We start from the raw sequence: 70638 nt of genomic DNA, 5'->3' as shown, positions 1-70638 counted from the left end.
GCCCAAGTTTTTTGCACTGTCAAGAAAATGTTCCTGAGCTTCTCATAATATACGATTGCAATCAGATTAATACGACTGTCATAATAATCACATAGGAAATAATAAACTCCTGGTGTATGCAAATAATTTCATTGCATTTGCAAATGAGTACTGGTATTTGTCCTTAGGCTTTGAGGAGCTGAAGTCCTTTGAACAAGTTTCAGAGCTTGATACTTCTTAGTTTCAACTGTTGCTTCTGAATCCACTATCTTTGACTAAGTGGAACCTTTAATCTTTTGGTTGTAAAAAGCTTGGTCATTAAGATGTCCTACAAAAGTAGTTCAGTGGATCATAGCTGCCCTGCCTAATCTCTCAATGATTCTCATGTAGGAGGAGAATTAATTGATAGATTTCAACTTTTTTAGAAAATCTTATATGTTTCTATTACCATTGATGGATGAAAATAATACATCAATCAGCAGATTCAGGGGCAAAAAGTGATGCCGAAAGTGAAAAAAGTGGAGTACTAAATGAAGCATAATGGTTCCACTTGCTTATAATTGGTGAACAACTTTAAAGGTGTGATAATGCATCTTATGAGTTAGGAAAATTACTATTCTCTAATTATTAACTTGCATGGCTAAATTAATTCACTTCCTCGTTACATGATGTTTTGAGGAGTTTAATAGCTATTTGCTCTACTGTGGAACCACACATTTCTGAATTAAAACTTTCTTGCAAAGTCTGTACATGTGTGTTTTTTTGGTGGTGCTGTAGCTTTAAATATTGGAAATTTGATATCATTAGCTAGTGAAAGGTGTATAAGTGTCTTGATAGCCACTTTTTCCTGCATCGTATATTGAATTGTAGCTTTGGCATTTAAAGATTTTTTTTTTTTTTTTTGGTGATCCTCCTCCTTTCTTTAATATGTTCCTTAACCTTGATAACATGTTAGAGCTTTTCTGAATTTATTCATTTTTCAGCTTTACTATGCTGGTTCATTTGTGGTGGCGATAATGTGACTGATGAGTGGTTTCCTCTGGCAGAAATTGTCTGAATGCATATGTCAGTCTACTGAACTTTTGCGAAGGAAGACATCTGATGACGCAGAGAGTGCTCTGGAAGTAATTGCTGAGGCCTTGCAAATAAGCCTGTACTCAGAAAAATTACTTGAAATGAAAGCAGAGGCCCTTTTTGTTGTATGTGTACTTTTGTTGATATTTACTTGCCTAAATAAGGAACTTCTGAAAGTAGATGGTTTACTGTTATTTAAGCATATATTGAATCACAGGAAGATTGTTGGAATTGTAATAACATTTTTGCTATATGCAGCTGCGCAAATATGAAGAGGTAATTCATCTGTGTGAGCAGACATTTGATTCTGCTGAAAAGAATTCTCTTTCATTCGACATCAATGGGCAACTGGCCAATATGGATAGTTCTGGGTTCTCAAAGGACTCTACCTTTGGAATTTGGCGGTGTTGCCTGATCTTCAAATCTTACTTTCATCTAGGAAAGCTTGAAGAGGCTACTGCTTTGCTGGAGAAGCAAGAGAAATTGCAATCCACTACTGTTAGGTTAAATTCACTGCCCTTCTTATTCAAAATATTCTAATTTATGTGATGGAGTACAATGATTGTTGCACATTTTTAGTCTGTCCAGGGATGGAAGCAACAGTTTGGAATCATTAATTCTATTGACTGCTACTGTACGTGAGCTCTTATGTCATAAGGTATTCCCTTTATATGTTTTTTACTCTTGAGAAACAATTTCTAGTTTATGCAGAACTACGCACAGCATTTTGCTTTTTGTTGTTGTGATTGGCCTTTTTTATCTTTAAGGCAGTGGGATTGACTTTTGAGTGCTGCAACTCCTAGGTACATGTAAAAGCATTTTTCCTTCACATGCTTATAGGGGATTTCAAAAACATATTGCTACCTAAATTTGTGGGATTCACTTACTCTTTGCTTTCAGAAGTAAAAGGCAAAATATGTGTTTATATACAATGTAAAAAATGTTTCATTTTTGAAAAACTACAACGTAAAACATAATTGTTTTTGGATAACAAAATGCATGATTTTACTGCTTTGTAGGACAATTAGATCAAAATTGGTGTTGTATGTTGATTATTTGTTCATTTTTAATCAATTATGATTCTACGTACTGTCATTTTCCTTGTCCTTTGGGTACACATGTTTCTACCATTCCGTTTACTTTATAGCAACTTTTGAGGAAGTAGTACTGATGGCAAAAGAAAAAAAAGGCCCAAATCCAATCGGTTCTGACCTGATTGAACCCATTGGGTGGAATTTTTGGGTTTGGAAATTGTGGATTAGGTTGGGTAAAATCAGGTTTTAAATTAAAAAGTTGGTTCTGGCCTCTGGGTCGAGGCCCTTTTTTTTTTTTTTTTTGCATGGTATATGTTGTATTAAAATATTATGTTTTATTTAATTAATCTTATATTCATAAATATTTTATTTAATACTAATTGAAGACATTAATTCAATAATAAAATATAACTAAGATGTAATTTATACTAAGAAGTAAATTATTTCATGAAATGTACATTAAATAAAATTTTAAAAATAATTTTTGGTTTGGATTGGATTGTGTCGGGAGCAGATGATAAATATATTTTCTAGTCAGGGTAGGGGTATTAAAAATCATTATATAGGTTGAGGTGGCTTTGGGTGAAAATATTATAAAGTCAGGGCAGGCAAAAAATGTCCCATTGCCATCCCTAAGTAAAAAGCTAGTACTGAGAAGTTGTAACAACATCTAAATGGTGCCTAGAAAAGTACCCACATCTATTACCTTATAACTTTAAATTTTATTTCTTTCTTTTTGTCAGAAGTCTGATATGCTTTGTGGTGTATAGGTAAAAACTTTGGTATCAATGCAATTATTTATTTCATCTGCAGGCTGCAGGGAATGAAGCGTTTCAATCAGGAAGATACTTAGAAGCTGTTGAACATTATACTGCTGCATTATCTTGCAACATGGAGTCACGGCCTTTTGCAGCTGTTTGTTTTTGCAATCGTGCTGCTGCATACAAAGCAATGGGCCAAGTCACTGATGCTATTGCTGATTGCAGCCTTGCCATAGCACTTGATGGCAATTATTTGAAGGTTTTTCTGCAAATTGATGTTATCTTTATGCTCATACATATGAATATAATTTTCTAGAGGAAGAAGTGGTGGGAGGAATTTGAGGTGAGAGATTAAATTAGTCCATTGTATTTTTAATATGATTGGAATAAACAGGTATATCAGATTTAAGGGTCGTCCTAAATAAAACATAAAATTGGATAATCTAAACTGCAAGATGCTTCCAAAGGGGGAAAGTCAATGAATTCATCTAATAGCTGCTAAACACATGCACAAGCTCAATTGGTAGGACTGCCTGGATGGTGTTATTGATGTATTGACAAGCTGAGTGTTACTTCACATTTAGGTTCTTCCTCAACAAAGTGATTTATGGAATTAAGAAATGTAAATTATAGTGTTTGCTGAGACAATTTCCTTTTCTCCCTCTATTTGGAATTATTTGTTTGTATAAATAAAATAAAAGGAAAAACAGATGATTGTTGCTTATCAGCTTTTTGTTTATTTCTTTTTTAAGTAGCTTTGGTTGGCACATAACATGTTATTGAAGGATGCAATATAACCATAGATGCTGAATGCAAAGGACATAGAAAACGTATAATTTCTGTATGGTTTAACAGAATTGTCACAGGCTGAGACATGCTTTATAGCCCTTCCACTTTGTTGTGCTTGACAGATGATTATTAAGCTTGCTTCTGTTTAAGGCATGCTTTATGACATGTAAGAATGTGACTTGTGCCTCCTGACACTTTAATTTTTTTATTCAATCAGTTAATGTTGTTTTCTTTATTTCCTTTATATCTTTTTTTTTGGAACATCTTATTGCTTTGTGCTTGGCTTGCTGTTACACACCTTAAAATGCATCTACCAAATGCCTTTTCTAGAACTTTCTCATAATTTTCTTATTCTCTTGCTTGTTACCAACAATATATATTTCCAGAAATTTCTCTCGTATGCCAGAGTAGCCTCAGCATAATATTGTGTTGTATGGGTCTAAAAAATAAGTATATGGCAGCAATGGAAAGTGTTTGTACAAATTGTGTTCTTTGGATTACCTATTTCGTTAGTTGCTCTTTAGACATCTATTTCGAGAATTCAATCCTGGCAGATATTGCTTTCTGAATGATTGGAGCCCTCAGGCTGCATTCTTTGTTGTATGTTTATCCTCTTTCAATACATTTCTCTGCTGCCTATTATCTTCTATGGGCATTTCTTTCTGATTTTATTATATTTGCACCTTGAACCAGAATTTTCTGTGTTGTATATTCTATACTGCTATAGGGTTACAAATATATACAGCTCTTAAGTGCTATAATTAAGGGATATGACTGAGAGATCTTAGGAAGAAAATCTCTAATCAAATCCCTAAATACAAGGAAACAAATAAAGACAGAAGAGAAAAATAAGGAGAGAGATATGAGAGAGGCTTTTCAAGATTTCTAACACTCCCCCTCAAGCTGGTGCATAGAAGTCCTCCATTCCCTGCTTGCTAGTGACCTCCTGGAATCTCACCGTAGGAAGCCTTTTAGTCAGAACATTTGCCAACTGGTTTTCTGTTGGCGTATAATGAGTACTAATCTATCCACTGTCTAGCTTCTCTTTTATAAAATGTTTATCAATCTCTAGTGTTTAGTCCTGTCATGCTGAACCGGCGTATGAGCAATGCTGATTGTCGACTTGTTGTCACAGTATAGTTGCATAGAACCCTGTCTCTTTATTTGCAAATTATTTAAGATGATGTTTACCCTTAACAATTCACATACACCTTGTGCCATAGCTTTGAATTCTGCCTCAGTGCTAGACCGTGCAACAACATTTTGCTTTTTACTTCTCCAAGACACTAAATTTCCTGCCAGAAAAATACAATATCCCGAGGTGGACCTTCTGTCAACAACAGAACCAGGATAGTCTGCATCTGTGTAAGCCTCAAGAATTAGACCATTTCCTTTTCTAAACATGATCCCTCTGCCTGGAGTAGTCAAGGTAATTGAGAACTCGATCCCCTGCCTGAAGATGTTCCAACTTGGGATTGTGCATAAACTGACGTATTATACTCACTGCATACACTTTGTCTGGTCTTGTATGGGAGAGATAAATTAATCCCCCAACCACTCTCTGGTATTTCTCATCTACATCATCTCCTCCCTCATTAGTACCAATTCTCTGATTCAGATCAATGGGTGTACTTGCAACTTTGCTGTTTGGCTTTCTGGTCTCTTTAAGAAGGTCAATCAAGAACATGCTTCCTTTGAGGTAGAAATATTCCTTCCTTAGAGTATGCAACTCCTATACCCAAGCAGTGTTTTAGTCTCCCAAATTCTTTTATTTCAAATTCCTGTGAAAGGTACCTTCTCAGAGAATCTCCTTCTACAGCATCATTCCCGGTGGCTATGATATCATCAACATACATCGGTAAGACTGTAATCTTGCCGATATTCCCATGTTTTATGAATAGGGTGTGATCTCCTTGACTCTGCCTATATCCCTTATGAATCTCCCAAACCAAGCCCTAGGTGATTGCTTTAAGCCATATAGAGCTTTTTGTAACCTATAAACCTTATTATCCCGAAAACTCTCTCCAATCTAGGTGGTGGTTCCATAAAAACTTATTCTAGATCCCCGTGTAGAAAAGCATTCTTTACGTCAAATTGGTTCAAAGGCAAATCAAACATGGCAGCAAGAGATGTTGAAATTCTGACTCTGTTCATTTTTGCTACTGGAACAAAAGTCTCTTGATAATCTACCCCATATGTTTGAATATAGCCCTTTGCTACTAGTCTAGCCTTGTACCTTTCAAGAGTACCATCAGCCTTATTTTAAATGCTAAACACTCACTTGCACCTAACTGGTCTCTTATCTTTAGGTCGATTGACAATTTCCCAAGTTTTATTTTTCTCAAGGGCACTCATCTCCTATCTTATAGCTTGTACCTATTTCTTGTCTCTTAATGTTGAAGCTAAATTTATAACTCTTAAGTGCTATAATTATGGGATATGATTGAGAGATCTTAGGAATAAAATCTCTAATCAAATCCTTAAATACAACAACAACAACAACAACAACAAACTAAGCCTTATATCCTATAACTTTGGGGTCGGTTGTATGAGAGACCCAAAAAAATTTTAGGTCGTAATTTTGAATCTTCTTACACCACTCATTTCTATCACAAACAACCGTTTCATCTCTTAACTTTCATATCATTTCTTATTGCTTACATCCACATTTTTCATGATCTACCTCTAGAAGTTTTGGTCTCTCCCAAATTTAGAAGCTCATTTCTCCTAATTGAAATAGGCCTACATTTCACATGTCCAAACCATCTAAAACGGCTCTCTTTCATCTTTTCCTCAAGTTGAACTACCTCTAATTGTCCTTGAATCTTTTTATTTCTAATTTTGCCTCTTTTCGTTTTACTAGATATTCATCTAAGCATCCTTATCTCAGCTACACTCTTTTTCTTTTCGTGTTATTTTTTAATGGCCTAACACCGAGTCCCATATGATAATGCAGGCCTTATAGCTGTTTTACACTTCACTTTTAACTTTAAAGGCATGATGCGATCACACAACACATTCGATGCTATTCTCCACCTCACTCATCCTGCTTGAATCTTATGATTTGCACCTCTTTCTATCTTAGCATTGCTCTGAATAATTGATCCCAAATATCGAAAATAACTACTCTTTGTACAACCTCACCATCCAACTAAATCACTCTAGCACTCACTTCTCTATTACCACTAAACTTGCATTCCATATATTTAGTTTTAAATCTACTTAATTTAAAACCTCGAGACTCCAATGAATGCCTTCATAATTCTAATTTTGCATTAAGATCATACTAGTTTTAGCAACTAAGACTATATCATGGGCAAATAACATGCACCATGGCACCTTATTTTGGATATGTCTAGTGAGCTCATCCATAACTAATGCAAAAAGAAATAGACTTAGTGCTGATCTTTAATACATTCCTAGGGTACTGGGAAAGCTATCAATCAAGCTTTCAAACATCCTCACATTAGATTGTAACAACTAACAAGCTTAAAATCAAATCCCTAAATACAAGAAAACAAATAAAGAGAGAAGAGAAAAATAAGGAGAGAGATATGAGGGTGATTTTTTTGGATTTCTAACAAATAGTGTCATGAAAAGAGGACAAAACTTAGATGAAATTCTCTAAGTAAAGTTTGTGAAATTCCTTCTTAAAAATGATTTAATAAAAATTTTAATAAAAAATCTAAACCGATAGAATAATAAAGTTCAATGTAAAGATCAATAATATATAAAGAATTAATAAAAATTTCATATATAATTTAAATTTGATAGGTACTTATTCAACGATAAAAATTCTATCAAAATTTTTTAAAAAAATACCTATCTAAAAAATTTATTATTTTTTTAAAATTTTACACAATTTATGCAACACGACTTTTCAATCTATTGGTTTTGATTTTTTATTTTATTTTTTATTTAATCATTTTTAGTAAGGAATTTCACCTAAAAAACTTTATCTAAATCTTTCCTTGTGAGACATTTTGTCATTTTGGTTGTGTAAATTAATATGTAGATTTGATGGTTAGTTATGTTAATCTACTTTTTATTTTCCTCGGTCCTGTGTCAAGCTTATTGAACACTTTATAGTTGAAATGAGTACAAGGATATAACCTCCAGAATAAAAAGAAAAACTTACAAAAACAGGAATTTACCTGTGTACGACACATACACAACCTTGCTTGAACGAAATTCCAATCAACATAGATTGTCAATTAATGTGAAATCCACGAATGATTTTAAAATGATGCCTTTGGAGAGTCTTTTTCTTAAAAAAAAAATTAATACCTATTCATTTTTGGAAATTTTTGTTGTCTTCTATACAATAACTTTCTTGGTAACACATCACATTTGTTTGTGCACACTTTTGCAGGCTATTTCTAGACGAATCACTTTGTATGAGATGATTAGAGACTATGGGCAAGCAGCTAGTGATCTTGAAAGACTTCTTTCTCATCTCAAGAAGCAAATGGAGGCAAAGACCAATAAAATTGAAAAACCTGACAGGTCAATGAACTTGGCACATGAATTGAGACAAGCTCGTATTTGGCTTTCTGAAATCGAGGAAGAAGGGAAAAAGGAAGTCCCTTTGGATTTCTATATGATTTTGTAAGTTTCTTATTCATTTGTGATTATAGTGGCGTTTTGAATGCATTGAGGTTCATGTGAACATGGATCTTGAGGCTACTTTCTTCTTTGGCCTGATATTAAATCATTTGTTAGCTTTTACTCTAAATCTTTTCAAATATTATTATTATCTGGGTAGTAAATTTTAGATTTCATGAAGGGTGTTTTAAATTTCCTGTTCATCTTTGTTTTTCTTTTTCTCTGTGGCCAAATCCATTCATCTTTGTTGAATAATGGAATAGAGGAAAAGTAGCAAGTTTGTGACATTTTGTTGCCCAGTGCCATATTTATGGATTATGGAACCATATTTGTTATTTTAATTGTAATGGCAGGGGGGTTGAACCATCTGCTTCAGCAGCAGAAATTAAGAAGGCATATCGGAAAGCTGCTCTTCGACATCATCCTGACAAGGTTTCTTATACCTGCTGCTATATGCATATTTTTAGAAGTTTGGAGCTGATATGCGAGGTTTTCTACTTATGTAGGCTGTTCAATCACTGGTAAGAAATGAAAATGGAGACGACACGCTTTGGAAGGAGATAAGAGAAGAAGCATACAAGGATGCTGACAAACTATTTAAGATAATTGGAGAGGCATATGCAATACTTTCAGACCCTATCAAGGTAAATATTATCCTCATATATGGAATAAGGAATTTGTTTATGCCTTCCTTAAGGTGCATAATAATACCTTTATGTTTTTGGTATATGGAACTAATTATTGCCAAGTGATTGCTAGCAAAGAGTTCTCAAGTTACTCCCATATTAGGTTTGCGACTTGTTGGATGCAGGGGTGTTCCAGTCAACGGCATGTTTTAAAAGGCAAACAATCTTGAGTTGGGGCCTTTTATGCCACTTATACCTAATAGGAATTTTCTCTTAAAACATGAATCAAATGGATTAAAAGGAATAGTAATAGTGAAGGAAAATATTTTTTTTTTTTGATAGGGGGAGAGAGAGAGAGAGAGGGGCAGGATAATGGAAGTCTAATTCATTCCAATTGGCACTTAATAGTAGATCACAGGTAATGCATATTGTGCGGTTGGACGTTTTGTCCAACTGGTAAAATCCAAAACCCACCTCAATACACCCATAAATTATACTTGGCCCATCTTGTTTCGAAATCCGCCCTTTAGCCCTTTGACCATTCAATGCAGTTAGTCGAAAGTTAAGAGTTAGTCAATAATTACTTACAAATGTGAAAAGAGATAATTACTATTAAATAATTTAAAAATTAAAAAGTTAATTAAAGAATGATGAAAACATTATTTATAATTAAATAATGTTGAAAATATTTTTTATTCAAGTTTATTAACTCATAAGTGAATAAAAAGAGACTGATAATTATGAAAAAAGGAAAAAATATAAAGAAATGAATTAGTTAAGATTATGCCTAATCAATGATAAATTAGGTATAATTTTTAATTTGGTTTATATTTTCTCTTCTCTCCCCATCTAATTTAATTAGAATAATCATTTTGTTTAGATTTATATTTTACTTTAAAATTATAAGCTTTTTTATTGTTAATAAATAATTTTAATTGGTTCATTTTTTTAATTTGAACTTTTCCTTTTTTTCATAGTTATAACTCTCTTTTGTATTTGCTTATGAATTGATAAACTTGAAAAAAAAATGTTTTCATAATGTTCTCTTTTTACATTTTTATGCAACTATTGATTAAGCACATTGGATGGTCAAATGGACAAAAGATGTATTTTGAAACAAGAGGCATCAAAGCATACTTTATGGGTGTTGAGGGGGGGTTTTTGGAGTTTACTCTTTGTCGAACGTAAACATAAAAATGTATATTCCTCAAAACAGTTTTAGATGTACTGTCTTTATGAATAAAACAGTGAAATCACACTCTCTTCTTGTCTTGATCACATTTCATATTTTCTTCAAATAAATTGATTTGGCCGGCCTACCATCAAATGAATAGGAATTGTTTAAGTTGCTGTATACATGGGAAACTCCACCTAACAGTTCCATGTAGTGAATGGTTATCTCAGATCTTTTAGAATAAAAGTGAATGTTAATGTGACTTTATTCCTTTTTCATTTGAGGATCACGCATGCACTACTTCTGCTCTGCATATCATTCTGTTGACAAGCCATAGGACAACTGGCATTTTAATTGTATCTTCTTTTCTTTTTTTTATTTTGTTTTTTGTTGGTTCTGGGAAATACATTGCTTGTCTTGCAACAATGTCTTTCTGCAGCGCTCACAGTATGATTTTGAAGAGACGAGGAATGTGCAAAAAAAACATACCGGAGGTGCATCCAGAGCAGCTACTGATGCTCAAAGTTATTCATTTGATAGAAGCGGTGGTATGCGATCATGGAGGGATGTCAGGAGATCATATGGCTACTCGAGCTCTAAAGGATCAGAAGCCACTCAATCAAACAGATACCATCGACAATCTGAGCCACTTATTTGAAGATGACTTTGAGATATCTGATCAAGTTATACAATGTTGTCTAGCAGATTCAGATTGGTTTAGGGACTCTGCAGAAGGGAATTTAATCCAACCACTGTCAAAGAACTAGGTGCTCACTTGCAGGAGTCAATACCAGATGGTTGAAAGCCTTGGTGCAAGTTAGGGTAATGCCAAGACCTAAGGAGATTTTATGCTGAGAGTTTCTAGAACAGTTTGTGAATGGCTATAAGCTTGAACTAAGAAAGTTGATAGTTTGAAGCCTGAAAGGCCTTTTGCTTCGAGGAAGCTGTTTGCTCAAGAAGGAAAAAAAAAATGTGAAAAGAAACAAGCTCTTTTCCATAATCTAACAGGGAAATGTCTGGACGTTGTAAATGTACCAGTGATATGTACAGACACATTAAGATCAAATAAATGTAACCAAGGAACTTCAAGGCTTTCCAGTTTTTGACCTCCGGCTGACATTCCGCTAAATCAAGAGAGCAATTTGTTTTTTAATTGGTCATGGGTTCATAGAGTTGATATCAATTATGTTTTTTACTTTCCCCTTCTTTCCAGATTGATTGTATGATTTCATCGCTTGTTTATGCAGAGATGAGGAGCTTTGAAATGTACTATAACAGGAAGCAAAGATGTTTGATTGTACAGTTGTTTCAGCAGCATAAAGTGAATGTTTGAATGAGAACACTTTTGATCTTCTGTTACTTTGCTTCTCTTTTTTAGTTGATTTTGGTGATTCATTGTAGGACTTTATTTCTATTTCACCATTTTGGTTTAATCATTCTTATTATTCTATTGTATTACATTATTACTGCTCTAGAAATGTTTGTATTTGGTGATGTTACCCAGTGATTACAAATAAATTGCGGTATTTGGTATCATATGAAGGTATAAAAAATCATAAAATAACATAAGTAATAACCCTATCGTGACATTTGAAAATGCATTAATTTATTCTTGTATTCTAAACATAAAATATAAAATATTATCATACTTTTTGGGTAAAATTAGATTTAATAATCTAAAATATTATATAGTGACAAAATATGAAAATGATATGAAAAAAATACATAAAAATGACGGTTAAAAATTTTAATAAAAATCATATGTGAGTTTAATAAAATCAAATATATATATTTTGTATTTTTATATCGATATAAATTGTGATATATAATTTTCATATAAAATATAATATGAATATATAAATTGTTAATTTTTGCACTATATGAATATGTAAATTATCATATGTAGGTAAGGTATAACTAACTTGAACAATTTATTACTTGAGAATAATTATGAAAATGTTGAAAAAATCTTTTAATATGTTAAAAGGGAAATTTTATCCCAACTAGTAATTAGTGACACTAGTTAACAGAGACGGATGTACAATGGGGGCATTAGGGGTAGTTATCTCAATTGAGATCTTTATCATTTTAAAAATATATTATAAAAATATTTAAAAAGTTTAATTTTTTTATAATACCCCGCTGAATATATATATATATATATATAATATATGTAAAAGTCAAACTTACATTAATTAAAAGTGATAGGTTTGTGAATAAAAAAAAATTTAAGATTATTATAAAAAAAAAAAAAGCAAAATTGATTGCAAATAAAAGTAATCGGTTTTTCATTTTCCTCCATCTTCCCCACTTTTGTAACTTTTAGTTTTTTAGACAAAAACAGGGAGAATCAGAGAAGAAAATTCAAGAAGTAAAAAGAGAAAAAAGAGTCTTTAAACTAAAGAAACAAGTTAAAAGTTGGTTATCTTTTTTTTTTTCTAGCAAGATATTCAAATAAATTATTTTTTTATATATTTTTATAATTAGTCAATCATTTTTTTTATGTATTTTTATATATAGTGTTTATTTACTATTTGAAATTTGTTACATTGATGAAATGATTTGATCATGTATTCATGTTATTGATAGCATTTATATTTTTTTTATCATGTTTGAATGTTTTATGTTTTATATTTTTCTTTATTTTTTTGGTTATTACTCATTCAACTAATAATTTTAAGTTTGGTAAAAATTAATTTTTATGTGGAGATTATAAAATTAGTTAAAAGTTCTATTTGATTTCTTACATAACAGTCTGGTTATATTATATGAATTACATTTCTACTTATATATTTCAAATATAAGGTCAATTGATCGTCATTAACATGCATAATTGTATTTTGAATATGTGTTCTTATTTTTTATAAATTATATAAACTAAACTATTTAATTTAATTAATAAAGGAGAAATATCCCATTAAGAGGAAGTCAATTTTTGAATAATCATTTGGAATTAATACTAGTGGCATACAATATTGTACAAAGCAAGTTTGTGTTGAATTAAATTTAGGCTATCTTCCTCATATCCTGGGTTACGGAAATTTTTTTTTGACTATAATACTAATGATAGAGACAAAGTTTGAAAAGCTTATTTGTAAAAAAGTCCATGTAAACCTTGTGAACATAATTTTTCTCCAAGAAAAATTGAAAAGGCATTACGTCATTTTATTTCTACGTAGTTCAAAGAGTATGCTAATTAGTTGGAATATAATATAGAGAAGGATAATGCTTTTTGTTTGTGTTATCTTTATAAAATAGATATTTTAGAGCAAGCAGGTAGTGATTGTTTTGTTTCAAATGGATTCACAAATTGGAAAAGGAAATAAAGATTTGATATTCATGTTGGAAGTCCTATAGTGCTCATAACAAAGCTTGGAAGTGTTGTCAAGATTTGCTAAATCAAAAACAACATATCTAATTTGCTTTTGCAAAAAAATCCAATCAAGCACGAAAAAATTATAGAGTTTGCTTAACTGTAACACTTGATTGTATTTGTTTTCTTTTATGTCAAGGTTAGGCATTTCGTGTTAGAGATGAAACTGAGAATTCTCATAATCAAGGAAATTTTCTTAAGCTTCTTAAATTTCTTACCAATTATAACGAAACCATTAATAGTGTTGTCTTGGAGAATGCATCGAGAAATTTAAAAATAATAGCACATAATATTCAAAAAGATCTTGTTCGTGCTGTAGCAATTAAGACTACCAATACTATCATGAGAGATCTTGAAGATAGATTATTTTCTATTTACTTGATGAATCTCGTGATGTTTCAATCAAAGAACAAGCTGTTATTGCTTTACATTATGTGGATTCTAAAGGACATGTTATAAGATATTTTTTAGGTATAATACATGTCAGTGATACAACTGCTTTGTCACTTAAAACAACTATTGAAGCATTATTCTTTAAACATAATTTGAGTATGTCAAGGATTTGTGGGCAAGGTTATGATGGAGCAAGCAACAAGTAAGGTGAATTCAATGGATTTAAAACTTTGATCATGCATCTACTTATTACGGTCATTGTTTTGCTCATTAACTTCAATTGAAACTTGTAGCCGTGACAAAGAATCATGTTTAAATTGCATTACTTTTCAACATTATGACAAATGTGGTGAATATTGTTAGGGTTTCATGTAAACGAAGAGATGTTCTTTGAGAAAAACAACTTGATAAAGTTGTTGAGGCATTACGAGTCATTGAACTTTCTACAGGGAAGGGGTTTAAACCAAAGAATAAGTTTTCAACAAGTGGGGGATACATGATGGGGTTCATATTATTGAACCTTGATAAATTTGATCTTTATGTTTAATTCCATTATTGATGTGTTTGAAATTGTTATGGAGGATGGGAATAGCTTAGAGTAAAGAGGTGAAGCTTCTACTTTATTAGATTTGACTCAATCTTTTGACTTTGCTTTCAACTTGCATTTGATGAAAAATATCTTGAGGATTACAAATAAATTGTCCTTGGAATTACAAAGGTGAGATCAAGATATTATGAATAAAATGGCATTAGTAAAAGTAGCAAAATAACAACTACAAACAATGAGAGATGATGAATGAGAATCTTTGTATAAAGAGATTTTTTTATTTTGTAAGAAAAATAATAATGGCATCTCAAATATGGATGATATGTTTATAACTCGTAGAAGACCTCGACGTAATGCTCTAACAATGACAAATTTATATTATTATCGAGTTAAGTTGTTTTATACAGTAATTGATATGCAACTTCAAGAGCTCAACAATCGTTTTAATGAGATGAAATAAAGTTATTTTTTTGTGTGGCTTTTTTAAATCCTTGTGATTCTTTTGCAGTTTTTTATAAGGGAAAGTTGATTCATTTTGCTCAATTTTATCCAGCTGAATTTTTTAATGTTGAACTACTAATTCTTGACAATCAACTTGAAACTTACATTATTGATTTAAGATCTAATGATAAGTTTACAAGTTTGAAAAGTATTAGTGATCTTTCCATGAAACTTGTTAAGACAAAAAAAATATTTTATGTATCCATTGGTATGCTTACTTGTGGAATTAGGTTTAATATTACCAATTTCTATTGCATCAGTTAAAAGAGCTTTTTCTACTATAAAGATTGTGAAGAACTGTTTGTGCAACCAAATGAGAGATTCTTGAATGAATGATTGTTTGGTTACATATATAGAGAAAGATATATTTTGTAATATTGACAATAAAAAAATTTTACAATGCTTTCAAAATATGAAAAGTCGTAATGAACAATTGTAATATATTATTTTTATGTATACTAAAATAATTTTTTTATGCATCGTAGTTAACTTATATATATTCGGTATTATATGTATTTTTGCTCCCATTAAGTATAAATCATGGATCCATCCCTGCTAGTTAAGGTGATATTTAAAGAAAAAAAAGTGTAGTTAATACATAATTTTTTAATGTAGTAAAAACAATTCATCAAATGCAAATTTAAAAAAAATAATAATTAATAATCTTTAATCAATGCATATAAACATATGTTGATCAAACCCACCTTAAAAAGGATATTTAGTTGCTGAAAAAGTAAAAGAATTAAACATTAAAACAAAAAATTGAGACAATGGGTAGATGCATGTCAGACATTTAAATATGATGAGGTATTTTGTGAGAAAAAAGGTGTTGTAATTTTTTTTTATTAGAGGTTATCAACAAATAGTTAAGGACATTTTGGACATTGGAGTCGATTTAATATGTTAAGTTGGCCTAACTTATTTAGTGTCACATCAACTCAATCACGTCACTATTGTCCCCCCAGTTTCATTGCTTCTTATTTAAAATTTTATACACATCCAAGTACTATCATGCTAAGTATCATCTTGTTCTAATTCTTTATTTTTCTCTCCTTTGACCTCTCATATTTTTATTTTTTACTTGCACATCAAAATGCAAATGTAAAGAACACTCCATGCTTTTACATTTAGCCGATCTCTTCTTTTTCTTGTTTTTCTAGAAAAATCCTCAGGTCGGAGGATACATTAAAATCTTAATTTCTATAATGGGTACTTTTAATCTTTTTTTCATAATAAGGTATTTTATGCCATTTAACTTCATGTCATTGTTTAAGTGGTTAAATTGCCAACATGGCAATTAATACCATTTTATCTTTTTTTTTTATTTCTTCTAATTCTCTATTATGCTTTCTTCTCATTTGCCTGAACAAGAATATAAAAAAGAGCTAGTATAATAATGCTAGAATCTAGACGCGAGGCACCTATACCCAAGTTAAACGAAAACTACTGATCCAATTCTTCACAAAATTCATCGAAATTTAAGATAATATTTTGCAAAATCAAATTCCATTAAAATTTAAGTTTTTACATAGACTCTAGTCATGTAAAACTTTACCAATGTTATATCCAGCAAAGCCACCATTGCTTTAAACAATTACCAACAAGAAATTAAATATCAATATGTCATGATAGAATTCATGTAAACTTGTTACAGATGTCTTTCTTTTTGGTGATTGGCATTAACTTTTTGCACAATCAAATGAACTTATTGAAATCCAATATGCTATTCGCTATTTGTAAGGTAAATCTATGACTTCTATCATTCTTAGACTTGCCTAAACAGCCAACATTTATTTTATTTGAAAAAAAGAAACTAACACAAAGTTTGGACATCCTTATCGAGATACAGCTACTATAGTTGGTTTTATCAAAGAGACAATCCAATTGAAAATTGATAACCCACTCCACGCTTGTTTTGCTCCAAAAGATCAAATATATGTTATTCTTGGGGTCTTATAAATTAACTAAATTTTTTTTATATATAATTTTAACTCCATGATAAATCACTCACAGCTCTACTTGATCAATAGAATAATCATCAATAGCATAAAGAAAACCTATCACCATTTTTCCTTTTCCTCTGATAACTCTTCCAACTCATGTCCTATTGTTTTATTGGTCCTAATTACCATCAACATTTTGTTTATACCACTTCTTTTCTGGTTTCCTTCAATTCAAAAAACCTCTTTTTTTTTCTTTTCTATAATGTTTGTTGAGATTTGAATTATCGCATTCTCTCATCATTTTCTCCACTATTTCCCATTTGACATTGTCTGGAGTTTTTTCTTTTGCCATTACAAATTTATTTCTCTATTTACTAAATGTATTCGTTTTCTTAAAAATATATATATATATTTGTTGTAAAATTATTGTAATATCTCAACCGATGACAAATTTTGTTTCTTTGAAATAGATAGATCAATCTAAACTAAAACGATGCTTAGGCACTCGAGACTACAAGGCTCGATCAACCAGAATGCTACAAAAGCATAGGAAGTGCTTTAAAAAAGGCTAACAAGAACAATAAAAGGTTAAGGTTAGAGTAAGGTTTGATTACTCAATGATTCTAATGTGTTAATAAGGGTGGGAGACTTTCTATTTATAGCTGAGTCTCCCTTACAATTAGTGTTGAGATTACATTCCTAAACTTTAAATATTACACTGATTTAAATCCTTTGATGTTTGAAGATAAGATATAATCCTTGATTTTAGAAAATTTGATACTACAACACAATTTTTGACCTCTTGAAATTATGCTAAGCACTAAACCTTTTAAAAGCCCCCACTTTGTTTAATAGAAGTGATGGGCAGAAGGGAAAAATCATAAAAAAAAATAAAAAAAATTAAGTCAACTCCCACATAGATAGTTCACCTTAAACCTGGCAATTCATGTTTTTATGTCATGTCTTGTATCGTATTTGATACGTGTAATGATATGAATTATTAAAATATGAACACAAGACGAATTATAAACGTGTTTAAATTCTAAACACGAACACAACACATATAATATATGTGTTACATGCGACACGATACGATTAATACGTATATAATAAATTCATTTAAACGTGACACAAATAAATATGAATAATACTAATATACATGAATAAATACAACTAATATGGATATATATTAAGAGAAATGACTAATACAAATATATATATAAGAACATGACCAAAATAATAAATAACTATAAACTATCAATTATTTACAACTTAATAAATTTAGTATATTAATAATATAAAAAAGTACTTACATATTAAAAAAATTTTAATACTCATTTAATATGTTTTAATATATATTTAAATTTTAATTTATATTACATAACTATAATAATTTTTAGTATCAAATTCAAAATGATAAACTATTAAAGATTAAAAAATAAAATAATAATATATAAGACTAATATTAATATTTATTTTGTATTTATATTATTAATATAAAAAATAATTTTGTAATAATTATTAAATGAGTATTATAATTAAATGTTCAAAATAATTTTTATATGAAATTAAATAGTTAATTAAGTATCATAATTAAAAAAGTAAAAACTAAAATAATCTTTATATATTTATATTAAATTAAAATAAATATAAAAAATATATTAAACGTGTTAAATATATTAAACATGTACTCCTATGATAAGATTAAATTAAATGTATTATTCATATCGTGTCACGATTTAGATAAATCAACATATATACGACACGAATTGTGTCATATCAAAATTCGTATCATTACAAATAAACACGAAATATATTTTTTTAAAAAACATATATATAATTTTTTTCGTATTATTTTTGTATCGTATCACTATATTTTATTTGAAACTGTCAAATCTAATCTAGCCATGTAAATGATGGATATTTAATAGACGTGACTTTTAGTACTCTATTTAAGAAAAAAAGATTAAAAGTACCTTTGTTTAGAAATAATGATTTTATGGTGCCCTTGTGTAGGAAAAAACTTCAACTCTTTTTATCTTAAGGTAGGACCTTCCTTGTACCCGAAATAATAATAATAATAATAGTTTGCCATGTAGAAAATAAATTTGGAATGATATTAGCACTTTTTTGTGCTTGTAATGAAGGGGGGTTAAATTGGCTTATAAGTAAATTTTGTATATAATCACCGCCCACAAAAAAAAAAAAAAAAAAAACTGATGCTAAGCAGTCATTTTTGCTGCAGCATGAACAAGGATTGCATTTTAAGTTGTTTTCTTGTACATATTGATGCATTCCATAGAGAACAAGGCACTAAAAAACACTAACACAAAAATCATTCCCTGCAAACTCTAGCCACTTCTATTTCTCCCCAACCTTGAAAATCAAAATGATAACAAAGAAACAGGAAGGCCAAAAAAAAGAGCTTTTGAAAATTCAACTACATATTAATTGAATGGCCAGTTATGTAAAATGGTTCAAATGATAATAATTTCGTTACAAGAAATTACTTGGAAGAGTGTAAATTAAATGGCTCCAAAAGAATCTCACTTGTTCTCCCTTCAAAAATGAGTGCAACCAAGCTGTAGTCCCCAGAATTGCAATGCTCTCAAGTTATATACAACTTCCAACATCTGACATGATAAATAAAGCTCAGCAAATGAGCTCAGTCACAACTCACAACACAGGGATCAACAATCATTGATACCGAAAATGCTGACCACTTGTAGGAACAATACTTTTTAGCATTTTGGGGAAGCTGGAACAGAAAAATGGCCTACAATGCATCTTTGTTGTGCGCATTCTCAAACATATATTCCAAATCCAATCTCTTTTGGATCTGTTTCCACCATCCAGGGTGGCCTATTCACCAAAAATACAGTTAGAAAAAGGAGGGAGAGAGAGGTAGAGATTTAACCTCAGGGACATACTTATTCATCACAAAGTTAATTGTTCCTTGTGCAGCACGCTTGAGCAGAACTTCTCTAGCCTCAATTGCAATACCTTCAGGCTATATAAAGATCTCCAAGTAAGATTTATAACGTTCAAATATAAACTCTCTAATATTATTTAGCTATTTTATGAACCTCTTCTGGAAACCAAACGCCAGACTGTGTGCTTCCCTCAAGAATTGCTAGTGCAAAAGCAGCTGTGGCAGTTCCCACCAACCTGAAATAAATGGAATTCTATACACATTATATTGAATTCAAAGCATCCAATAGAACTTTTCTGAGAATGTATTAATGTCTTCTATGTGGATATTACACATTAAAGGGATTTTAAGGGCAGAGGCTTTATTGAACATGAAACTTATTTCTATAAGCTTTAGACATACACAGAGAGTCTCCTGTGGCTAAACAAAGCCAGTGTACTGCGCCCATTTGTGCATTCCAAATCAACCTAGAAAAAAGAAGAGAAAATTTCACATTGACATATATGATCAAGTAACACAAAACAACTATTGGACTCTAGCCATTACAGTTTGCTCAGTTGGTTTAGTATCATACCCTCATTGACACACGCTCACCAGCAATCCCGTCAACTGCCCTTACTAGTGGATTAAACAATTGAACCAACTGTTGGACTTTGTTTCTGTCTCTTAGAAATTCCTGCAACATTTACTTTATAATGGGATGGACTTGTTTAAAGTAGCTAACCTAAAAGCATAGTTACTAAATTCAGACTTTGTTTGAGCAAATCATCATGCAAGTAATTTCCTAGTATTGACATATTCCATTTAGGTGCAATAGAGAGTATTATGGCACAGTAAAAAAATTGCAATTAAAATCTGGAAAGTGACATATCGTTGCAGCATTTTAACATCACATAGGAACCAATAATTGATCAATTATCACTAGGGAACATCAGCTATGTTGTTATCACTTTCTTTTAGAATTTGAGGTAGGATTGGGAGCTGGGACCTCATAGTTGTTATTGCTAATTTTCATTAATTTGTACATCTTGCCTCTCCCTCTGCCAGAAAAGGAAGGTTCATTTTCAAAGGAAAGTATTGGCCATGTGAATAATATTATCTCTACATCATATAAGAGCATACCACAGGAAGAAGATTTGTCATAGCTTCCATTCCCCAATTCCAGAAGAATGGTGCAGTTCCAAATCGAGCACTGACAGTTGGTACTTGTAGGACCTCATGAGCACTTTGTACCTCAGGTAAATTCCTGAAATAAGAATTCATTGAGTATTAACTTTATTGCAGGTAAGGCAGCTAGATAGGAACTGAACCAATCCATTAAACAACATTCAATGTGAGCTAAGCAATTAATAGTTAGTATTGAGAACCCAACTAAAATGGTATACTCAAAACTAGATCCAAATTGCCAAGAAAATTTTATTTGAAACTCAACATATCACATTGGTGCAATTTTCTTGACAGGTTTTTGTACTTCAGGGACATATTCATAGAATACAACATTGTGTAGTTATATGAAATTACTCTCAACTTATTCTGGTAAATATAATGCAAAGCTTTTCATGTGGGTCAATTATGGGATTTTATTTGTGTGCTCCTGATTGATGTTTACGTCTTTCTACAAGTTTATTTGGTGAATGAAACATATAACAAAATGAGATGATAATGAAGTTGAACTTTGCTTTCCCCATACTTGCTGTGAATTGGGTGTCATTGAAGGAATAAAAGAAAGTTAAACACAACAGCAGGAAACAAAGAAAAAGTGGAGATGATAACTGAAATGAATGTAAGCTTGAAAATCTTGCAAACCTTATAACAAATATTAGTAGATTGTCTTGCCGGTGAGTGGTGATTCATGGGAAGAATCCTTTCAACACTAACAACTTCTTATATTCTACTAAATAAAAATGGCAATTGCAAAAATGACTATAAAGATTTAAGTCCAATCACTCAAAACGCAAAACAGGATATCCTCTAATTGCCATACAACCTTTCAGAATAATAGATAAGGAATCTATGCTGTTGCTTCTATGAAGTTTAATAATATAAAAGAAATGATTGAATTGAAATAAGAGGTAAATTTTTTGTGAAAAAAATTTTCTCATTAAATCTATGTATAAGTTGCAAAGAAGGCATTTTTAGCATTCTTTGGATTTAAATAGGCATGAATTTGAGTCTAAATATTTTCCAAGAAGAATTGAGAGTAAAAGACTTGGGATTCAATCTCCTACTGAAATAGCATTTTGGGATGTTATTAGAGTGGCAGTGAATAATTCCACAAATCAATGACTCAGATTTGTGAAAGAAAGTTTTACGGGAGTAAGAAAAGTTTCTCAAAAGAACTCACAACAAATAAACATCTCTCTTTCCAATTCCTTTTCCAAAGTCCACATTGAGCATTCCGGTAAAGGGCTTCAATTTGATTTTTTGTCCTGATCAAATAATACTTAAATCATGTCAAGTATCCCAATGGAAAGGTGAGCACTTTAAACTAAGAAAAACGATATTAATGTTTGATTTTCTCAATAGTCACCTTTATTATATGCAACAACTTCCTCCCCAAGAAGTAAGAAACTAGTGGCTAATATAGTTGGACCAGCACCACCACTGCCTGCTGTGTAATAGAAGAATCTGAGAATGCACATTCATACATGAATCACATACAGTTATTAGCTATTTAGTAAAGTGGCTGATAAAACTAGAAAAAGATTACAATTCTTCGAAGGTGGTATATATATTCTTTTATTGTTAACAGAAGGCCATCATAACATCATAGTAAGAGTCTGATATGTGATTTGCATCATAAAATCTCTGAACTAATCAGCTCCCTTCATTAAAACTTAGATGATTCAAATATTCTAGTGGTACATATTGCTAAGAAACACTATTTGTACAATGTTGCTGCCTTACCTTCAGTTCTATTCTTTCATGTTAAATGGATTTCAGATTGTAAATATAAATACAGGAAAAAGAACTTTCAGAACAATAAATAATTCTGGGATTTTACTTGAATAAAATGGAAATGGATTTTCCAGATGAATTACTCTTGGAATACATATAAGCATTAGCAAGGCGTAATTTACCTTAGCCTCTCTGGCTCTCCCTTGCTTTCACTTCGTGCAGCACGAACTAGCTCTGCTGCCATCACTGGAATATAAAAAAACAGCATTATTTTATGGCATCAGGTCAGAAGTGCAGTAACCAATTTGTGATAAGGCTTCTGCTGGTCACATATTAATCTAGCACTATTCGTTAAACAGTTCTGAATTCAAAGATTAAGCATAGGTCATAGGTAATTTTGTTTCCGAAATCACAGCTGGTTGGAAGCTGAAACAAGCCAGGGTTTTGATTGGGTTGCATTGTCACAGAAACCTCTCGACAATCACTAAGAAATCAAACCTAAATTTCAGAAACTTGCACAAATTATGCCAGATAGGTGGAACAAGGCTTCAGCAGGGAGTTAAATTATAAGATAAAAATTGTCTTGAGTTACCAATGCTCTGTAGTTATCATGTGAGATCTTCTTTGTAATTCGATCCTTTCTAGAGCCAAAATATTATGCATGTAATTCAAACCAATCATATTAAACACAAAGCTTCAATGTTAAGAGCATGCAAATGGCATAGTCACTAGAGACTTCCAAGACTAACCATTTTGAGTTTTAGATGCAATATCCTGCTTAGTAGCAGGATGCAAGAAATCCAGGACCTTTATCAAACCAATGTTTGCATGTAGACTATAAGACTAACAGCTTTGAGGCCAGACGCCAAACCTCAAACGTTTTAATCTAACGATTCAATTCATTTAGATTTTTACATGGCTCATGCTAAAAGTCTTTGTTCCTTTTTCGATACTATCACTCATCTTCATTGTACCAACTAGGTTTGTGTACTTAAACTGTGGAACATATAACAGGAATGTTACCATTGCTCACTCCAGGATAGATTCCACCAGTAGTTATGGCTGGAATATTTGCAGCTACTGCTCTATCCTTGAATGATTTTGCACGAAATGCATAGCTTGTATCATCGCAAACATCAAGATATGCAGTCTGTTAAGAGAGACAATAACAGTATCTACTTAGTTAGCACATCAGTCATGTACTAAAACTATACACAAGGCCATTATATCACATTAAAAAACACAGATTGCTGAAAATAAAGAAATAAATTCATACATAATGATTACCTTTGCCTCACCTTGGTCTCTATGGCAGCTTCCAGTACAGTGCACTTCTGTGCCTGTTGAAAAGGTCCTGCAGCATGAACCACAAGATCGACATCTGCAGAGGAACCAGTACAGCTAATGAATCAGAATCAAATGAAGGCATGAATGATATCATCTCGTTATGTTTTGAATTTTGTAAAACTAACATCAACTAGTTCAATTTCCTGGGAATGAATTATAAGTACTATCAGGTGTTCTTTCTAAGGGTGTGAAGTAATCACGGGTTTATTGAAATAGATAACTCATGTGTATTTTTTTAATATTTGAAATAGAAGTTCTTTTCTAGGGAAAGAAAACAAAATTAAGGAACTCCTGCTGAAGAGGTTTGATATGGTCCCATAAACTTTAGGTTCTATTTGGACTCGAGAAAAGCATGGGGAAACAGGTAGAAAATGCTTCGAAGTTTTTTAATAAAAAGCTCCATCCTCTTGTCCTTTCCCCAATATTTTAAGGCCATTGGAAGTTAATATTGTAGAACTAGATATTTGAAAGTTGACTTGAATTGGTGGAATTTGAACTTTGGATCTTCTTTGTTGAAGAAGAGGTAAGGGAACCAATTACACTATCCGACAGCCACAACTAGGATCATTTTCCAATAGGGATTACATGCATAATACTTTTAGAGATAGAAATCTTAAACAAAATGCAATGTAAGATCTAAAAGAACATGAAGATGTGAATCCCGAACACAGCCAATAAAAACAGAAAAGAATGAGAGTATCCTAACATCCATTTTCAGGTAAATTTCAATTTGTACACTGATGTAATATCCATGGATAAGGACATAGATACAAAAGAAAAAAAATATGAACAATGTCATAAGATACTTCACCACTTAAAGCTGCTTCCAATGAATCTTTGTTGTCAATGTTAACTTCTGCAAACTCAGAATTCTTTCCGAGTGTATCCACCATGGCAGCACCTTTTTCCCTATTGCGTAATTCCAACAATCAACATCTTAACCAGGAAAAAGTGAGGAATTGCAGAAGACAGGACAAATGCCAAAGAACTATAGGTTTTGTGTTCCTTTTTTTTTTATTGAAAAGGAGAAATGTGCCAGAAAGTAGTTAAGTTATCCAATTTGAATTGGCTGCCTGTTAAACATATTTGCTTGGAATACCTAGATGAATCTTAATAGCCAGGTTCTGTCCAATTTCATGTAATTATCAATAAGGTTAAAGGAAATTTTAGATGACACAACAAGAAAAGTACGTAGTAAAAAAGTAACAATCAAGCAAAAGTTAATTCAATGCAACCCTTTATTCCATGGAGTCTCTAATTTCTTATAAGATTGATCATCCAATTTAGAATGTAAAAGAACAAAGCAAAATAACTTTTCTTTCTGAATTTCCTTTTATCAGCAAATAAGCAGCTTCTTTTGTTTATCCTCCAAAGTCCCAACCCCCACTTTCCTTTCCTTTATAGAACAGTGTGTTACCTCATTTCTCTCAAATCATCAACCAAACACGCAAATTCTTTGCCTTCAATTCAACATATATTAAACAAACCAAAATCTCAGAATTCACGATTCAAGTAGATACCAAAAGACACCAAAGAAAAAGGAAAGAAACCCTTCATTCATTCTTCTTTTTTTTCTTTTTTTTTGTAATTCCTTCCATTTCCTCATCAACCAAACAATTAGAAAAGTGGGTTTTCGGTCTCTAACCTGTTCCTACCCCCGAGGACAATTCTAAGGTCAGGACAAAGCTTGGAAAGAGCGGTGGCAGTAGATCCTCCAACACGACCAGTTCCACCAAGGACAAGGACCCGAGAGTTCCTTGTCTTCTCCGGGAGTAGAACTCTACTTACATTGTCATGTTCAGCAGCTTTAACAGACGCCACTGCAACAGCTGCAGTCTTCAAATGAAGCAAAGACGGCGCCATAACTGAGTTCTTAAAGTGCAGAGAAAATGTAAAATGAATGGTTGAATATAAACGTTGTTGTCCAAATTTTCTTTATCTAATTATATCCAGTTTTATCAGTTTATCGTTATTGATGACGTGGATGGATCTTTGCTACCTTGACGTGGCTTGTAACTTACCACCCATTCACATCCGAAATTTTATATATATATAAAATATATATATATATATATATATATATGTTATTCGCTATGACATAAAATCGATTGGCTTTTTTATTTTTCAAAAAAAAAAAACATGAAAAAATAATAATAAATAGTGAGATTTAAAATTTTAATTTATTAAATATTATTATTAAAAATAATTATATAAATTAATTAATTTAATTTCCATATAAAGTAAACAAGCTTGAATGGTTAAGCCAAACATACACTAAAAATGTGCTATATAACGTTCATAGAAAAAAAAAAAAGTTTGTTACACTGTTGCAATAGAATCATACTTAACATGCCTTTGATATTTCCCCATTTAGTTAACTTCTTTTGCTCCAAAAAAGAATATTTTCTTGACACTTAACATATATAAAAAATTTTTATTTATTTTATTGATAGCTTAGTTCTAATTAATGTTAATGAAAATTTATTTAAATAAAAAAATTTTTATTATCGAGATAAAAAAGTTAATAGATTAAACAAATATTTTAATTTATCTTTTCATAAAGATTGATTATTATATCAATATCATCAAATTTTATGACATTGATTAATTCTATCAAATGTACTTTAAACTTGCAAACAAAATTTATAATAACTTGTTGGAGAAGTCATTTTCAACCATATACAAAAGGAAATTTTTTCTTTTGTTTTGTACCCATAATAAATTCTTCCCAAAAGAGGGAGGATTGACTTGATCGTTTGGGAAGATTAGCCTAGATTATCGTTGACTTTGACTTGACTACTTTTAATATTTTGATTTTTATTTTTGCAAAAATATTTGCATTTATACTTAATTGATAAAAAAATGCACAACATTTTTTTTTAAAACGTTTCAAAGAAAAACGTTGTGTAAAAGTTACTGCCTAGGCCCCTCGCCAAATACTAAAAATAAATTTTTTTGTTTTTTATAAATCAAAGGATTAATATCTTTTAACAATTTAGTAAAATATTTAATATTATATTTAAATTTTAAAAATTTTAAATTTAAATTATAAATTTATAAATTAATATGATATTTAATTTTAATGTAACTAACTTTATATGATAAAATAAAATGAATAAATAATTTTTAAATATCATATTAATTAGTAAATTTATAATTTAAATATCATATTAAAAAATTTTTAAATTCAAATTTTTATTAAACATTTAAAGATTATTAATAACATTACACTTAAACCTAAACTAATGTAATTGTTTATATTCTCTTACTCATTTTATTTTTGTTTTATTTCCCAAAAAAATTAACTTTTGAAAAAAAAGTTAATATAAAATTCAATCTTTGAATTATAATTTTTACAATGTAATATTTATAAAATATTTATAATTTGATATCTTAATTTTGTTTCTCTAAGTATTTTATATGGTTAATCAATTATGTTAATCAAAATGCTAGTATGAAAAATATTGATCACATATAATGATTTTATTTATTATTTTCTTAAATTGAAATTAATGTCCAAAGCAAATGGTGAAAGAATAAAAATTAAGATATCAAAAGGTCATTTAAAAAAAAATAATTTCACAAATAATTTTGAATTATAATGAAATATACAAAACAATATTTAAATTTTAAAAATTTTTAAAATAATATTTGAATTATAAATATTTTGATTATAAATATACAACACAGGAAAGGTTTCTTTAATGGGCTTTTGATTAATGTCCCAAAGTTGTTTCTTTATTTCTCTATTTACTGAAGATGGTGTTTCATTTCTTGATTTTTAGTACTTTTTCTATATTCCAACTGTATATTGCTGAAATTCTTTAATTTCTGTGTTCGAGAAGCAAGGTTTTTAGGAGGGGATTTTTGTGCAAGATTAAGATGAGTCAAAGCTTTCATTTTTGAATAATTAATGTGAAGTGGAATTTTAGACTCGCATCAGCTTATATTAATCTATCAATGATAGACTTGATAGGTGATAATATTTGTTGCATTGCACTTTAAGCCTGCATCTTAACTATTCAAACTGTCATGGTTTATTTAGTTTGATGTTGTGTGTGTCTGTTTTGAAGTGTATGCTTTTTGTTGATGAACCATTATTTAAGACTATGAAGCAGAGCTGATCTTGCAGCTGCTTTATGAATTATGTTTATTATATTACAAGGTATGTATGTTAGGAGTATGCAATAGTAACTATGTTGCATTCGGGTTTGCTTGTGTATACCTGATATATTGCTCTGGAAGCTCCGTTCAATCATTTTATACACAATATGGATATCAAAATAGCACATTGGTGATAGTGGATAGGAAAAATGGTGGAAGGTATAGATGTTAGGAGTATGCAACAGTCACTATTTGAGATTTGGGGTATTCTTGTTTATACCTGATATATTACTCCTTTAAATCAACTTATATACACAATAAAGCTATCAAAGTAGCACATCGGTGATAGTGGAATAAGAAAATCCATTTGATAGCATGCTTTGGAATGTCCTGTTAGTGTTGCAATTAAAAGTAAGTACCATTTTTTGTGTCTTGCTGCGTATAAAGTATAAACCCCAATTCTTTCTCCACCTGTTGTAACATATTAATTGCTTGCTCATCAAGAAACTGGGCTTTAATCAAAGATGAAAAGTTGGATTTCACATGTAGTCCAGAAGAGAAAATGAAAAGAAAAGTTGGGTGGTGCTGCTCACCAAGCTGATTGGGAAGATAACTTTGACATTCTATTTGCTTGATAGGAAGCATCTTCTAAAACCTAGTCTATGGAGTTTATTCATTCTCTTGAGAGTAAAGAAGTTTGTCAAGAAGTGAGCTTATCTCATAGAAAAGTTTTATTATTTTGGCCCTCTTTTCTTACAGTGGGAAGAGAACTATTTATAGACACAAATTCATAATTTAATTTCATTTAAAAGGGATGGATATATAAGGAAAAGAAAAAAGATTACGAAGATTTATTTGATTCTTTTTGCTTATTCTCTTGTTTTTCAATTTTGGCATCATTATTTTTTTTTTTTTTGGATATTGTGTTCTTGGGTCTCTATTTTTACATCCTCTTTAAAATTTTGGATCTTGATTGTTCTTCTTGGGCTATCTTTTGCTTATTTGGTTTGCATTCTTTGAAATTGAGGTTGTTTAGTGGAAAATAGAAAATGAACTTCCTTTGAGAAAATGGATTTTGTTTTACTTCATTGATCTTTGATAGAAACTTACTTTGATTCAAAATATGCTATTTCTGGGTTTTATGTGGCAACTAATGTAACCCTCCTCTTCCCCACCCCGCAATGGAAAGAGTTTTCTTGTCATTTATAGCAGCTGAGAGGAAGTTTTGAAGTGTAGATTGTTTATTCCTATTTTTAAGTTAAGGAAGTTTCTAATGCTCTCCTATGCTATTCTTTTGTGCATTTCCATTAAGCTTTTGGTTATTTTATTTTCTTGCAGTTCTTTGAAGAGCTAGTCAATGGTAAAGGATTTCGGAGAGGAACATATAAGGTTAACGAATAAGCCTCTAAATAAAAAGATTACTTTCTCATATAGTGATGATGAGGACGATGATGATGAAATGGTTGATGATGAGGGAGAGGGGGAAGGGCAAGGGGAAGGGGAAGTGATTAAATCAGATACTAGTAAAGAAAATGAAGCTAGTCAAGAAAGTTTAACAAATAAAGATTTGGATCATCATAATTCAGATGATGTGTGCCATGGAAAGGTAACAGAAGAGACTAGAAATAGTAAAAAGGCTGGGGCAAACATTGAAAATCAAGCAGATAATTTAGAGGAGCCACCAGCAAAGAAACGATGCCTTGAAACAGATTCATCAAAGAGTGCAACCTATGAAAAAGAGAATATTGAGGCTGAGCTCAAAGGGCTTGGAGATAAGAGTGAGGTCAGTAAGCTACAGCTGCAAAAGTTTGTAATAATTGATTATGCAGATTAATTGGATGTCAGAAATAGGAAAAATATATTCAGAAAAGACATTTTATTAGGGTGCTAACATACCTTTTTGACCATAAGTTACGTTGGCATTTTGCATGAAATTGAAACAATGAAGCAATTATATGCTTATTGGAAAAGAAAATGAAATAAGCTAAAAGAATGCTGATACAATATTTTCTTGTGAGATTTATTTGAATTTAACATAGTCATAAGTTTTCCAAAAAAAATATATAGTATCAAAATGCAAAATACTTGATTGGAAATTTCACATATTTCTTTGAGCGCAAGATGGAAGTTGCCGAAATGTTGCTGTTCCTTCCGTATTGCATTGAGCTTCGTCAATAAAAACTAAGACATACTAATTTAGTCTATCAACCTTGGATACGGTTTATCTGAATTTTTAGTTGTCGACAAATGAGTTATTCATATTTTGTTCATCACTCTTTCTTTTCAGATTCAATTCTCATTCATAATGTTGAATTGCTCAAGCTTTCTTTGTGGCAATTCATTCTTGTTATCTCTAGTAAACAAATGGGGCGATGCATGCCATTATTGTAATTTCTTTTCCATTTTTTTTTACTTGATTCTTTTTTTCTTTGCATCCTGTTCAAACAGAGGTAGTTCCTCAACCTTGATCCTGGTTGTAATGGTGTTATCTTTGTTCAAATGAGGAAGAGAGATGGAGATCCTGGCCCCAAAGATATTGTGCAGCATATGATGACATCTGCTGCATCAAAAAGGAAGCACATGTCAAGGTTCATTATTGACTTGCATGTTATGTTAAATATACAAAGCACATGCCCATAGAAAACGGCGTGTTGGTAGTAGCAAGCTAAAATCTTACTGTTCCCGTTATTTAGGTTTATTTTAAGAGTCTTACTAGTTGAAGTGGCATGCTATGCTTCAGAAGAGGAAATTACAAGAGCAATGACACCTCTCATTGTGCAGTATTTTCCGGTAGAGACACAGAACCCTAGGAAGGTACGAAATAGATGACTCTCATCATTTTCTCGTTCTTTTTATTTTGATTTTCAAAGTTATAAAATATTTTATTTAGTGCTTCTAAGTGCTGGTTTTCCATAAAAATACAAGGACATTTATTCAGATTAAGTTAGTTTGGATTGCATAGGCTGGGAAAAGGTGCATTGAATTTGAACTTGCTTTCTGTAACGCATTATTATATTTTAAAAGTTCTTTAAGCATTTCTATTGTTTGTCTTTGGTTGATGCCATTCTGATTTCTGACTGACTTGAATCAAACTTAGATTTGAGGCAATCCAAGTGCATGACTTATACTTGACCAACACCATATAAAGCCACAACTTCTAGATTCAGCTCAAGGTGGGAGTGAGAGATGGGACATATTTTTTCTTTTTTGAGGGAAGTAACGATTTGAACCTGTCAAACCTTTTGAATATATCTGGGCAAATCAGGCTGAAGGTGTCATATAGCTGTCAAATAAGTTTTCACTACTGTGGATTTGACAGGAAATCAAAATGTTCTTAGAAATTCTAAGATTGACAACCATTGCTTTAAGTGCTCCAGAAGTGTGTGATCCATTTTAATGTTGATGGACTTCATGCTTTGTACCATTTGATTTTTAGAAGATCTTTATAAGATAGGCCTAACGTTATCCATAAGAAAAGCAGTCAATTTATTCATGACATGCCATTCAACTCACAGTTCACTTCTTTGTATAAAACTAAACTGTCTAAAATATTTGAAATGCCTTCATTTAGTATTCCAAACAGCTAGTTTGACCTGATCTTTTGATGATTTGTTCGCTGTGTATATGTGTTAATTTCATTTTTGGGTAGTGAACTAATGTTTATATTAGATTTGGCCCCACCCCCGTCAAAAAAAATCCCTTTTACATCTTTTTTCCTCTATATATTATGAAAAACATTTATAGTATGGAAGAAGGATATATATCTTAATGGTATCATATAAGGACAGCTTTGTTGTGTCAATGACCCTACATGAATAACTCTTACATCGTTTTGGTTTAATCAAATTGAAATGTATCATATATGTGCTGGGATTGTAACTTTTATTTCTGTGCAGTTTGCTTTACCGTATGAGACCCATGCGAATTATGTTATTGACAGGATGAAAATTATAAATTCCATTTCAAAGTCTTTACCTGCACCACAAAAAGTTGATCTTAGCAAATCCTGATATGAAATGGTTGAAATTGCGAAGTTGAGGACATTATCTTTTACTTCTAGAATAGAATCCGAATATTTGTGCAAATTTACTGTTATAAGATTGCATAAAACCTCTAGCGGAAAACTCTGTCCCGTCCTCCATTTCAAAATTGCTTAAAAGTTACTGACCATAAGGATATGCTTAAAGATTGATCATTTTGTGTCGTTTGACAACTGAAGTGAAATATATATATATATATATATATATATATATATAAATATATGTCCATTACTTTAAACTAGCCATGACAATGACAGTTAAAATCAAGGCCAAAACAATGGTATTTTCTTTAGAAATATTTCATTTTAAAAATTTTAAATTGGAGACTTTTTCAAAGAGGCAAAGCATTTTAAATGCTTGAATATGACGGACTTCTTTCCACTTGCTAGAGAGTATAAATTTCACTATAATAGGGGTTAAACTTGATTATTTCTTATGTTTAAGCAATTCTTGCTTGTGTTTTGTGCTTCTAGATGTTTTATTTGTTATGTTTTGAATGTAAATCCACATCTATAACTCATCAGTTCTTTAACGGACTACTCACCAACACAACTCAAGTGAGATTTAGTAGTTGAAAGGGAGAAAAGCATGGGGCTATGAGAAATGGAGCAGTGAATCTCACTTGTTGTCTTTGTTTATTGTTATTATGTGCTGAGTCCCCCTTGTTCTTTAAATGCAAATCCACCATACAGGAAAAATACATTTTCTTTTGTTTTTTTGTGTCTAGATATGCCTTCTCATAGGTAACAGTTTCTTTATATGCCTTCTCATAGTTAATAGTTCTTTCTTTTCTGAACTGAATTTTCAGACCGTCTGCTTGATTGGGGTCGTTGAGAAGTACAAGGAGTTGGCGAAATATAACCTGAGGCAACTCACATCACCAAAGCAATGATGCTGGTTGCGTTGGTGGAGATGCTGCAGCACTTGAGGCCTGTTCGCAGGCTTTCTGCTTTGTTAAAATATATTGAAGATTTGGACTGATAGGGTGAAATTGAGAGAGTCAGGAAACTAGGCTTAATAGAGTTTTGGAACACATTTTCTTCTCCATTTTTAGACGTTTATTTGGGTAGTACATGTTAACTGCTCAACTTAAATTTACTTTCCCAACTTTGGCAACTTGAATCAACAATTCAAAGTGTTCCGATAAACCAAATATTCCTTCCGTTTTATTGAAAAAGATTCACCGAAACGGGCAAGATTGTCATTCGATGATGATCAAGTTGCCCTTTGTCTCAAATTTAAATTTTGGATATCATGAATAATGATGTTAAACACTTCAAGAATTTTGAGAGTTCAGGAATTGATTGCATATTTTCTGGAGAAATTGGTCGCAATTTATTGTATGGAATAAGTGGCCTGCAAAGTGTGTAAAAAGTGCACATTCTGTGCTCAAGAAAAGAATTTTGAGAGAGAGATAGAGGAGCTTTATTTCAATCAAGTGAAACCATTCATTAATTAGGAAAAAGAATGAAGCACACACTGTAGAAAAAGAAAAAAAAAAAAAAAAAAGACAATTTTCATGTTCTCATTTCTCCAAAGGAGTTCTCAAATTATTCATTAACAGGAGTTCTAACTCCTGTTACCCTTTGATTTCTCAAATTATGCATTAGGAGGCTTGTACAACTTCTCAACCATCTTCCTGTATTCTGCAAAAGACAAAAAAAATAAAAATTCAGACAATTTTCAACACAAAGAAAGATCTGCTGCTAAATATCAAGTGAAGCTATTCAAACTAGAAGATACCTTCTTGATTGCTCCAAAGTTGTGCTGCTTGGGTGTTTAAAGGTGAGCTAATGTTTGGTTCTGCATATCAGAGTACCATAGAATAAATGGGGCTTCTCGTTGTAGCTTGTGTTTTAAAAATGGGAAAAGAGAGAAAGAAAAATACCTCCAAGCAGACTCTGGATAGATATCAGTATGGTTCTTACATCATAAGCAGATGACCATTTATCCTACACAACAAATAATGCATCAAAGTAGGATTATAAATCATGTCCAAAGACAGACAACTTGAGATCCTTTTTTCACAAAATTTTGGACAGTAGAAGAAAGATTTGTACCTGAAGAATGTCCAAGCAAATGTTGCCATAGACATCAACATTGGGATGAAAGCAGGCAGTCTCAAATTTAACCTTTGGGGGCTTAAAAGGGTAATCATTCGGGAATGCCAGAGATAGCCTGTATTCTGTTCCTTCAAATACAGTATCTTTGCTTCCTGTAATTGTTCCTTTCCAGCAAAATATGTTGTCCTCTTCAGGGAATGCTGATATTCCAGAATCTCCACTCATCTATCATTAACAAATTCAAACATGATATTTAGAAAACCTATAGGACAATACCCTCAGTCACTTAAAACAAAAATGTACTAAAAGATTCAAGGCAGCAGAGTTCCTGTTCTTACCATCAAAGCCATCAATTCAGATTGCAACCTGTTGACCACAAAAAAATAAAAAGAGAGGGAGATTTAGAAATTCACACAGAAAAAGAGATGGGTAAAAATCAACATATAACTTTACATTCCACCTGGTTAAGAAACAAAATCCAATGTAAACAAAGGTAACAAAAACCCAAAAAAGAAGATGCAGAGGCAATAAAAGAGAGAAAAGTAAAAACCTTTTAAGAACAGATTGAGAATCAGCAGTCTTAGCAGTGGGGGCTGGCTGTTTCGTTCCAGTACTAGTGGCCACTGGTGTGTTTCCTTGGTACCCATTAACGGTTGCCATTTCCTTCTTTTTCTTACTGTTGATTCAGCAGCCAAAATATATATATATATATATATATACGCAACAAAATCCAGCAAACGAGAAAATAAAGGAAAATTTTGAAGCACCCAAATCAAAGGAGGAAAAGGATATAAGAAGAAGAGAAACAAAAATGAGTTTTTCTCTTCTTTGTAGACACAGTTTTTGAGAGAGAGAGATTGAGTGATACGAGAGGAGAGCGTTTGAGGGAGGGCTTTGATTTTAAAACGTTGGTGAGGGAAGAGTGAAACGATGCCGGTTGTTAAGGTTTATGGAATTCAAAAAAGGGGTTTCTTTTTTTTTTTTTTTACCGTTGCAAGGTCGGCGTCTGCGATGCATTGGATTCAAACCTGCCTTTGGTAATCTCTAACGGCTAGTTCGTATTTCTCGGTTGTTTTCCTTTTCTGCCCCTCTATTTCTTTTTCCTCCCTCCTTTTGTTGGTTCCCATCAAATAATGATGCTAATAAATGGCAAAGAAAAATAGAAAAATCCCATAAATTTGATAGAAATTATAGTTGGGAAACATCCTCTCATTCTTGTGAAGTTTGATAAGAAAACATTTTAGAGTTAAAAGGGAATGAAGATTTTTATTATTATTATTATTATTATGTGTATTTTTAATTTTAAATATTTATTGAAAATGGAGATAAAAAAATCTATATGTGTGTCTTTGATCATTCAATTTTTATATATTAAAATATATTAATAAATATTAATAAATAAAGTTAGGTGGCTCCTTTAATAATATTATAAAATTTCAAAAAATAACAGAAATTAAAAAATGAAGAAAATAGTTATGAAAAGGAATAATTTTGAAAATAAATAGAGTAATAAGTAATGAGTAATGAGATAACAAAGTAAATTTTAAAATAATAATGAATGATAGTAATTTTTTAAAAGAAAATCCTTTATTTTCTTCTTTTTTTAAATATATATATATATAATCTATAGTTAAATAGTTGATAGGTTTGAAAATTTTAAAAATATATATATAATACTCCCTGCATAGCACAAATAACCTACATCTAATACATAATCTCAATGGATTAAATATTAGGCTTAAATATTTCTTTTTTTTCTTTTTTTTTAATCTTGCTATATCTTATCATGATATTTCATGCATTGAACAAAAAAATTATTTCATTACTTTGAAAAATATAATTAAATATATGTAAAAACCAATGAAAAAAATAATGGAAAATAGTGTTAGATGTGTTCATTGAGTTAGTGAGAGAGAACTTAGATATGGTATCAATATTTTATATATTTGACTAAATTCAATCCAATTTTTTGAGTTTTAAATTTTATATAAATTCAAATAAATTATTAAATATTATAGTTCGAGGTCGCTCAAATAATTTTTTTAAGAAAATAAAAATAAAACATGATACTTTCTTATTTAATCTTAAATATTTTTGTTTTCTCTTTTATTAAATTTAAAAATATGAATAATTTAATATATTTTTCAATGTTTACACTATACCATTATATATTTTTGATATAATATACATATAATAGTCGAGAGGAATTTATTTACAGTAGTGTAAGTTTTATATTCCTTTTTTATCATTGAATTAAAATAATTAAGATTAAAAATATTATTTTGATATAAATTAATTATTAATTTATATTTAATCCAAAGGTTAAAACAGTTATACTAATATAAATAAATTCTTACTTTAAAATTAAATAATTATATAAATTAAAAAAAAAAAAAAAGTCAAGCCGAACTCCAACCTTAAACGTCGGAGTCAAGGTCCAGTCAATTTTTTAAATGGACCTCTATTTTTTTTTTTTGTCTATAACCATAATATTTTTATTAAATCTGACCATTCATATTTTTATATTGTATTTTATGTGACACATATAATGATATAAATTATAAAAATATAAATATAATATAAATTATAAAAATTATTTAAATTTTAAATACGAACATAACACGTTTAATATACGTATTACATATAATATATTTAATATACGTGATACTATAAATATATGTATAATTAATTCATTTAAATACAATATGAATAAATATGACTAACATGAATAACATAAATATACATGAATAGACACGATTAACATAAATAATACGAATGTATATGAATAGATACAACTAATACGGATATATATAAATAAACATAACGAATACAAATATATATAAAAATAAAATAATAAATAATTATAAACTATTCATTATTTATAACTTAATAAATTTGACATATTAATAATATAAAAAAAACTTATTTATTAAAAAAATAAAAAATTTAATACTCATTTAATATGTATTATATATATATATTAATTTTAATTTATATTACATAACTATATTAATTTTTTATATCAAATTCAAAATAATAAATTATTAAAAATTAAAGAATAAAATAATAATATATAGGATGAATATTAATATTTATATTGTATTTATATTATTAATATAAAAATAATTTTATAATAATTATTAAATGAATATCATAATTAAATATTTAAAATAATTTTTATATGATATTAAGTAATTAATTAAGTATCGTAATTTAAAAAATTAAAATAATTTTTATATATTTATATTAAATTAAAATAAATATAAAAAAATATGTTAAACATATTAAATATATATTCATATGATAAAATTAAATTAAATATATTAATCATGCGTATCATGTATTTAGATAAATAAATACATATATATCACAAATTATATCGTGTCAAAATTTATATCGATACAAATAAATATAAAATGTATTTTTAAAAAAATATATAATTTTTTTATATTATTTTTATTTCATGTGATATAGGACAGGCACGAGCTACGGTATCCTCCAAAATTTATTTTTACACCATTGTTGTAAGCAATTGGGCTCACCAAACATAACACTCACCCCGCTCGCCTTTACCAGATCAATATGGCCCTTTTTAGAGCCTAAGTTGATTTGGCCTCAGCCTTTAGACAAATCGAATCAGTATTCTTACCTCTTTTATTTATTGAGTAATTAAATTTGTACAAATCAGTATTCTTACCTCTTTTATTTATTGATTATTAAATTTGTTAAAATAAACACTTATCAAATGCTTAATAAAAAATAAATGTTACCACAAAGTATCAGTAATATTTTTCATACTAAGCAAAAAATTTTTTTTTGGTTTTCATAATTGTAGATAACCCGAATACATTTCTAGTTTTATTAAATCTTTTGTTCGACACATTAGCTGCTGTTAATTTAATGTACAAATCAATAGCTAAAAACAACTTTGTATATTTAATCATTGCAAATTTTTAAATATCAAATAAAAGATTTTGTTGAATAAATGTGTAATTATTGTGCCTTTTTCCTTTTACAAAAACAATGCCTACATTCAAATTGCTATACCAATTATTTTTAGTGGTTTTCAAAATCATGGTTTTTCAATTACAACGTTCATGCAATTTTCGATCATAATTACAATCCCAAATTAGGTACTGGCACTGCAAGGCTCACCACACAAGGAAAAATCAATTTAGTTACCACTTACCATTGTGCAGGAAATAATGCTTGTTATCACCAATGATATACACACCTATTTCACATATATATGCTCACAGAAAAATTAAAAAAAAAAAAAAAAAAAGTCGAGGGAGGCGAAGAGAGAAGGGAGTACAGTTAACATCACTACTGTCAATTGACAAAGCCAATAGGGAAAGAGAAATGCTTAGCAGTGGAATTTGATTACCCGAGCTACCCTCTCAAAGAAAATAGGGCACATGTTCGTGCTGAACATAATGACATCCCTCATCCACTCCGGCGCCACTCTCTCAAATGTCCCTAATGATGATACACGGTACAGCAACTCTGATTCCTCCCCAGCTGCTCTGTTTATCCATGTTAGGCTGAATGAGTAACCTGTTTTATGTACCCAGAATCAAGAATGAATTAGTCTCACGGAGGCAGGAACCGATCATTCTTGAATAGCCATCAGAAAGAACACACGTTGGTCCTAATTTCTAGACTATAGGTCTAGGTAATTTGCTTAGCAGGTATAGCCAACAAACTTTTGAGTGAAAACAGAACAAATGTTCGTCTGGTCTGAGACACAAAATCCATTCAAACTGGAGAAAGCCTCCCCCTTCTTTTTATCAGTAGAAAGAAAAAAAAAAAGAAATTGAGACGCAAAAAAGGTGTAATTTTACTTCTTACAAGTACACAACCATCAGATAACCTCAAAGCAAAACATCAACGAGACAAATTGGGCCAAGATTTGTCTCAGCCTATTTCACAGAAGACTTGCAAGATATAGCCCTGATGTCCACGCTACATTGTCTTCTCACACTTACTCATCTATCATACTTATTATTTACATAAAATATTAAAGATAAAAAATGCAAAGCATTAACTAATCATGGTGGATCTCCATTAAGTATAAAACAGCAGATTTATGATATCCTATTTTTTAAGTTATGACCTCATTTTCAGAAATCCAATCATTTATGTGAACCAGATATTATTTCTGCAAACGCTATATATTAATGGTGCATGTCTTAATGAAGTTTATTTAGATTTATGATATTAATGACTGTTATGTTTATTTAGATTGTTTGTGATCTTTCGAGAATTTTCTTTATTCTTAATAAAATATTTTCATGTCGTAATGAAGTTACAGCACACTACAGATACCACTCAAGCAATAGAAAACCAAGGTGCATAAACATGCTTCAATAAAATGCCAATTTATGGGAAAAATACCTACAACTAAGTCACAGAAGATGGAAATACTCGAAATTTAATGAACTGAGTATTATGCTTAAGTTAAGGAATTACCACTTGATTGATGCAGAGCTGAAATGCACAGTCCTTCGGTTTTATTAACAGCGGATATTTTCATGCCCACTAAGCACTCAATAAGAGCTTGAAACAGACAGTTATCACTAGCAGGGGCATTGGCACCTAGACTGCCTTTACAGCATTCTGGCTGCATTGTCACACAAAATAATCAGCACAGAAGTAGAAACTGACAGTTTTTGAATAACAAGATGTTCAAGTGAGGACATACTAGCTGAACATGCATAAGAACCTCACGAGATGAAGCATTCCCAGATAAGTCTTCTGCCAATGCACTCAATGTGGTAACATTGCAGTTAGCTGAACCAGGAGTGCTCATACTGTCTTCTGTCTCAGTGGCAGATTTCCTGCTACGCTTTCTCGGCATCATTTGAGTGGGGCTACCAAAAACCTTTTCTGATGCAACTTGTGCACTTCCAGGAGAGATTATTGGTATATTATCTCTTTTGCCACCCTTCACATGTCCTTCTTGATGCAGATTTTGCAGCCTGTTAACTTCTTCAGAAAGTGCTTTATCTACCATAAATTTTAGCATTCAGTAAATAAAGAGCTAAAGAAATGCTTGATAACTTGACTAGAAAGTTAGAAGATCTAACAAAGGCAAATCATTAGTAGTCCAGTGCAAAAATCACTTCAATCTTGCCATTGACTAAAGGTGGCTAAGGATGGATTTTATACTGTATAACTAAAGGACATATAGACATTAATAAGAAAAGCTTCCAATTAGATCCCCTTCTTTTTTTTCAAAAGGAACAGTTTCAATCAAATTTTTTTCAGCCTATAATTGCCAGGTTTCTGAATATTCCTTTTGTTATTTACAAGCTTTATGTAAATTATTACGATGCCTTTGCTAGCACGATGTGATCTACAAGACAAGGGGGTATGCATGACAAAAAAGGAGGCTTCTGGTTCAAATTTTCAGTAAACTCTGCTTATAGTAGCTCAACATAAATAAGTTTACTTTATCCATAAAATAAAAGCAAGTTTATTCTTTTATCACATACCCATTATATATTTGAACTTGCCACATAAAGAAAGGCAGTTAAACCAAAAATAAAACTAGTAAGCAGTTGATATAATGCAAATCGATCCACAGTTTGCAGTGCTGTCATCATCAGAACACTAGAGATTACACCCAACTCAAGGCGCAATTAAAACCTTAACTCATTAAAGGAATCCTATGTGTAAGACCAAATTCCCTCACCTACCATTCCTTTCACCTTTAATGGGTTAAAAATCCTCATTTTCTCATTGCCCTTTAGCAATTTTTTTCTTTCCGAAACTACTGCCATGTCTCCAAAGGCACCATAATTCTGATACTTGAATTTCTTTCAATTCACAATTAATTATTTGTTAAACGACATTTGAACATTACCCATGGAAGAATTGACACAAATGTTTCTTGTCCCATGAATCATGTATGGGTGCGAGCCTCAACAAACAGAACAGAGAAACAATACAAGACCTAACTACCTACTTCAAGGTTAATGATGGACCTCATTTATTTTCTATTCGGACAAGAACTTGAGCATAGAAATCCTTCTTAAACCAAAAAACGAAGTTTTCTGTTCTGTAGTTATTTAAACTGATATGAAATATTATTTATTTTCTTATTCTTACCCAGAATACCTAATACCCTCAGCATCAATTTATGCCAGTTTTCTTGCAATAGCATAATTCAGTTCCTATATTCAACAAAGATGAAGCAAGAAAAAGGCCAAGAAAGTCAAGGGTGTTAAAGCCATAACACATATATATTCTAAAATGGAAGATAGGGATATAAACAACAATCATCAAATAATCAATCATTTCTTACTCTTCTGATTCTCTTCAATCAAAAGCTTTTGATAGTCTGCACATTGCTTGTCCTTGCTGGATCTGCAACATACATGCACTTTAAAATTCAAGAAAGAAGAAAATGACAACATGTAAAGTCCAAAAGAGAAAATTAAAATTACTTACATTACGGAGGCCACTTCACTTCTCAGCTCATTAACTTCTGCATGCAACTTGTTATTTTCACTCTTCAAGTGCTGTATCAACTCCTCTGCCACTGCAACAACAGAAAGCAAACAACTAAGCATTTTAAGAGGGATCCTAAATGATTGTTCAAGTTTCATTGAACTACTAATGAAACTAATAGATAATTTGTCAAAGTAATGAAGATAGAACTTCTGTTCAAGTTTGGTTCATTTAATTAGTAACAAGCTGAAACAAGCATTTTACAGAACCAAACTCAAGCTAGGCAAGCAGTTTGGTTCATCCTACAGCATTCACATTCATGATTATAACTTATATAACAATCAACCCATTTCTTCAATAGACAAGACTGAAATGTCATGTGTTCTTCAGCTCTAGAGCTTCGAACTTAAATATTGGTTCAACAATCAGAACAAGCTAATGTAGAAATCTAGTGTAGCTAGTTTCTACCATCACCAACAAAAAAAATTTCGAGACACTAAAGCCACAATTAGACAGCCACACATGAGGAGGATTGACTAGAAACCCAATACTATCCTGTTTCTATTTTAAAGCTTTTCATCAGACTGTACTACAATCTTATTACAACTATTGATAAAAATGTTAGTAAAATGTGAAACTATCAGTTATGAGATCAGTCAAACCATTAAACTATATTTTAACTTCCATTTCATTAGGAAGGTAAAAAATAAGAACTTATCTTTAATATAAGAACCAAAATCAAGGGATAGATCTATTTCGTTACATTTCTATGATATATGCTAGATATAACATGTCTAGATAAGCATGGAAGAGAGGAAAAAAACTAAGATAAGACTTTGAGATTCACATAAATTATGAAGATGGAGATAAAAATAAAAATAGTAACTAGAAAATTAAGATATACTTACCAGCCACATAACTTAAGAATTTCTCTTCTTGATCTCTATTTATTTCATCCATTTCAGATAGTTTTCTCTTCTGAAAAAGAAATGAAAATAAAAATCCTATCATGTGAGTAAAGATAAAGCCGCATTTGCTTATGGAACAGATGGAAAAAAATTTTGAAATTTCCACTTTAACGAAACTAAGATAAAATTGTATAAACCTTCACCTTGTTGCTGAATTGTCACTCCATACAAATACTAAATGAAAAAAAAAAAAAAGGAAATTTTTAACCATTTTCGTTCTATTCTTCGGCTTTATTGGCAACCAAACTTAAAACGAAAGATATAGTATGACAGACGTATAAAGAATGAAAAGATTGAAAATCTATAAATATCGTTAAAAAGAAATTTTAGGGAAAAAATAGATGTGAGACCTTGAGCTTGTCATATTTATCGTAAAGTTTTGCATATAAAGGCTCCATCTGCAAAACAAATAAAAATAAGAAAAAAAAAGGTTAATTCGTATACATATAGATTGTAGAATTATGGAAATTTAATTAAGAAATTACTCACTAAAATTAATAATTTTGGAATCACCTCTTAAGTTCTTAAAGAAACCCTAGCTCTCGTGTTGAAAATCGATGAACACGAGAAAACGAAATGGTAAAAAGAGGAATCAAAACAAAACGAAGAACGAAGTTAAAAAAGACAATAAAAAAAAAGCTCTTCCTTTTCTTTTCTTTGTGTTTCCTTTGCTCTCTAAGCAGCCAATCAGAAATTATCGAGAAACGAGAAAGTAAAAGGAGAAATTGGAACTTGATAATTCAGGGATTAAATGATAATAACGACAATAATGATAATATAGCAAGGTTAAGTAAGATTTAAAAGAGGAAAAGAGAATTTGTTTATTTTTACCTCTGTTTGGTAGCTAGAAACCGCGGGAAAATGGAATTTCAAAAATCCAGGAAACTCAGCTCTTCTCTCTCTCTCTCTCTCTCTCTCTCTCTCTCTCTCTCTTGGTTTGCTTGACTTTCTGAAGAGTGAAGAAGCAGCGTCAAAAGTGAAAACCATGGGAAATTTGAATATTTAACTTTTCTTTATTTAAGAAAACAGAAACGCTGTCGTTTAATGCTGTCGCACTATTCCCTACTTACACGGCTGGACTGAGCCTGTGTTGGCTCGGGCTTGGCCTGATGACAGCTAGCTCAGGCCCCCCCATAAATTTAAATATTTAATTTTTTTATACTTTCAATTAAATTTAAATAAAATATGCAATAAACTCATCTGAACCATTTTTGTTCATTGTCGTTAAGTGAAAAGTTGTATTTTAAAATTATCAGGAAAAATGTTTTTGTTGAAGATTCCATAGCTTGGCCTATCTGTTTTGGTTTCGTTCGCCGGCAGATTTGGAAACCAAGGAACAAATGTGCTTTTGTAAGGTATTTTCTGTGGGATCAATTTTTTTTTTATTAATAATAATGTCAAATTTATTTTAATTGAATTATTTCTTGTTCTTTATTATATTAAATAAATTCCCAAACGGCAACCCTTTGTCTACTTATCTATTGACAACAAGCTTTTTAGTAAGAGTTGATGATCCAAATTTGATGTTAAGGCTTCAAGTTACTCCAAATGTACTTGCACTTTTTCTTCAATATTATAGGCATTAAGTCATTTTGTTGGGTAATTAATTATAAGGATGTGAAATGCACAAACATCCCCTTAGGACATCCAAAACCAAATGAATATCTTCAATATTGTAAGACCCAAAATTGATGGCACTTATATTCCTACAAATTTTAATTTGTCAACCTTACCCTTTTATTATATGATGTCAAGCATCTATAATACGTACCCCATTAATTAATATTAAAAGACATGGACCGTGTTTGGACCACTTGGTTACCCACCTAAATAAACTTTGGGAGTACCCTAATCTAAAGATGTCGAAAATGACCTCTTTTTTTTCTTTTTTTTACTTCATTTTCCTCCCTTTCTGTCGATTTTAAGAGATCATTAAACATGAATCTCAAAAGGTCAATAACATTTAAAAATCATCATGAAAAAAAATTTAGGTCAAATTTTTTAACTAAAAATGATTAAATCAAAATTGAAAATCTAAACGGATAATTCAATATAACTCTCTTTAAATGAAACATATATATTTATAAATATTTTAACAGACATTAAATTGATAAAATATTTAATTATAAATTATGATATGTTTTATCAGATAAATGAATTATGAAATGATATGTAAATTTGCCTAATTGAATTATGATATCATATTATATTTTTTATTTGAAAACATATGAAAGCATTATGATATGTTTTAATTGTTCATTAATTGACAATCAAATTTTGTGTATAAATAATATTTTGAGTTAACTTTCCAAATATTTGTGATCAATTGATAACCATTGAAGTTCATCAATTTATCGCCTTTGATTTATTTTATTTTATTTTAACATTCAATTAATCATTTTTAATTAAAATTGCATCTAACAAACCCTACTTTTTACTCATAAAATAATTTTGATAAAATTAACGCTCAAATCCATCTAAACAGTAATCATATATCATTAATAAATTTAAACAATAAAAATGCTTTATTTTTGGTGGATTAAATAGCTTACTTATACTTATTTATTTTTGCATTTAAAATTTAATTTCATTAATAAAATTAAGAGTTTAATATTTTATTAACATATTATCATTGATAATTTTATATTGTTCACCTTTTTTCCTACTATATAAATTGTTTATTTATATACATGCATGGCATCAACATCATTAAACTATTTAAAATTAATAAGTCTTGCTAATTTCAAATTAAGTGATAAAAAGCCAAGTGAAAAAATTTTCCATTATAATATTTAATATTTTTATGTACGAATCTCCATTTTTTTTTCTCGTTTAATAGTATTAGTTTGTCCTTCTGACTTGTTCAAGTCCTCAAATTGAGCATAACTTGTTTAAAATAAAGACGAGGCAAAGATGACAATTCCATTTGTACAAATCTTTTTCCATTTGCCATTTGGAATAAAGATTCTTCTTATAAATTTCTATGATTAAAATATCATTAACGACAATTCGCTTGTAACCAATTTGAGTCCTTTCTTCGTTTTCCCTTGTTCTATAAGCTCTCTCTCTCTCTCTCTCTCTCTCTCTCTTTAATTTAGAGAAATTAAAAAAATATATAAACAAAATATTTTAAAGAAACAATAAAATTTTATTTCATTTCGCTTTACATTTATTATATCAAATCACTAAACACCCATAATAAAAACGAAAATAACAATTTTTGAATATTAATTTATGCAAAAATAATGTCAAAATATCTATACTTTTATTTATGAAAGAATGAGAAAAAAATGTTTCAGAATTTCAATTTTTAAATCTGTTTAACAACTTTAAATGAACATTTTCAATATTTATTTATAGAAATTAAATTTTAAGATTATGATTTTTTAATTATGTTATTTTAATAAAAAATTATACTTTTAATCAAAAAAATACATTTTTGAATAATTAAAATTATGTTAGTTCATTTTAATTATTACTATTTCATTTAAACAGAAATTATTTTTCATATTTTTAAAAATTATAATTTTTTAACTAGAGCAGTTGACAACCTTTTAAAGGCTACGACTGTCTTTGTGTAATTTCATTTCAATACATTCCATGAAACAAGACAATTGATTGTTACCTTAAAGCAGTTGGCCTCAGTCGACTGATCTTGATAAAATAATCAGTTGCTCTTATGGTAAGTATTTTTGCATTGATTCTTTAAATTTAAAATTAATCTTATTAATCATAAAACATTATTTTAGGTTATTAAATAACTTACTTATGATAAACTTAATCAAATTATTTTCTTATTTTGAAAATGTTTATAACAAATTCTTTAATTTAGCACATGTGGAATAACAATTTCATTTGGCAGGAAAGATATAAAGATGTAAAAATATTAATTTAATAATTATTTTTTTACTTTGTAATTTAATCATTTGATTAAAAATTTTTTTGTGTTCCTTGCGTAACAAAATTTCAATATTTTCATATATATATATATATATATAACAATTATATCAAAAAGTAAGTATGCATTCTGTCAAATCTATGTAGAAACTTGAAGAGAACGCCATGCAATGTGTTCCATGATACTCCTAAGTCCTAATTTACCATCAAACTTTTGACTTTTAAAAAATTTCTTAATTGAATATGAAAAAAGTAAATTTATTAACAAGTAATTAATTTAATTGATTAAAATTTATATTTTTTGATGAAAAAATTTTAGGTTTGAATATTGATAATGATCATTTATTGAGATTATTTTAAATGTATTATTTATAATTATTTATTTTAAATTATTAAATATAATATATTTTATTTTAATATAAAAAATTAAATAATTTACTTATATTAAATTTTTTTTAGTATAAAAAAAAAAAAGGTGAATTTGTGATGCTCCCACATTTTATTCTCGGGACCTATCAAAATCTTTCAAGCAAAAAACAGGTTTATTTTGCTGTCTCCTTCGGAAGGTGAAGTTTCAAACCTACCCTTTAATTGTCTTAAATGACTTATAACTGTAACTGACTTTTTTTAGACCACGGTCCCCACTGACCCCACTGTCTTGCATGCACAACTATACACTTTTTTTTATTAAAAAAATCCCAAATTTTTAATTAGATAATTATGTAGTATTAGAATATAAAAATTATTTTAATTAGATATATAATTATTTTTTTAAAAAATAATATTTAATAATTTTAAATTTTAATATATTTGTATGATTATTTTTGACAAATAATAATTAACAATTTTAAATTTTAAATTACAATATTTGTAAATTTTTATTAAAAAAATGTAAAAATTATAATTTAATGTGAGAGCTAAGAAAGGGTTCCACATGGCCTAGCTGGACAAAGTCAGAGAGCTGTAATCTCAATGGTTGTCATCAAAACTGACAAACATAAAAAAAAAAAAACCCACCCTCATAATTAATAATGGATTATAGAAATGAAATTTATAATTATCTAATATTTTTATGGGGTTAATTGCTGCAATCAAACTCAAGTGTTCCTGAAAATTATATAATAGTGGTATTTAAAAAAGGAAGGTTTTGTTAACAATGTTTTATTAATACATATGTTGGGTAGAATTTAGTTGGCTTATATTTTATCCATTAAAAATATGAAGAAAAGGGCAAAAAAGATTCCTTCTCCTTCCTTTGCAAAATATTTTTATTTAAAGTAAATGAAGCTTTTGAAATTACCAACTTGAAAAAAATAAAATTAATATGACAACCATATCATCAAATCTATAAAAATTAAAATACTTTACTTATAAATGGTATTCCAGAATATAAGCAAATGTCTTCAAGTTCATACAAATAAAAGAGAAAATATTAATAAGTAATTAATTTAATCGATTAAACTTTATTTTTTTCGACGAAAAAATTTTAGATTTGAGTCTTATCAATAGTTACTTATTGGAGTTATCTCAAATGTGTGACTTGTAATCATTTATCTTAAACTGTTTTGTATGATATATTTTATCTTGATTTAAAAGACTGAATAATTTATTTATCTCTATATTTTTTTTATAAAAAAAAAAAGAAAATGTCTTAAAAAGAATTTATATACTAATGTTATTTAAGATTATTTTTATTATATTAAAATGACCATACAAATTTAAAATTTTATTTAATTAATTTATATAATTATTTAAAAAAATATTTAAAAAATTTCTAATTTAAATATCAACATCTAACATTTTTTTTATTCTCAAATTACAACCGTTTTTGAAAAAAAATCATAAACTAAAAGAATTATATTCATATTTCACTTGGAGTTTATAAATATATTTTTTTTAGAATATTAATTAATAAAAAAAATTAATACAAATTTAATCCAATTAACTCTTATCATGTCTAACAAATTTAAAATTTACATCTAAAACCCATGACCTTTTATTTTTTCAGCCTCATTTATATTAAAAAAAACTTTGATTTGCTAAAAGATTGTATGTAATTAAGTTATAGAAAAACAATGAGCGTGTTCTAAGCCAAAGGGTCCCACATGGATGCATGTGTGAGGGGTTTGGTTTCAGAGCTGCCATTAATACCCCATATGTTGCGTTTGTTTTAACTTTGGATGTCTTTTTGGCTTTTGTACATAGGAACATCATCATCATCACGGCTTTGAAATGCTTCAAAGGCAATGAATTAGTCATTTCTATGGGGTATACCCTGAAAAAAAAGAGCACAGTCAAAAACAGTAACTGACTGACGTCTTCTCTTTTTCTTTAATGCCTAGTTTTTGGTCCTTTGCTTTCAAACTTTGGAATTTTCGTGGTGAGGGTTTTTAGGGGCTCATAAAAAAATAGAAAGTTGAAAGTTTTATTCATTTGGGTTAGTGGGTTTTTATTCTGAGAGGCTAAGAATTGGAGGAGTTGACCTAAAAGCTAACTTCTTATTGGTGTCTGATTAGAGGATTCTCTGGTTTTAGGCAGGGATTTGGAGGTGTTTTTGAAGTGGGTTTGGGGGGCTTTTTCTCAATGGGGTTCATGGAATGAATTTTGGGATGGATTTAAAGCAAGGTTTTTTGAAAGATTTAGTGGGTTTTCTGTGAACTAAATGTTAAAGAAGAAGCTACATTTTGGTTATTTTTCAAGGTTTGACTGTTGAGAAAAAGCTGGCTTGAGTAATTTAGGTTGGTGTTTTTTTGGTGTGAGGGTTGTGGTTTAGGGGTTAAAGTAGAACTGGTTTCGTTTTAGATTTCGAAAGAGCCCTGTTTTTGGGCCAGTTACTAGTATATTGCCATAAACAAAGGATTCTTGAGTTTCTAATTTGATATAGGGTTAAAGGATTTGTCCTTGGGATTCTGGAGTAGACTGTTCAGAATTCTGCTGCTGAACTTAGTTTTCTTTTCCCACTGAAAAAAATGGCTTGCATGAAACTGGGATCCAAAACTGATGCGTTTCAAAGGCAAGGGCAGGCTTGGTATGTACCTGATCTCTGCAATTCAACTTCATCTCCATCTCTCTCTGCCTATATATATTCTGTCATTGCCTATTGTAAGATTATTTTTATTATTTTTTAATTTTCTTTACTATGTTTTAATCCTCTTGTGCATGTGTAAAGAGTGCTCTTTTTCTGTCATTTTAGCATTTAGTTTTAGTTAAAATTTTTAGAGATACTTTTATGTTTGAATTTGGATGTATGTGGATCAAGAGACATACTCGTATGCATGTTTTGATTGTTGATTCAAGCGACCAAGTTAGTTTTGCTTGATTAGGAAAGCTCACCTGCATTTATATTGCTTTTGGTCCACAGTTTTGTGTTTCATACTCCTAGTCTGAAACTCAAATTTTTATACTAAAATCAATGAATTGCTTAGGAATTCATTCAGTTGGTGCAAATACTGTTCAAAAGTTGTTAACTTTGTGAAGTTAATATTAGGTAAGTAGACTTCAATTATGCCGTTGTTTTTTGTTGAAGTAACTCTGTTTGATTAGTGCTTCAATTTGTAGAAGATGAGTAGCTTGTCCATCATCAACAAACTTGTAACTTGGGAACAATTTCTTTTGACTCTTTCACGAATGTAACCGAGATGACCAGTCTTGGCTTACTAATTCAGTCTTCGATAATTAAAGAAAGTTACCCTTTGTTTCTTAAGCACTTTAACATCAAGCAGTTATGATTTAGGTTGTAATGAGAATGTACTAGTCAAACAATCAACAGGAGGAGGGATGCCCATGTGATAGGAGACCTTGATACCTACAGTAAACCTATAGCTTATCTTGTCCTTTTTTTTTTCATTTCCTTTTGCTTACCTAAAGAATGTTAGATTATGCATTTTGTGAACTATGATAGAATAAGTAGCTTAGAATGACTACTGGGCTTGGCTAGTTTAATATCATGTTTAGATTAATAGTACTAAGGTTAGAAACTTAGAAAAGATAATTCTCTTTTTTTTTTCTTCCTAAAAGACCAGTTTAATGTCCTGTCTATTTTTAATGTTAATATTCCTTTTCAGAAGTAAGTAACAGATCTGACATTTTTTATCAATGGAACCAAGCTCGTTAAGAACAATGGAACAATAAGAATGTGGTATTATTTCTTATCCTAGTTACTGCAAATGTGGTAATCCCAGCATTTGGATGAGGACACATATTAAAAATGTCATGCAATAATGACCATTGAGATTGGGTTAGTAGTGTCTCATGTGTATAATAGATGGAACCATTTCATATTATTGTATATTTTTATTAAGGATGAATGATGGATGATTTTTCTTTAATAAGAATAGTTTATAATATGGGGCCAAGCTTCTTTAGTTTGATCCTAAGCACCCTGCATCTCTCTGTGCATGTGAGAGTCTTGTTGTATTTGTCTCTATATTGAGCTTAATATACATGTAATATTTATAGGTTCTGCACAACTGGACTTCCTAGTGATATTGTTGTTGAAGTTGGAGAAATGTCCTTTCATCTTCACAAGGTAACTTTCCCTTCATCATATGTATACATCATTGTAATTGGTGTGCGTGCTTGCCCTCTTGTACTTGTTGAAATTCACTGAAGTTATTATGTTTATAAAATCTTTCCGCACATGTTTACAAGCTTCTGCAAAAGTGAAGAAAGAAAATCCCTTCCCATGCCCCATACCATCTTTCTGAGACCTCATGTATTGGTTTCTTATGAGTTGAGATGTTTCACTTTACTTCTGTTTTCATGCTTTTCCTCTTAAGGATGAGCAGTAAAATATTTTGCGTGAACTTGTACGTGTTGCCACATGCATGTTAAAATGAAGTGTCTATTGTCAAATAACTGTACATCATTAAGTTCTTACTCATTTAACTATCATTTGTTGCAGTTCCCTTTACTCTCTAGAAGTGGGGTTATGGAAAGATTAATTTCTGAAGCATCTGAAGAAGAAGAAAAATGTTCCATATGCCTTCCTGATATTCCTGGAGGGCCCAAAACTTTTGAACTTATGGCCAAGTTCTGCTATGGGGTGAAACTTGAACTCACTGCCTCAAATGTTGTGTACCTTCGATGTGCTGCTGAGTATCTAGAAATGACTGAGGAATATGGGGAAGGCAATCTTATTATGCACACTGAAACCTTTCTTAATCAAGTAGTCCTCCGAAATTGGAAAGACTCTCTAAGAGCTCTTCAAACCTGTGATGATATTATCTCTTATGCTGATGAACTGAACATTACAAAAAGGTGCATTGAATCATTAGCCATGAAGGCCTCTACTGACCCCAACCTATTTGGGTGGCCCATAATGGAACATGGTGGTCCTATGCAGAGTCCTGGTGGAAGTGTGTTGTGGAATGGGATAAGTACAGGGGCTAGACCAAAAAATTTAAGTTTAGATTGGTGGTATGAGGATGCATCAACTTTAAGTTTACCTCTCTATAAGAGATTGATTGCAGTCATGGAGTCTCGTGGTATCAGACAGGAGATTATTGCTGGGTCTCTTACTTTTTATGCAAAAAGGTATCTACCTGGTTTGAATAGGCGTCAGGGTGCTAATGATTCTAATTCTAGTGCCCGTCTTGGACCTGTGGCCATAGGGGCTCCTCCATCAGAAGAAGATCAGAAGCTTTTGTTGGAGGAGATTGATAGGTTACTTCCTATTCAGAAGGGCCTTGTCCCAACCAAGTTTCTCTTTGGACTGCTTCGAACGGCCATGATTCTTCGAGCAAGCCCCTCGTGTATATCTAACTTTGAGAAAAGGATTGGGATGCAACTTGATCAAGCAACTCTGGAAGATCTACTGATGCCTACTTTCTCTTATTCTATGGAAACACTTTACAATGTTGACTGTGTGCAGCGAATTCTTGAGCATTTTCTTACCATGGACCAGATCACTGGTGGAGCCTCTCCATGTTCAGTTGATGATGGTCAGATTATTGGCTCACCTTCATTAACACCAGTTACGATGGTAGCCAAGCTAATTGATGGGTACCTTGCAGAGGTTGCTCCTGATGTTAATTTGAAGCTCCCCAAATTTCAGGCTCTTGCTGCTTCTGTTCCAGACTATGCCAGGCCCTTGGATGATGGTCTGTATCGTGCAATAGACATTTATCTGAAGGTAATATCTAAGTGCACATAATTGCTACTTAGGTTGTTTTCTTCAGTTTGATATGCTGCAAATATTGCGACAACTACTTTACTAGTCCAAGAACCCTGTAGCAGTTGTACCCAAATGCAACACTCATATGTTTAAACTGCAATTCAAGTTGACCTTAGAGTCTCTCCTAAGATGTTTTGAGAATGATGTGATAGCTTTGACTTAGGTTGGATTCCTCAATTATTTAAAGACAAAATGATATAAGTTCTCAATGCAAGATGTTTCTATCTTTGGTTCTTTGTCTGGCATTTTAACCTAACTTGCATCTCTTGTCTGCTTGAAACAAAGTAAATGGGCCAAAAAGCCAAATCTTATATGCATGGATTATAATGGAGCTTAAAATGTATTGGAGCAAAAAAATTGCCTTGCTCCTAGAATCAATCTAAGAGAAAGTAATATGAAAAGAAAAAAAAAAAAAAACCGGATACCAAAAAAAAAAGCTTGAAACTCTTGACTGGACAGTTGCTATATTTTTGTTTAAACTTGTTAACTTTCCTATATTGTCAAACTTGCAGTCACACCCATGGTTGTCAGAATCCGACAGAGAACAGCTATGCAGGCTCATGGACTGTCAGAAGCTCTCCCTGGAAGCATGTACCCATGCTGCACAGAATGAGAGACTGCCACTAAGAATAGTTGTGCAAGTCCTGTTCTTTGAGCAGCTTCAGCTTAGGACTTCAATTGCCGGTTGCTTTTTGGTTTCTGATAATCTTGATGGATCACGACAGTTAAGAAGTGGGTTTGCAGGGTCTACTGAAGGCGGCTGGGCCTCAGCTGTGAGAGAAAATCAAGTTTTGAAGGTAGGCATGGATAACATGAGAATGCGGGTTTCTGAGCTCGAGAAGGAATGCTCGAACATGAGGCAAGAAATCGAGAAGCTAGGCCAGGTAAAGGGCTCTAGCACTTGGGGAAACGTCTCAAAGAAATTCGGATTCAAGTTGAAGTCTCAAATGTGCAGTGCACAGGAGGGTTCTGTTAGCAACCAGAATAATGGAAGTGGAAAGACTGAGAAAGTGAAGGACCGGCAAGGAAAGCACAAGAAAAACTCAACTCCAGATGAGTAAGACTATTGGTTTTGCCTCTTCATGTTTAGATCCATTTGTGTCATTGTTTGTTTTGTTCCTACTGTTTAGTACCTTAGTTGTGCTTTAAACTTTGTTAAACTAGCTTCCCACCTTTGATCTCACTGTAATTGTGTGCCATACCCTCTTTTTATATTTTTTATTTACTCCCCGCATTCTGAATTATGTAATGGAGATAATGGAAGAAACTGTAATTTAATTTGTTTCATGTAATAATCCTGAAGCCATCTCTTCCTCTCTACGTGAGGCGCTTGTCCTCACTGTGAAATCTGCCTTTCTGCTTATAGACAGTTGAAGCTCAAACACAATTAACATTAATATCTCAACCTTACATGGATGATCCCATCCATGACTCAATTTTTTTTCCTAATCGAAGGAGAAAATTCTAATACACATGTAAAACTACGTTGAAATTACATTTTAGTACATCTTTTTCTTTTTTTTTTTAATAAAACTTGGATTCATTAAACAAAGATACAACTCTCTTGTGGTACAATATCATTAAGCTAATATGGCTATCTTTGCTAGCCTACGAGCCACCTTGTTTGCTTCTTTGGGCTAGTTTCACTGTGGTATCCTCCACTAAATTTTCTATCATAGATAGGTTGGGTCTCATGCTTTGTTTAAACTGTGAAATTACTGTGCATCACCTTCTATGATCATCTTCTGCATTCCCAAGCTTCCTGCAAACTTTGCTGCTCTGGCCAACGTCATGCCTTCAATGACTTCTGAGTGTGTGATGCCATTCACGGTCATACAGAAAAGCTCTTTTAACCATGCTCAAATGGTTTCCTGCGACAACTCCAATTCTTGCTCTATTCTCTTTTTTTTTTCAATGGCCCATCAAAATTAACTTTCAACCATATTTTCATAGGTGCTTTTCATTTATTTACCGTTCTTCCATTGTTGCCCTCTCCCTTTCTTGAGCTCTGCTATACTTTTGCAAGAACTGATGTACAAACGTCAGTGTGGCATCAGCCGTTTTGATTATATGGGGATAAAGTACAAATTTATCATTTTATTTATGTGAGTAGATCAAATTTATCATTAATATTTAATTGGTGTAATTTTATGATCATAGTTTTAATTTGAAACAAATTTACCATTATACTATTAATTTTGAAGCAAATTTGTTCAAAATGTTGCTCAAAATGTGATGATCATAGAATATTTTATAAAATATTTCATTAGCAGTTGTTCTAAAATATTTCTTAGGTTTTTATTTTCTTTTTCCCTTTTTATTCAACCTTTTCTTGCAAAAGAAATTTTTTTTTTTAGAAAAATGAAAGTTTTATTTTTTTTAAAATAAATATAATCTTATTATTATGTTTCATGGACTCAGGTGCAAGTATATATCATATACAAGTAAGTATTTAAAAGTCATACTTGTAAATGCTCAAAAGTTTTGTACTCATAAAATAGTTTTAAAGTGTTCAAAAATATGATACGGGTATGTGGACATGTTAGTAAGAAATATAAAAAATATATATTAATGTAATTTCTAATGTAAATAAAATTTTCTCTCATCGATAAATCAATAAAAAAATCTTTTTTATTATATCTTTAAATACTTAAATTAATTTTAAATAGTTAAATATTTTTGTTCTAATAACCTTAATCTCCATTAATTGCAATTGGATATTTTATCATCCACACATAATTTATCCATTTTTTTATTTTCTATAGGTACATTTTCAAATATTCCGTTTGTTTCGTCAAAAATAACTTTCAAAAAATTATTATCATATTTTCATGTGTTTGTTTGATAAAAAATTAGCTAGTTAACGAAAAATGACTTAATAATAAATGAAAAATGAGGTCATTTTTTTTTAAATTTGTCTAATGAATTTGAAAAAGAGAAAACAATTTTTTTAAAAAAAGCTATTTATGAGTATAATTATTTATTAATATTTTTAAATATAATTTTACTTATAAATAATATTATATTACAATATATTAATAAATAATATATTATTAATATAATATATTAATAAATAATATAAAGAATAAAAATAGTTTTATTTTAAGTATTTTTATATTAACATAATATTTTATATTAAATATTATTATTAAAATATAATTATTTTTTAATATTAATAATTTTAATAATAAATAATTTCAATATATTTTAATAATAAATAATTTTTAATATTTTAATTGTTATATTAATATTATTTGAAAAAAAAATTCAAAAAACAATAAAAGAAAAATATTTTTCATTAACTCATCTAAATAATAAAAAATTTACTTTAATTTTTTAAAAATTATTTTTCAAAAGGTATTTTTTCTAAAGAAACGAAGCCTAAACATGTACTTAAATGAAAAAGAAAAGTAAACATGCATACAACACACAAAATAGGCCCACAACGGCTAAAATAATTATACATTGGGCTAAACCCAAATCTGACCCGTTTTGCTACCCACTCAAAACTCACCGTTTCCTAACCTTTTAGTTTAAACTCAAAAATTCAACCCTAAACCGGTATCTTTTCTTTTTCTAGCTGCTGGTTCCTGAACCGCCTTCAATCTCCAAACCCAGGCCACCGATTGTTTCTTTTCCGGTCACCGTCAGGTAGCATATCCTTCTTCTTCTCTCCTTTTAATTCTTCATAACCCCCAAAAAAAGCACCTTCAAACCGGAGATCAAAACCCAAGCCGCTTTCCTTAACCTTCCTCCATTCCTGTTATCTCCAAGAAGCAGAGTCCATATTTTCAGCCGCGAGTCAGACACATAACTCGTGTGTGTCTTGTCGTGTTGAGTCCATGCAACAATGTTAGTGTTAGTCAACCCGTTGCGTAATTTAAAACCCTGATGCAGTTTTTGACTAGCGCAAAACCCACCCTAATCCCTGCAACCCGTGGAAGAAGAGGTGAAAGGAAAGAAGGCCAAATCAAGATGGGTATGAAACTATTCAACGACGACGAAGGTCCCCTAAACGACGACATATCGAAGATAGAAATCAACAACGAGTACGCTCAAAGATTCGAGCACAACAAGAAACGGGAGGATCTCCAGAGGTACGAGGAGCTGAAGAAGAGAGGAGACGTGGAAGAATCTAATGAAGAATCTTCTGAAGAAGATGATGATGATGAAGATTATAGTGATCAAATTACCCTCAGAAAGAACGATGGAGATTTCTTTAAAGCTCTAATTAGGGTGAGGAGTTTCTTTTCAAATACCCTTTTTTTTAAAGTTATTTTAAGCCCTTATTGATGTTGTTTTTGAGTAGTTTGTCGATTTTTTATTGATTATGATTTTGCTTTTTATGATCATAATTGGATTTTTTAGTGGTTACTATGTTAGTAATTTAGGTAAGTCTTAGTCTTTGCCTAGGAATGAGTTTGGAAATTAGGAAGGATGAAAAAATCGTTTCAATCTGATGGCTAATTTTCCTATTTAATCATATGCTCTGAACGAGTCTAATCAATTCTCAGCTTCTGAAATTAGTTGTTAAAAATCTAATTTAGCAATGAACTATGCTAGAATGAGCCATACATTGTTTCATATGTCCCGTGCACAACTTTTTGTTGAAGATTGAAGTGGGCAAAATATTGAGCCGTCTTTGATGATGATTTTAATCTAATTGTAATAATTCTTGATCTTGGGAACATGTTAAGCAATGTAATGCAGTAAGTTTTTTAATCTTTTGTTGAAAAATTCATAAATTTTTAGTTCGTTAAATAGGACGTGTGGAATTATCTTTGTCCAATGTATATTAATTTGTATCTTGCACTTTTTTTGTGGCTTGCACATTCACTCGGGCGAGTGCCTTTTTTATCACCTTGTGCCTTGGGTGATGAAGCTATGTTTCTGCAAGTCTAACTCATCTTTTTTCCTCAAGCACCTGCATAAGCCACTTTTCTGATACCTTGAAGTGGACATGGATATGGTGCCTCAATCCTCCAAATATTCCAAATATAAGGACAAATTCACAAAATATCAAGTGAAGTAACGCACTAATTTTTCAAAGATAATTAATATTTTCAGGACAGAAAATTCTATGTATTATGTCTGATAAGCTAAAATATATTATTTTGTTAATAAACCTTAAAGGTTTATGCCATTACATTGCCTAATGTGTTTTAATGTCAAGAATTATCATAATTAATGCCAACAAACAAAGTTCCAAGTTTGCTTCACTTCCATCTTAAACAAAGAGTTGTTCATCAATAATATTATTTAGTTCTCTATTCCTGTAAATAGAGTTGAAACTGTCCTTTTTTTACTATCATGTGGTCATGTTAGTTCCATGGCTGCTGGGCAAAATCTTTTTCTCTGACAATGCTTTCTTTATTCCTTTCTGTGTGCAAGTGAATGAAGAGAGAGAGATGTAATAAAATTAAAAATCTTTATACACATAAAATAAAGCTGACTATTGTAATCTACACTCCCTGTCTCTAACCCACTTGAAACAAATTTCTGCCTGAACGTTTGCATGTTGGTAAAAAGCTTTAACAACGTGGCTTTATCAGGTGTTTGTTTATGGATGTTAGATTGGAAGCAAGATGTGTCTGTACTGATGACTTTAACAGATATAGGAATTAAGTGGCCCTGAGTAATGTATAATTTCTTTTATCTGGACCTATGCGTTTGAATTGAGGACTTTTTAGTAATATGAGATAACTGTTTTCTTTTACTACATTGGTGTGAAAACTGAAACTTTTCCAATTTATTGATGATTTTTCATTTTGAATTTGCATGTTCTAACCTAGGTGAGAAGTCGTGACCCTAGATTGAAGGAAAAAGATGTCAAGCTTTTTGAGTCTGATGATGATGAAAGCCACAAACAAGAAGAAGAAAGTGAGCAGAAAGAAAAGAAAGATAAGAAAGCAATGTATTTGAAAGATGTGGTTGCAAAGCACTTGATTGAAGAAGGGCCTGATTTTCAGGAACAGAATGCTGTTGTTAAGCAGAAAAAGAAGGTAAATACTTACGGCGAAGAACAAGAAGAGATAAAGAAGGCTCTTTTGGATGCAACACAAGAATTTGACAATGAGGATAATGGGGATTTCTTGAGAGTAAAGGAAACAAAGGGTGAGGATGACAAGGAAAAAGAAGATTTCAATGATGGGGAATTAAAGAAGTTGGAAGAATATTTTGGGAAAGATGAGAAAATGGACGAGAACATGAAGTTCTTGAAAGAGTTTTTTAAAAACAAGATGTGGATAGATAAGGAGGGGAAAGGTGGAGATCTCGTGATTGATAATGAGGTAGTGGATGAGGTGTTGAGGGATGAGGAGGAGATTGAGAGGCAAGAGGGGTATGAGTTGGAGTATAACTTCAGGCATGAGGAGAATGCTGAGGATAGAGTGATAGGGTACTCTAGGAAAGTAGAGGGATCAGTGAGGAAGAAGGAGAACAAGAGGAAAGCGCAGAGGGAAAGGAAGGAGGAGAGAATGAGGGTTGCAGAGATGGAAAGGAAGGAGGAGCTGAAGCATTTGAAGAATTTGAAGAAGGAAGAAATTAAGGAGAGAATGAAGAAAGTTATGGAGATTGCAGGCATTAAGAAAGATGAGGAGTGCCCATTTAGTGCAAAGGATTTGGAGGAGGAATTTGATCCTGAGGAGTATGATAAGATGATGAAGGCTGTATTTGATGAGAAGTATTATGATAATGAAGATACGGAATTCAATAGTGATAGTGATGGAATTGAGAAACCAGACTTTGATAAGGAGGATGAGTTGCTTGGACTTCCTAAAGGATGGGATGTGCTTGAGTCTCATGATGGGTTCTTGGCTGCAAGGGAAAGGAATAAGCACAAGTTACAGAGTGGTGGGGGTAATGATAGTGGAGAAGAAGAGGACTTTGAACACAAACACAAAGATGATGGTGATGATGACGAAGCTGATAATGAGAGTGAAGGATACAAAAATGAAGATGAAGAAGATGATGAGGAAAGGAAGGAAGAGGAGACTGAGGAAGGCAAGCGCAAGAGGAAGCGTAAAATGTCTGTTGTTCAGAAAGCCTTACAGGAAATGTGGGAGGAATTTTATAATTTGGACTATGAGGATACAATTGGAGACTTGAAAACAAGATTTAAATATGTCAAGATCAAACCTAATAGGTATGGGTTGAAGCCTAAAGAGATATTGGCATTGGATGAGAAAGAGTTGAATCAGTATGTTTCTTTGAAGAAGCTTGCACCATATATGGATAAGGAATGGAAGGTACCCAACAGTAAGAGGTACCAGCAGAAATTGAGGATTAAGGAGCTTCTCAAGGAGAAGCGAAATGGTCAAAAGGCTGGTAAGAAGAGGTCAAGAGATGCTGTTGAGCAATCGACTTCAAGATTTGGTGGTGGCAAGGAAGATAAGAAAGCAAAATTAGAGGATTCAGATGGTGATATGAAGCATATATCTAAGCAGGGCAAGAAAAAGCGTCGTCAAGCATCTACAATATCAGAGTCAAGGCGCAAAGCATATGGAATGATTTCTTCCAAACCAAAGAAGAATAAACATAAGCATTGACCAACTAGAATAATTCTGTACGAAGCAGTAGAGGTATTGAGATTTTGATTTTATTCACTTGTGTTTAAAATTTATTCTTGTGGGTTGTTTCTTTATAATGAATCTGATTAAATTGTCTCCTCATTAAGCAAAACAAGGAAAGTTGAGATTTTGTTATATACTTTTATGTTTTCTGGCCATAGATTCTGTTATATACTCGATTTTCTTGTACTGTTAATTTTAGTAACAGACCTTCCTAAGCTTTTCTGTTAGAAGAATTGGCCATTAATGAGTTCACAAAAAGTCGGTGAAACAATGGTAATAACTTTGTTTGAACGTGCAGTGGTCCTTATTTCTGTTCATTACAAAGGGGAACTGCAAATGAAAGGAAAAGAAGTCAAATAATATCTGCACACACAGTTGGATTTCCCTCCATTGAAATCCTAAATTATTTTTTGCTTCTGCTTGAGCTCTCCTCAAGCCTTCTAGTTCAAGCAGCAAGTACACAAACATATTATTCCTGAGCCTTTCTTCCCTCATCTTCAAGTCCAGTTGGCTTCATAACTTTCCATCTATCCGCCAAGAACTCTAATATATCAGCACAATCATTGGCAGTGTAAACCCCCAGTGTTATTGCAACAGCTGAGGTTGTCCTGATCATCATAAAAAGGACAGGCCGGCGTTGTGATTTTCTTCCTCGTCATCTCGGCAAAAGCAATAACAATTCCATCAGGATCGATTTCGAAGAGCTTTTCAACTATTAGTATAGGCAATCTCATGGCGTCTTTCATCTGATGCAATTGTACCATATATTTGGGTCAACCTTAGAGTCCCATGTTCCATAGCAAGCCTAGCTGTATTCCTAAGGGAGATGAAGGTTGCCCTTTTCTTGGAAAGAAGAATACATGAAAGTAAGAAAAGGATTCTTCTCTATTCCAGGATACATTCATGATCGAATCAAAATATTGAATGGTTTTCTCAGCCTGTCTCATGTCTACTCTTCCAGACAACTAAAGATACCAAGTCCCAGATTAACCTAAATTTTGATTGAATCATTTGGATTAAGTCTCTCTTTTATTTTAATATTAATGTGTATTAAACTTACACTATAGTACAAATTTTAAAAAAATTGTAAATTTTTTTTACAAAACTCAATTTCAAAAAAATAAACCAGCAAAATGACACGTGCTCATTTCTAATATATATATATATATATATATATATATATATAATTTATAAGACCATTTTATTAAATTAAAAGATAATTAGTTATACTAAAATTATGTTGTCTTCGTGTTCAACCTCTAAGTTAATAAGTTTATGTAAAGAATTCACACATTTTTTTACCCAAGTAAGTACTTGTGTCACGGACCTAAGGGGGAGTTCTGAATCCCACATCGAACATAATAGAAAGGTTCCTGGGATATAAAAGGGTTCACACCATCTCCGCCTTGTGATGCGCTTTTTGTAGGACAAAACCGTGAGGTCAAGGGGGGCCAGAGCGGACAATACCTCACAAAGGTGTGAACCGTGGCGGAAGGCTGATCTGGGACGTCGGAAGGGTGAATGCCCGGGTCCCGGAGCCGCGCGGGTTCGGAGCTTGAGTCTCGACCCGTGACAAGTGGTATCAGAGCCAACCCTATACCGTTCGATCCACGCCGAGCACCTCAAGGGAGGCAGGCAGGGTGGCCGGCCTCCATGACGAGGGCGTCACGAGGTTGGGTGCGGGAGAATGTCACGGACCTAAGGGGGAGTCCTGAATCCCACATCGAACATAATAGGAAGGTCCCTGAGGTATAAAAGGGTTCACACCATCTCCGCCTTGTGAGGCGCCTTTTGTAGGACAAAACCGTGAGGCCAGGGGGGCCAGAGCGGACAATACCTCACAAGAATGTGAACCGTAACGGAAGGCTGATCTAAGACGTCGAAAGGGTGAATGCCCGGGTCCCGGAACCGCGCGAGTTCGGAGCTTGAGTCTCGACCCGTGACACTTGCCCCAACCTCTATAATTAGCCACTTTGACTTTCAAGGTAATGATTGAGCTCATAATAAGAGTACGACTTGATTGAAAAGATATAAAAGTAAGAGAAATAAACATAACATTGCATAAAAATTTGGAATGGAAAATCCAGCTTTTTGACAGAACTCTAAAAAAGGTACATGTTATTAGAAGTATTGAGTACTTTGATTTGATTATATGCATGCGTTTTAGTTTAGTATTCATCATAAACCAATTTAACACAGGTAGGCAAACAAGAAATAAACTTTGAACAATCTCTTTCCCCAAGGAGGAAGAAACTCTGTTTGTTTTTATTACAAAACATACAAGTGAAAGATGTTAGACAAACACAAAAATGCTGACATGATTCAATTGCGTTTTCTTGATGTGATTTTGGCAGGAATTAGTACAGACTCACAATTGGGTTGGTTATGAACATCATGAATTGGTGAAAGCCGATAATGCTTCTGAATCATGAAGTTTTCAAAGCTGATAATGCTTCCTTTGTTGTAGCTGAGATGACAGCATCTGAAGCATTTGGCAGGTAATAATACTTCCCTGCAAGATAAAATCAATAATGACTATTTTATTACATTCGATATGCATGATAAAAGAATAAATGTTTCAGTAGACGTACCTTGAGCTACTCTAGCAATTTCCTTGGCAAAACCAGTTGAGACAAACTTGTTCTCAGTGTCAATAACAAGGGATGCTTTGTATATTTTTCCAGCCACCTCAAGAATCTCAACCTCCAATATTTATATACATAAAATGCATGAAAATCATTTGGCCAAACCTAGATAACATTCAGAAACCTTCATTTGTAGCTTTCAGCTCATATCACTAAAAAATGAAGGGTTCAAACACGAACAATGTATAGCCTTTTTGCTTGTAGACATAGTTATATTGCGACCACGTCCAATTAAAGCCTATAACAGGGGGTATATTATAATTGTAGCAAGACTAGCAGGCTTCTTACCGATGGTCATCATGCTATATAACTAGTTATAGTGCCATAGTTTACCTTCAACTCTTGCGCTGAGGGTTGAGAGGCATCAGAAGCAGGCAGCAACTTCGAGGTCAGTGGATCTTTTCAATGATATGTTGGCTCTTCCATTAGTTATTGCAACGATCATTACACGTCCCACATCACCACTTTTCTCTGTGTTTAGCCCAACCCTGACAGCCTTGCAATATTAAAGTTCAAGAAAAGGAAACTTTGAATTTGTATCAAAATATGCACTGAAAAGAATTTCATTGACAAGCTCAAAAATAGCATAGAGATGTAAACATGCAGTTATAATTCACAAGAAAAAAAACATTTCAGATTTATGAGGCAACAATATTACAACAGCCATGATGTGAAAGTCATTACCTCCAAGTCATAATGACATATAGCCAATGCAGAATAATATGGCAAGGCAGCCATTATGTATCAATATGTGTCATTGACAATTAGTTACAATGAATCGTTTCAGAAAATCTGTGCCACAAATTGAGGGATTCACCTTATATTATATACATACCATGCTTAAACCATAAGCTAGGGGAGATCCACCCCCACATGGAAGTCCCTCAAGACGTTTTCTAGCCATTGCAATTGATATGGAAGGAGGCAGAAGGACTTCTGCAGCATCTCCACAGAAAGGTATAATCAACATTACCAGTAAATAGAAACAAATTAACTACCCTGAAAGTTCAGCACAAAATTGTCTCTAGTTTACCTGGTCTCTGCTTGTATAACTCTCAGCCAGTAACTTAAGTGCAGCACCTTTAGCATTTTGTATTAGGTTCAATGCCATGCTCCCACTTGCATCAACCACTAATATTATGTGACATGAAATATATATTTTATGAACCCAAGTACTTGAATAGAATTTATTTCACTCTTTGGCAGATCCCAGTTGAAACAATTTGCTAGAACAATCTTTCCACATCAATTTTACTCTGATCCTTATGCTTAAATATTATGCAGGCATTCAGTCATGATTCTGTTGTACTTCATGGTAAATGCTGATAATTCAAGATATTGTAGACTTGTATGTGTTAGACGACACCAATGGAAGTTCAGAAATTCGTACAATCAAAAATCCTTTAAGAGTATATACTACCATAAGTATAATCATGAGGTTAAAAGAAACACCGAAATACATAGAACCACTAGAAAGTATTTTTTTATTGATAAATAAATAAAGTTAATAATAGATGTGAGCAATAGAAGTAGCTCATCAATGCCAATGCTCCCACTTTTCTTGCCATTCTTTCAGCCCTCATGTCAGTTTTCTCCACAAAAACTTTCCTACTTTTTTGAAAGTCCCTCTCCCTACGCAACTTTTGATATGGTGCAGCAGCTCTAAGTGTTACATAAACAGCTAGTCTCTTCACAGGGCCCTGTTGGAAAAACAATGCAGCTTATTCCAAAAATGAGGTTAGGAGTGGGAAAAACAATGTATAGAAGATTGGAAAGAGTGAAGAAGATTGCTAATTACTGGTTGATTTTGAGATTTCATCAACACCCAACTGACAAAGCAAAAAATTCAACAGAAAGGGGAAAACTACACATAAAAAAGGTAAAATATGACAGGACATATAAGAATGTTAAACCCTTCATTGGGGGTACATAGAATATTTTGGAAGTTTAGTTTGCAAAATGTAATATTTTGACAGTCATTATATACTTCAAAAATATTTTGAATTACATATCAGGAGGTTTTGGAAGCTAGTGGCAACCATTACCCTTATCCAAACTTGCATGGTTCAGGGAAGGGACAGAACTAACCTTTGGGAGCATTGGTTTAATATATTGGCCTCTATCCTCCGAGAATATAACATTCTTTGCTCTTCCAGCTTTCCCCCAGCGCCTCTGTGCTTGTTGTGCAAAAAAAAGTAGTTTCTCATCAACCAAACCCCCTTCTGCATCAAAGATAAATTCTTCAGGTATTTGCTCCTGTTGTTGCTCATTCTCCTGATCACTGTCATCCTGGTTGTAAACAAAGCATCACAGCTTATTTCATCAGTAAAATAGTTAATTTTTAAAGAAGAAACGATGATAGCTAAGTCCTCAATGATAAGGACTTTGGCAGATTTTAGTTGATAAACAACAATTCCTGCAAAGAAATGACAAAATTTATTAAGAAACTGTATAGTGCTTAATGTTGAAATCTTAATGTCAACATACCTCTTAATCTTCCTCCTCCTTCTGCTCCTCCCCAAATTCTTCATTTTGTGGAGGGGGAGGTGGAGGTGGAGGTGGAGGCTGTTGATTTTGTTGATCTGGTGGGAGGGAGGATGACAAGCTCCACCTGTATTATATGATATATCAACACAAATTTTTCTGTTGGTCTTCTAATTTTCTGCTTTCATGACGCAAACAAAAACGAGTAGCTTCATCATGAGGCAGATATTTTTTCCTTTTTAACTTCAATATTTATCCCCAACCACCCACTAAAAGAATAAATAAAATGAAGAGGAGAAAAGGTGGGACTGTATGTACTGATCTCCAAAATAGAAGAAATATAATCAAACAGATAGGTAGCCATTAATTAGCAGACATTTCAACACAACCTGCAATGCCACCATAAATAAGTATCATATGTCCCTCGGTTGGAAACAGAAATATGCTCAAAAGTTGGTAGCAACTTGGAAATGGTAGAAGTAACAAGAAAAGCATATTCTATTACAAGTAATTAAGCAATCAGAGGCAAGAATTGCTTAAAAAATCTAGACATCAAGAAGAAACAAATAAACAGGAGGCCAGGGGATGAATGGATACAACAATTTCTTGCAGTGCATTACAAAATAATGGGTGCAAAATCATAGTAAGAATACTTAACAGCTTTCTTCAGGTTATCCACATTAACTCTTTCACGTCCTTCCAAAGCAGCCAAGCATTTTGCAACCCGGGAAGCATATAGCTCGGCTCTGAGTCCCTATAAATTTTTTCAGTAATACTTATTATTCCATACCATGATTAGCATTCTTACAATCCATGAACAATCTTCAATTAAAAAAAATCAGTGATCTTGACCTTTATTATTATTATTATTCGCTTTATTTGAGGAATGGGAGATTCAAACCCAGCTTTTTGATCAGGGAATACACAAACCTATCACTGAGCTAAAAGCTCGGGTGCCAGTTTTATTATGTTCTTAAACTGCAAAAACATCATCCCCTTAGTTTTTGCTTAAGAATGGCTTGTATTGGTTACTGAAAATAACATATTCCCCTTTTTAGTGATGTTTGTTTCACAAAATATGGTCACTCCAAAGGATTCCCCAGTACATGTCAGTGCTGGATAATTTGAGAAACACAAACTAATATGAAGCAGGAAAGTAGTGGCTTTTCCATGTCCCTGATAAGAATTTAAGAAGCAGTACTCATAATTATAACTAAAATATTACTATTACAAAAGTATTTATGTATTTTTGCCTAATAAAATCTTACTATATCCTTGTTCTCAGGATGGAATTAGAGGCAAAGAACTATTTGCCTAGAGCATTTGGGATCAGAGACTTGATGGCTTCATCTCAGTCAGCTTCTAGGCATATGGGAAGCTGGTTCCTCCCAACTGAGATAATTTTTAAGTCTTACAGTATAAGAGGATTGAGAAGGGACAAATTTGAGTAAATTTTGTTATCCAAAGTGGTTAAAGAATAAAAGCCATACAAAAATGTAAGAAAGCAAGATTTCAATCTTAGCACCTGGCAACCACCTCGAAAGGCTTCCATAACCAGGTACTTTAATTGTTCTCGGCTAATTGTAACATCCTTCAAATACTCTCTCGCTAAAATGATCTGCCAAAAAAAAAAGGCACAAGAGAAATAAAATTCATCTTTGTGCATAACAAAGTGCCATAAGTACCAAAAATCAGATATGGATTAAACAAACAAAGCTTGGCATTGAGAAGAAAATTCAATTACTAGCACAATGTAATGGTAAAAATGCAGCTGAACTGCTGAATGCACATGGTGATATCAAAGTCATCAAATTTTATTACTTGCAAAATGTGTTTCCATTTCAACTTCTTAGAGTACATTTTAGGATGAAATGGTCCCTTTCTGAAAAATTTGAAACCAGACCAGAGGACTTCTAAGGGGTTTGCATTCTATATATACCTATTTTACTGGCAACAACTATTTGAACGACATAGCACTAAAGCCCACAAATATCATAGAGATCCTTTCTTAATATAACTGACACAGAAATTTATACCCTACTTTCCTTTTTCATCATTAACTTTTACAATTTTCATTAAAGTTCAAACAGTGACTGAGTTTTATACAGTGGGAAATAGTCCTTGAATGTGTTTGGTACTATTTATAGTTAAGAGGTAATGGTCAAGCAAGTGCTATTACATCTGCAGAAAACTCAACATGTTGAACCTTTTCTGGTCTATGAACGATAAATTGAATTTAAGCACCTTGTTACATACACAAGCTTTTGGGCATAAATGGATGAAGTTTATACATCTAAGCAAATGATCTGTTTTATGCACAGATTTCATTATAGTCAACTCTTAGTTTATACATTCATCTCTTATTTTAATCAAAGGTGGGTTTTGAGAAGGACCATTGTATTAAGAAGATTCAAAATCTGACTTGAAAAAAAAAGCCATCAATGCATGGTTACCTTAATCTTTGCATATTCTGTTTCTTCCTTGACCATTTTAAAAACTTTATTGCTAGCTTCCTGAAATTGTGTTGCAATTCCAACTGCTGCAACACGTTCTTCAAAATTCATTGGAAGATCTGCATTGCAAAGGAAGTTTGTCATTAACAGAATGGGAAAGATACATTAAAACTAAGAAACTCATTTCATCATCTAAAAACGAGTTTTATACCTCAAGTTAATTGCAATACGATCTAATAAATGTTCTCGTACAGCACCTTCTTCTGGATTATAAGTGGCAATCAAAAGCTGTTTGCAAGGGTGCTTGAAACTGATTCCCTCTCTTTCGACAATATTAACTCCTTCAGTCGGTACATTAAGAAGCAAATTCCTAATTCCCTCATCCAGAAGATTAATGTCATCAATAGTTAATACACCTCTATATGCTTCAGCCAGAAGGCCAGGTTGAAAAACAGTTGTTCCCGTTTTCACAGACTCCTCAACATCAACAGATCCAATAAGTCTGTCCTGTCACTCCAAGTGGACTCTAGAGCAAGAGTGAACAAGGGTGTTTAGACAATAAAACAAACTCAATAAGAAAGGCTTTCTTGTATGCAATGTACCTGAACAAAAGGAGATCTGACAACTTGAGTCTTAACATTGCCATCAGAATCATATTCTGCTTGCTGAGTTAAACCATCTTCCCACCTTTAAAAATTATGAGGACCAGGTTACATCTTGAAAGGAATAAATATGCGAGATTGTTGTTGAATCAGTTAGTTCTCATGTCCATTAATATCATAAAAGCAGTGCAAGCTTTTAACTTAGGTCAGAAGTTCTACAGAAACTGTTCTAGCCTCAGAACACATATTAATACTCAAAGGAATACTTATATCTTCTCAATAGGGACTGCAAATCCGAGAAAACAAACAGTAAAAATTTAATACAACTCTTGTATACATTTTCCGTTCTTTCTAATGCCACATGACTAATGCCAAGTGTTTTGCTTCATGTCCCTAACAAATAGCGCACAAACCTATGTTCTATCAGAGGGTTAAACCTCATATCACATTTAGCAGAACCAAATTACAAACGAAGTTATATAACAGGTAAGAGTTCACTGTTCATACTCATCTGGGCAGGCTGGATCTGCATTGGCTATTGAACCAACGACTACATCAATGGGTGGCAAAATGGCATGCAATCCACGTGCCATTACAGTCTTGGCTGTTTCTCGCCTTCCAGAGATAGCAATCCCTCCAATCTCACAATCAATTGCCCCAAGTAAAAGAGCAGTTTTAATGGCATCCTGTGACAACAGTTAATCATGCATCGGATACAACTTCAGTAATAAAGTCACATAGTTATGTAAAATTTGCATTAAAGTAGAGGGTTTAAAGAAACAACTTCACTAAACCTACGAGATATTACTTCATTAACAAACACGTACAAAACCAATGACCCATTTTTGTACTACTTCTAAAGCATTTCCTTTCCTTCCCTATACAACAAAAAGAAAGAGAGAAAGAGATGAAAAGAAACCTGGCCAACAACAGCAGCTAAAGGGAAGTACTGTCTTCCATAAGAAGAAGAAGAAGAAGAAGAGGGATCCTCAGAGTCGGTGGCAATGACAGCCCCATTGCACGAGTCTACTGCAGCATTTGACGTAACAAGAACACGAGGAAAGCGATTGGTGCTGTGACTTTGAAACCGGTTCCTTGGGCTCAAACGATAAGAAGAAGAGAAGAAGAGAAAAGGGTATGGCTTAAATATGACAGAAGGTTGAAGCTAAAGCTGAAGTTGAGACAGAGAAAGAGAATAACAAGCTAAAAACGCCATCAGATTTTTTTTTCTTCGTTCCTTCTTATCCGTTACATAATCTGACAATCTAATTTTTCTGTTATGTAACTCTGTTCTATCAGGGACATCGATTGTTAGATCACTAAGAAATAATCATTAAATTTATATAGTTAAATATCAATCATTAATTGAAATTAAAAAAAAAAAAAAAAACCTATTTATCATGTAATGAGATTACAAAAAAAAAAGTATAAAATTTTATTCAAAATTTAAATAATTTTCATTTTAGGTAAAAGTTTTTTATTTTCTACTTTATTATATGTTTATGAAATTATTTAAAAATAAAAAATAATAATTAAAAATATATATTTTAAATTTTAATGTAATTGGTATCTTGTAAAATAGTTAAAAAGTATTATAAAATAAAAAAAATAATTCTAAATAAATTAAAAATATTAACATAAAATTCTTTCAAAGTAAAAAATTAAGCTAAAAGAATTTATATTTTAAAATAAAATAAAAAATTATTAACATAATAGATGAGAGAAATAATAAATTTTTTTATTAATTTATGTAAAATGGGATAAAAGTATTGTAATGTATTAAAAAATGAATTATGAAAAATTTTAAACATAATTAAATATAAAAAAAGCGTTAAAAATTTTATTTAACATAAATAATTAAATTAATAATGTGAATTTAAATTAATAATTTTTCTTATAAATATATAAAAAATAGTTAAAAATACTTTCAATGATAAAATATAACATAGAAGAAATAATATTTGAGAATAAAAAATTAATCAAAAATTTATTAACGCTAATAAGTGAAAAGAATCATAAAAATGGTATCATTTATCATAAAATATATTAAAAATATCGTAACCCCTATGAAAGAGTTATAATAATTTTAAAAGTAATAAAATGTAAAAACAATTGTAAAAAATATTATTAAAATATAAATAATTAAGTTAGCAACATAAAATTTTAATTATTTATTATTTCTCTAAATATATAAAAATATCTAAT

General features: G+C 31.4%; 6 protein-coding genes and 3 pseudogenes across 11 annotated transcripts in view; 4 read left to right on the top strand and 5 right to left on the bottom strand.

Annotated features, from left to right (window-relative positions):
* The window catches only part of LOC111286791 (uncharacterized), a 15200-nt gene extending 3799 nt beyond the window's left edge, over positions 1 to 11401 (top strand). Inside the window, exons 4-11 of one of the 3 annotated variants that reach the window (XM_022877000.2) lie at positions 1026 to 1178; positions 1312 to 1556; positions 1642 to 1711; positions 2901 to 3107; positions 8010 to 8245; positions 8596 to 8674; positions 8749 to 8886; positions 10482 to 11401. In XM_022877000.2, coding sequence (XP_022732735.2) covers positions 1026 to 1178; positions 1312 to 1556; positions 1642 to 1711; positions 2901 to 3107; positions 8010 to 8245; positions 8596 to 8674; positions 8749 to 8886; positions 10482 to 10700 — 1347 coding nt within the window. In that variant the 3' untranslated portion in view covers positions 10701 to 11401. Of the gene's footprint in view, positions 1 to 1025; positions 1179 to 1311; positions 1557 to 1632; positions 1712 to 2900; positions 3192 to 8009; positions 8246 to 8595; positions 8675 to 8748; positions 8887 to 10481 lie in introns of those variants that run through there. The other 2 variants (XM_022876999.2, XM_022877001.2) reach the window with 2 other exon arrangements.
* Positions 11402 to 19038: 7637 nt separating this feature from the next.
* LOC111285472 (Saccharopine dehydrogenase) lies at positions 19039 to 25896 on the bottom strand. Of its 2 annotated transcripts, XR_016342794.1 has the most exons (14): positions 25622 to 25896; positions 24788 to 24885; positions 23928 to 24010; positions 23653 to 23779; positions 22812 to 22875; positions 22262 to 22359; positions 22076 to 22160; positions 20854 to 20977; positions 20306 to 20407; positions 20134 to 20198; positions 19886 to 19967; positions 19730 to 19809; positions 19538 to 19661; positions 19041 to 19432 (listed from the first exon to the last, which is right to left on the bottom strand). XR_016342794.1 is itself a non-coding variant. In XM_022874949.2 (13 exons), exons 1-13 carry the CDS (start codon positions 25837 to 25839, stop codon positions 19604 to 19606), a joined length of 1284 nt encoding a protein of 427 aa, XP_022730684.2. In that variant the 5' UTR covers positions 25840 to 25896; the 3' UTR covers positions 19039 to 19603. The 2 variants fall into 2 exon arrangements, 1 of the variants encoding a protein (XP_022730684.2); XM_022874949.2 differs by having other exon boundaries at positions 19039 to 19661.
* A 3414-nt stretch (positions 25897 to 29310) lies between these two features.
* Positions 29311 to 33026, top strand: LOC111284300 (uncharacterized; annotated as a pseudogene).
* Positions 33027 to 33529: 503 nt separating this feature from the next.
* Positions 33530 to 35090, bottom strand: LOC111285833 (ubiquitin-conjugating enzyme E2 20). The gene is made up of 6 exons (XM_022875453.2): positions 34734 to 35090; positions 34522 to 34549; positions 34181 to 34408; positions 34009 to 34072; positions 33864 to 33923; positions 33530 to 33766 (listed from the first exon to the last, which is right to left on the bottom strand). Exons 1-6 carry the CDS (start codon positions 34841 to 34843, stop codon positions 33720 to 33722), a joined length of 537 nt encoding a protein of 178 aa, XP_022731188.1. The 5' UTR covers positions 34844 to 35090; the 3' UTR covers positions 33530 to 33719.
* Positions 35091 to 38376: 3286 nt separating this feature from the next.
* Positions 38377 to 43586, bottom strand: TTN9 (titan9). Of its 2 annotated transcripts, none has more exons than XM_022875965.2 (8): positions 43438 to 43586; positions 42957 to 43004; positions 42547 to 42616; positions 41639 to 41729; positions 41493 to 41554; positions 39888 to 40192; positions 39656 to 39806; positions 38377 to 38740 (listed from the first exon to the last, which is right to left on the bottom strand). In XM_022875965.2, the coding sequence occupies exons 2-8, from the start codon at positions 43002 to 43004 to the stop codon at positions 38550 to 38552; spliced, it is 918 nt and encodes a 305-aa protein (XP_022731700.2). In that variant the 5' UTR covers positions 43438 to 43586; the 3' UTR covers positions 38377 to 38549. The 2 variants fall into 2 exon arrangements, with proteins under 2 accessions (XP_022731700.2, XP_022731701.2); XM_022875966.2 differs by lacking the exon at positions 43438 to 43586 and adding an exon at positions 43120 to 43240.
* A 5013-nt stretch (positions 43587 to 48599) lies between these two features.
* Positions 48600 to 53973, top strand: LOC111285802 (BTB/POZ domain-containing protein At1g30440-like). Its single transcript, XM_022875404.2, has 4 exons — positions 48600 to 49531; positions 50962 to 51031; positions 51407 to 52636; positions 53191 to 53973. Exons 1-4 carry the CDS (start codon positions 49473 to 49475, stop codon positions 53737 to 53739), a joined length of 1908 nt encoding a protein of 635 aa, XP_022731139.1. The 5' UTR covers positions 48600 to 49472; the 3' UTR covers positions 53740 to 53973.
* A 2232-nt stretch (positions 53974 to 56205) lies between these two features.
* LOC111284722 (KRR1 family protein) lies at positions 56206 to 60404 on the top strand. Its single transcript, XM_022873599.2, has 2 exons — positions 56206 to 56914; positions 58471 to 60404. The coding sequence occupies exons 1-2, from the start codon at positions 56570 to 56572 to the stop codon at positions 60223 to 60225; spliced, it is 2100 nt and encodes a 699-aa protein (XP_022729334.2). The 5' UTR covers positions 56206 to 56569; the 3' UTR covers positions 60226 to 60404.
* A 108-nt stretch (positions 60405 to 60512) lies between these two features.
* Positions 60513 to 61196, bottom strand: LOC111284723 (stearoyl-[acyl-carrier-protein] 9-desaturase, chloroplastic pseudogene; annotated as a pseudogene).
* LOC111284299 (magnesium-chelatase subunit ChlD, chloroplastic-like) lies at positions 60513 to 69780 on the bottom strand (annotated as a pseudogene). The gene is made up of 15 exons (XR_016342793.1): positions 69353 to 69780; positions 68941 to 69119; positions 68434 to 68518; positions 68043 to 68357; positions 67832 to 67955; positions 66904 to 66996; positions 66037 to 66132; positions 65382 to 65505; positions 64983 to 65183; positions 64429 to 64594; positions 63730 to 64025; positions 63228 to 63390; positions 62841 to 62952; positions 62622 to 62761; positions 60513 to 61092 (listed from the first exon to the last, which is right to left on the bottom strand). The product of XR_016342793.1 is annotated as a magnesium-chelatase subunit ChlD, chloroplastic-like (transcript).
* Between the last annotated feature and the right edge of the window lie 858 nt (positions 69781 to 70638).

Source organism: Durio zibethinus, chromosome 6, assembly GCF_047325235.1.
Source record: "Durio zibethinus cultivar Kanyao isolate XHJ-2024 chromosome 6, ASM4732523v1, whole genome shotgun sequence".
Classification (NCBI taxonomy): Eukaryota; Viridiplantae; Streptophyta; class Magnoliopsida; order Malvales; family Malvaceae; genus Durio; species Durio zibethinus.
The sequence above is the reverse complement of the archived record's forward strand: the minus strand, read 5'-3'. Positions and strand labels throughout refer to the sequence as shown.

What these genes read in the sequence shown, in the direction of transcription:
- TTN9 (XM_022875965.2), bottom strand. Translation starts at nt 43,004, where the DNA reads ATGGAGCCTTTATATGCAAAACTTTACGATAAATATGACAAGCTCAAG. An exon ending in ATAAATATGACAAGCTCAAG is followed by an intron (nt 42,617 to 42,956) that starts GTCTCACATCTA and finishes TTTCTTTTTCAG; the next exon opens with AAGAGAAAACTATCTGAAAT. An exon ending in ATTCTTAAGTTATGTGGCTG is followed by an intron (nt 41,730 to 42,546) that starts GTAAGTATATCT and finishes CTGTTGTTGCAG; the next exon opens with TGGCAGAGGAGTTGATACAG.
- LOC111284722 (XM_022873599.2), top strand. Translation starts at nt 56,570, where the DNA reads ATGCAGTTTTTGACTAGCGCAAAACCCACCCTAATCCCTGCAACCCGT. An exon ending in TCTTTAAAGCTCTAATTAGG is followed by an intron (nt 56,915 to 58,470) that starts GTGAGGAGTTTC and finishes GTTCTAACCTAG; the next exon opens with GTGAGAAGTCGTGACCCTAG.
- LOC111285833 (XM_022875453.2), bottom strand. Translation starts at nt 34,843, where the DNA reads ATGGCAACCGTTAATGGGTACCAAGGAAACACACCAGTGGCCACTAGT. An exon ending in TCTCAATCTGTTCTTAAAAG is followed by an intron (nt 34,550 to 34,733) that starts GTTTTTACTTTT and finishes TGTGGTCAACAG; the next exon opens with GTTGCAATCTGAATTGATGG. An exon ending in TTTGCTTGGACATTCTTCAG is followed by an intron (nt 34,073 to 34,180) that starts GTACAAATCTTT and finishes TTTGTTGTGTAG; the next exon opens with GATAAATGGTCATCTGCTTA.
- LOC111285802 (XM_022875404.2), top strand. Translation starts at nt 49,473, where the DNA reads ATGGCTTGCATGAAACTGGGATCCAAAACTGATGCGTTTCAAAGGCAA. An exon ending in CAAAGGCAAGGGCAGGCTTG is followed by an intron (nt 49,532 to 50,961) that starts GTATGTACCTGA and finishes TAATATTTATAG; the next exon opens with GTTCTGCACAACTGGACTTC. An exon ending in TGTCCTTTCATCTTCACAAG is followed by an intron (nt 51,032 to 51,406) that starts GTAACTTTCCCT and finishes CATTTGTTGCAG; the next exon opens with TTCCCTTTACTCTCTAGAAG.
- LOC111285472 (XM_022874949.2), bottom strand. Translation starts at nt 25,839, where the DNA reads ATGGCGCCGTCTTTGCTTCATTTGAAGACTGCAGCTGTTGCAGTGGCG. An exon ending in AGTTGTTGCATATAATAAAG is followed by an intron (nt 22,161 to 22,261) that starts GTGACTATTGAG and finishes TTATTTGATCAG; the next exon opens with GACAAAAAATCAAATTGAAG. An exon ending in ATTAACTTTGTGATGAATAA is followed by an intron (nt 19,662 to 19,729) that starts GTATGTCCCTGA and finishes TTTGGTGAATAG; the next exon opens with GCCACCCTGGATGGTGGAAA.